The sequence below is a fragment of the Patiria miniata genome, unplaced genomic scaffold (genome assembly GCF_015706575.1).
Source record: "Patiria miniata isolate m_02_andy unplaced genomic scaffold, ASM1570657v1 HiC_scaffold_24, whole genome shotgun sequence".
In the NCBI taxonomy this organism is placed as follows: domain Eukaryota; kingdom Metazoa; phylum Echinodermata; class Asteroidea; order Valvatida; family Asterinidae; genus Patiria; species Patiria miniata.
In genome coordinates, this window is record NW_024037063.1 from 10373055 (window position 1) to 10443775 (window position 70721).

General features: G+C 41.4%; 3 protein-coding genes across 4 annotated transcripts; all 3 read right to left on the reverse strand.

The window, feature by feature from the left end:
• Positions 1-13373: 13373 nt before the first annotated feature.
• Positions 13374-17902, reverse strand: LOC119731626 (leucine-rich repeat transmembrane neuronal protein 1-like). The gene is made up of 2 exons (XM_038204825.1): positions 17545-17902; positions 13374-16001 (listed from the first exon to the last, which is right to left on the reverse strand). The coding sequence occupies exon 2, from the start codon at positions 15871-15873 to the stop codon at positions 13831-13833; it is 2043 nt and encodes a 680-aa protein (XP_038060753.1). The 5' UTR covers positions 15874-16001; positions 17545-17902; the 3' UTR covers positions 13374-13830.
• Positions 17903-23084: 5182 nt separating this feature from the next.
• LOC119731688 (trace amine-associated receptor 9-like) lies at positions 23085-42377 on the reverse strand. 2 transcript variants are annotated; one of them, XM_038204898.1, is made up of 4 exons: positions 40708-42377; positions 29880-30078; positions 28240-28302; positions 23085-23701 (listed from the first exon to the last, which is right to left on the reverse strand). In XM_038204898.1, exons 1-4 carry the CDS (start codon positions 41524-41526, stop codon positions 23253-23255), a joined length of 1530 nt encoding a protein of 509 aa, XP_038060826.1. In that variant the 5' UTR covers positions 41527-42377; the 3' UTR covers positions 23085-23252. The 2 variants fall into 2 exon arrangements, with proteins under 2 accessions (XP_038060826.1, XP_038060828.1); XM_038204900.1 differs by lacking the exon at positions 28240-28302 and having other exon boundaries at positions 23087-23701; positions 40708-42369.
• A 5211-nt stretch (positions 42378-47588) lies between these two features.
• On the reverse strand, positions 47589-55141 carry LOC119731689 (fucolectin-like). The gene is made up of 7 exons (XM_038204901.1): positions 54942-55141; positions 52293-52374; positions 51176-51226; positions 50138-50287; positions 49544-49633; positions 48905-49133; positions 47589-48154 (listed from the first exon to the last, which is right to left on the reverse strand). Exons 1-6 carry the CDS (start codon positions 55014-55016, stop codon positions 48910-48912), a joined length of 672 nt encoding a protein of 223 aa, XP_038060829.1. The 5' UTR covers positions 55017-55141; the 3' UTR covers positions 47589-48154; positions 48905-48909.
• Positions 55142-70721: the final 15580 nt, after the last annotated feature.

Consider the following 70721-nt stretch of genomic DNA (forward strand, 5'->3'; position numbering starts at 1 on the left):
CCGTCTAATCATTCGAACATGTTTTATTTGATTTAACATTGTTTTATCAACTGTAACTTTAAATTAAAGCACATTGACATGTAGGCCCTATAACTTATCCTCAACGAATTAGACGAGACTATCATTTAACTTAGTCGCTTTGTTTTAATGTCATCGATCCCTTGCTCGACAAACTGAACTTTCAGAAGAGATATAATACATCACAATCCAACTTCATCACCAAAAGTTATCAAAAAAATTTGAGGAAAAATTCAAACGCTCGACTACTAAAGACTTCATTTTTTTGCATGACTTCAGATTGCTTTTTTTCAACAGAAATTTAAGCATGGTTGAGTAATAATTGGTATCGTATGCACAAGGTAAAAACAAAGAGCTTTACATGGAACTGGAAATTTCTTTTTACAATTATTCTTCCGAACAATCTGCTCCCCTAAAAGTAAAAGTCCACTTACATACCGTACGTAAATAATAATAAACAGATACATATAACAGGCAAAAAAGGTTTGGGACCTTTAAATTCAATTCCACAAATATTCCGACCGTCATAACTTTTTTCCAGACACCGTCAGGACGTGCATATTAAAACCGTACATCGAGGCCCAAAGTTTCATTATGGATAATAACAAACTTATCACCCAAGCGCCTAAATATTGCAGGATATGCCTTTACATATAAACAGGAAATCGTATGCAGCAACTGTCTGTCTGTACAAAATATGATCATTTATTTGCGAAGGACGTCAAGACTTCAGGCACAGTGCCAACTCAATAACACCTGGCTTTATAGACGATATCCGGGCACATCCAACACGTACACGCACGACGCTCCCTTCAATGGAGTAACCATGTGCAGACTAAAGTACAGAACAACTCCCCGTTACGGAGTATCAGAACAAGATAGCACAGTCCTTTCGCCACTGAAGGGGGCCATCGTGATAGAATTGATAGCGTGCCAGGATCGGCCTACACATAGGACCTATACTGGTTCCAGCTTGAATGACGTCACGACTGGTAAAGTGACAACTCACCATCACATGGCACTATACACACACTATACACACTGGTTCCCACGTGAATGACGTCACGACTGGTATAGGTACGGAACAGAACCTACACATATTATTTGGTGTATGTCATGCACTGGTACCTTGTACTGGCTCACTGCGCGATGCTTGTTTGAAATGCTTACTTTGTCCAACTCTTAAAAATAGAACTCGTCCTTTGCACTGTTGTAGATGCAATCTGCCGAAGCGATAATCTCCAGGTAGTCAGGGGTATCTTTGGTGACAGCAATCGGCTGGTATCGTTTCTTTGCCGATACCCGTCGCGGCCACGTGCTCGTGGTCTGTAAGGCGGTGTAACCTTTGTTGTCTACGAAGACGTAGAAGGGACCTTCACCGGAGGCGTCTACAGGCGGTGGGGGCAGGGGGAGACTCGTATGGGACCCGGACTGGCTCCTCGAGCTCTCCTCAACTATAGTCGCCGGTGGAGGGGGAGGAGGGGGAAGATCCCCATCTCCACCCCTGCCGATCTTAGAGCGCTCATAGTTTGCCATGGGCCGCAGGTAGCTCGTGTTGAACCTCCCCACTCCGTACTGGGCTCCTGGCCCCTTGAGTGACAGTTGCTTCGGGGAGAACAGATTCAAATGTTCGTAGTCGTCAGAGGATGAGGTGCGATGCTTCAACGACTGGGTATTCGCAGGTCTGCATTTCACCGAAGTATAGTTATGTTGAAGAGGGATGGTTCCCTTTGGGCGTGGCCCATCACGTGACTCTTCTATGATACCATCTAAACCCTGGTAATCATCTGAGCAGTCAGAAAGATGCAAGTAGCCGTCTCCTTCCTCCCCGTCTCCCTGCGTCTTGGAGTAATCTGAGGATTTAAATGCCAGAGCATCGTCCAGGGAGAGCTCTGCATCAAGGGCAGCTAGAATCGTCGTAGCAGTCTCCCCATTTGTAGTGCAGATGCCTTCTCGCTCGTACAGTCCATAGGTAGGGTTATGGCCTAAACCGTTTTGCGTGGATTTCTGCAGATTCCTGGTTTGAGGGCTACCAGAAGTGTCGGGCGACACGGAACCGACCGTGTTGAGTTCTTGCAGAGAACTGGCGTGGATTGCTACGGTCAGTCTGCCGCGACTCATCCCGGGAGAGCTAGAGTTGGCCAGGTTGTCATGATGCTCCACGCGAGGTGGTGGCGACGGAGCCTGGTCGAACGCGTAACCCTGCTGGAGACCTGGTTCGTCCTGCAGTGGATTGGTGACCATATCGAACTGCTGTGGTTCTTTGTTGTCGGCCGCGACAGCTTGTAAAGACGACTTCCCTTTGGCGGAACCAGCGCGTTCCGATAGCGAGACGCTCCCTTTGCGAAGTTTGGCCACGATCCGCCTGTGGCGTCGATTACGACATCGTTTCCTGAGGCACTGGGTCAGATACACGACAATCACACCCCAGATAACACCACCAATGAATGTTCCGATGTACAAAGCTACATTGTTGATGACACGGTTGTCCTCTGTTATGCCAGAGATTGTCATGTTGCAACTTGCCGTCTGCTCTTTGGTATCACATTCGAATCCACTCGTGGTATTCATCAGCAAGGACACACTCGCCTCGCCGATTATTAGTCTGGTGCCGTCGTTGGGGTTCATCCTCTCCACGAAGCATGTATAGGTGCCCACGTCAAGGCAGCATGCCGGACTGATTATCAGAGAGCCATTCCTTGTCAACACCAGCCTGCCATCCCCTCGGAAGATGCCAGTTTCATTATCAACAGTTGATTTCGCTATCAGAGAGTATCTAGGAGTTAGCCACTGTACGGTCATTCGGTCATCCACAAGCTTCACAGTAACCGGGCATTTCAGTTCAGCTTTATCACCAACGATGTACATTTGTATCTCATCCACCGTGGTTCCGTTTACGGTTGTGGTGTTAGTCGCTCGAACAATGCAACCATACATAGTAAGAAAATAAAGAACAAGTTTATATTTTGCAAGAGAGGATGGCACACTATTGTCATGCATTTTTGATCTGGATTATTGTCAAAGATATTCTTCTAAAGGTTGTCCGCACCAAATCAGAGACGCCAGAGACCAAACGCTGGCATGAGAAGTACTGTCAAGCAGGCCAAAACTTAGTCTAGTTCGGAAGGAAAGACATGTTTAATTCTGTGACTACCTGACATGTAATGTGGGAACAGAGTGCCAGTGGTTGTTAAAAGTGGTATAACTGAAGAGTGGGCAGTCCTTATCGTGCTTGCGGTGGGCCGGATCCGGATGTCACTGATATGCAACATAATGGTATCATTTCCTGGAGTCTTCGATACTCAGGAAACCAAGCCTTTCCGTATAATTCTCTGGTTTCGAATTTAAACACAGAGCTGCACGTAGGAGGGAAAACATACAAACATTTTCAGCCATTGGATAAACACTATAATGGACGCAAAATGTCAACGACCATGTATAAAGCCGCATAAAACAGCCGTTTCGGATGTTGCCGAATGTTCAAAGACACATGCACTTTCAGGTTAGGTTAAAGAAGCATACGTTTGTTTATCACTTTCATGTATTCACTGTATTCTTTTTCATTTTGTTAATATTGTTTGCTGTAAAGCTGCTTTGACGACGCAGACAGCCTACCTCTAGGCCATAGACATATAATAAAACATGTACGGCTATTCTGAGAAGCGCCCTCTATTACATGAGAATTATATTGCTTTATTTGTAAAAGCGGTTTGGTGTGGTGTTGGGGGGGGGGGGGGTGCATACCTATATGTTCCCAATACATACGTTCCCAACCCTAACCCTAACCATGCATCTAACCCTAACCCCTAATAACCCTAATCCTAAGGATTTTGGGAAGCAGGTATTGGGGAACAGGTATTGGCGAACATCGGATAGACCCCATGTGGGGGTGGGGGTGGCCGGGCGTCTAGCATCAGCTAATGACAGGGAACTATTTAGACTTCATTTCCCCTCTTTTTTTAATCATACTATCAAACCTGTAATATTTTACATGACTCTGAAGGCCAACATGTAAATACAATGTTATTTTCTTTAATATCAAGTTAATGTTTATGTTGGCTTTGTTTTTCTAGGCACATCCGGCGAAACAGGAACTGTACAGATTTAATTAGATATCGGGAAGTGATGATCATAATACCCATAATAAAATTTAATACATGGGAACACTAGTATATAAAGAACACTGGGAATTTAAACAGTATATCTTTCTGCTATATACGATTTTAACCCACGCATTTCATTACTGAGTATACTCAAAACGCGATTCTCATCATTCTGTATTATAAACATAACTAAATAATGTTGCTTTTTGGATACCAGTAGGCCTAGGTAGGAGAAATTAACCAAAAAGTGGCAAAACTAGGGTCTAAAAGGATAAACTTAGCGGGGCCTCATTTTCTGGAGGGGCGCCCGTGGGCTTTAAACAATAAGAGAGTTCATTTGGCTCTTACCGAAATTCTGGAGGGAGGGGGGGGGGGGGGGGGAAGGGGGTGTCTGTCAAGCGGATGCAAGAGCCGTGTCCCGCAGGCCCCCTCCAAAGTTACGCAACTGGATCACTGGATGTACATTTTGTACAGACAGGTTGCTGGAAGGAGATGCTTGTGTGTCTCTTATTTTCATTTTTCATCTCATTTAAAAAAAATATCTTTTTAGCTTATTTGTAGACCTATCCCAGTCATATAGGCAACTTTTGCCGGCTCTTTATTCTCATCATTTCCCGTCCATCATTGTAAGGAATGTAGTTCACTCACACACACAAGGGCGACAATCGCTTCTCAAAAGTTTTTTTTTTTTTGGGGGGGGGGATACCTTGATCAGAACTAAATCAAAAATTTATTCTAGACGCTCTCTGTGGTGCGATTAGAGGCAATTTCTGACCACTTTAATTTTGGGGTTTTTTTAGCGAAAGATAATCATTTAAACATCATTTTTCGAGGTTGGAGTAATTGAATCAGCTACTCTGAGTTATAGGCGTGGGGTTCAGGGCCCGCTTAAAGGGCTCCGAAAGAAATTTGATTCTATAGATGCTGTGCATGTGGTGCAATCTATGGCAATTTCTGACAACTTTAACCAATATATTCTTAGCAAAAGATAACAATTTATAATCATTTTCGGGGTTGAAGTCATTGAATCAGCTATTATATTCTGAGCTAAAGGCGGTGGGTTCGGGACCCGTTTTAGGGCCCCGAAAATTGTGGAATTCTAAATGCTCTGTGGTGCGATCTGAGGCAATTTCTGACCACTGCACTTTAATCAATATTTTGTTAGCAAAAGACACACTGTATATATAGGGGCCCTGTAAATGAGACACACGAGTTCAAAATGGGGAGGGGGGACATTGAATATTGTGTCCCCCATCCTTCAAAAAAGTGTGGGGGCGGGGGGGGGGGGCATATCCCCCTGGTCCCCCGCCCCCAGGATTGACGCCCATCGCCATGAGGGTTTTGGCACGAGCGAAGAACAAGCTGACGCTAAGACTGCAGTGCGCCCTCTCCATTTGTGTCTGAACACGGAAGTCGCGTGAAGTGAATCATTAGCCAGCGTGTGAGCCTTGCCTTGTATGTACTTCAAAAATTGAAAGCCGATGTCATTTACTCCCATAATACCTTGCTCTTTTCGTCATTGACCGGAACCCCCTATGCCATTACAATTTCGCCCTCTGAGCGATGACATAACACAATCAAGCTGAGTAGTGCTAGACGTCTTTAACAGCCGGTGCAAATACACAGAAAAACCGGCTTCCTTTTTTCATTGTCGAAACAAATCAAACTTAAGAAACAAAACTTAAGGTTGACTTTTGAACTCTTATGTCATATTTGACCCCGCACTCGTGAATCATGGACATTTTGTTTTGGAAACGCACGGGCGCTCAACTTGCACAATCATGTTCAGAGACACTTTTACAGCCCCCCAAAATATGATTGGTCATGGATTATCAGCGCCAAAACGGAGGTTAGAATTTCCTCCTTGCCAACTTGTGATGCGTTTCGTCTTACTGCTGAGTGCTTGGTTCGTTGCCGGGAGAGGCGCTAGGGGTTGTGGTTAGGGTCGGGGTGGGGGAAGAGGGACGGGGTTAGTTGGCTGTGGGACGGGTTTGATTGGCTGTACGTGTGTTTGGAAATAGATCCAGAATTAAGTAAGATTTGAGGCTATGCATGGTGGAGATACTAAATAATGCAAGGTTTGCGGAAACACCATGTGCCGAGAATAATTTCTCAACTAAGAGAATGGTTCTGAAAGAACGTAGAGTTTGCCTAGAATTTCCTAGGTTAAGGTACCTTTTGATCGAGGTATAGAGAGGCGGTGTTGCATTGCCCTGACAGGCCTTGCATTGGGATTTACTGCACAAAACGCAACTTGCAGGATTGGGTGAGTACATCTTGCATTATCTCCACAAGTCTTGGGTCTAAAGACTTGCTTGTTTTTGCACGTTGTAGACCTGACAAGCAGCTTCCGAACAGCGTAGAGTTTGCCTAGAAATTCCTATGTTAAAGTACATTTTGATCCAGATATAGAGGGCGGTGTTGCATGGCACTGGCAGGCCTTGCATTGGGATTTACTGCACAAAACGCAACTTGCAGGATTGGGTGAGTACATCTTGCATTATCTCCACAATTCTTGGGTCTAAAGACTTGCTTTTTTTTGCACGTAGTAGACCTGACCAGCAGCTTCCGAACAACGTAGAGTTTGCCGTATAAATTCGACGTTCCGGTCAGTATGCTCTGACCGTCTTCAGGAGAGTGCCTAAACACTAAGAAAGTAAAACCTAAGTAGGAAAAGCGAAATCGATGAAGTGTGAAGTTGCATCCTGTGAGGATGCCAAGTAGCTGGGAGCCTAGAGCAAGCTTGGTGCCCACTGAAGTGGAACAGTAGGGTTGCAGTGTCAGTAGAGGGAGAGGGAGGACCTAGAAATAAATCTAGACTTTATTGGTTGGGGTAATGGGTGATGGTTGACCATAGAGCAAGGTTGCTCCTTAGATAAACACATATTTTCAGTATTAAATCTCGTTATTTTTTGAATGAAAAAGATATAGATTGGCTTGTAACCAATGTATGTAGTGGGAAACAGCATAACTTAAAATAATATTCAAAAGCTACTATGGTACCAACTCCACTCCAGGGCCCAGTTCCATGGTTCGTCCAACCACAAAACTCTGCAGTTCCACGGTTACCATTCTGTGCTAACAACGCTAGTGGAAAATGTGTGCTCACCAATCACATAATGCCTATACGGGATGTGTGCGTACTTATAAGCCATTATTTTCTCGCTTACACGTGAAAAAAGATTGCTAATCGTAAGCACGGAATATGCAGTTACAGTAAGCTGGAATTTCTCGCCAACGCTCAAGGGCGGATCCGGGGGAGGGGGCAAAGGGGGCCATGCCCCCCCCCCCCCAAAAAAAAAAACCCCAACCGAAACCATTTTTTAAATTTAATGTGACGTCGTAATAAAGGCAGGTAATGAGAACAACACCATCTTTTCCTCAAAACACATTGGTTAAAGTGGTCAGAAATTGCCTCAGATCAAACCACAGAGCATCTAGAATCCAAATCTTTTTCGGGGCCCTTAAGCGGGCCCCGAACCCAACGCCATATTTTTTTTTACCCATTTTTTGGGGGACCAGAATTTTGTTTGGCCCCCAAACAATTGTGTTCTGGATCCGTCCTTGCCAACGGTAAGCAGAGCCATCGCAAATTGGAAACAGATCCATCAACGGATAATGATTGAAAGTTGAATACTCGCTGAACACCATCAGTTGCCATTTAATTGAGAGCCTTAGGCTAAAAATCTAATTGTTAGTGGCTGTGCGCTGACACAAAATAATCCATATTTTTCATGCATATCGGCAAACAACACGCTGGACGCCCTAATTGGAGAGAAAAATAAACATGTATAAGTGAGCCAAAATTTTGTTCGTGGATTTTGTGTGTGTGTGGAAACAATAATTAATGCCTCAAGTAAAAATCTATGAAATTCGTGTCTTGTTTTTGTGTTATCTCCCTCTTAAACTATTTCACTTTAATTTCGCTTTCACCAGGTCAACTTGATGTTACTTTTACACATAAACAGCTGTAACCACTGTTCCAGTTACATATTATTTTCTTATTTTTTTTTATAATTAAAATCGATCCTGAGCCTAACTTTGGCATAACATTATGGGACGCTATTGTCTTGCATACAGCTGCCCCGGAGCATATCGCCACTGCACCATTATTACTGGCATCTGCACTTTATGTACGAACCACTATTAATTTAAAAAAATGTTGATCTGAAACAGTTCACGCAGTGAGGCTCTTGCATGCTGATGGGCAAAAGTTCATGCATCTCTGAAATTCATCTCTAAAATACGAAAGATATTTAAGGAATCATAATGGCGCGAAAGTCTGCATGCATAGAAAAGCATTGTCATTATGATAGTTTCATTGTCTTTCTAAAAAAATGTCAGCTTTCAAAACTATGGGCTAAATCAACTGAGGCTTATAAACAGACGATTCAAACAATGATCCGCTTGCGTGACGAGGTGGCTTTGACTATAGAGGGTGATTGTGATGGATAAAGTCCAAGGTTATCGTCGATTGATGTCAGAGGGTGCATGGGTGTAAGGGGAGAAGGCAAGGGGGAATAGTCCCCCTGTACCCATCTCCCCCCTCCCCCCCCAAAAAAAAAAGGCAAAAAAAGAGAATGTACGAAAGTAATGATGGTTTCAATCAAATTTTATAACACCTCATCCACAGATTCTTTGTCACGAGTCACATGATACTTTCTATTTTTGCTATCTGTGCACGGCCAAAAGTACTATACCCGTAGCAACCAAAGTAATATACCATTAGCAACCAAAGTACTATTTCCACGGCGCGGCATTTGTGTGCAAATGCATGCTGGTGTGCGCGTTGCGCGTTGCACGCAGCGTGTTTTGTTCCAAAGAGAGCGCGCCGCAGAGTTGGGTTCAAACATTTCGCGAAGGGGTAGTTGGAGGAGAGAAATACATTTTCTTCCAGTTTTGTATTGAAATTGAAGTTTACTTCAACTGTGTTCAGATTTAGATAATTTAAATATTATAACTAAGCAGAATCTGTCGGTGAAGTGTTATAAAACAAATATTGAATGCTTTATCTCGTGGTGAAGTAAAACTAGCCTCCCTCGGTGATCCATGGAGCATTCTATTTTCCCTCGGCTTCGCCTCGGGAAAGTAGAATGTCCATGGATCACCTCGGGAGGCTAGTTACACCACTCGAAGCATTCAATATTTGTATAATATCGTTTATAAGACTAAATGGTACCATTGGAAGACATGTTATCGCCATAATTTCGAACATAGGGCGACATCCGACATTAGGGAGACATTTTCAAGTCTCCCTAATGTCACAGCCCCCCCTTTAGAGGCAAAATCTGATCGTCGCAACCAGGTTATATTTGTTGCTCGTGGTCTAATAAGTAAACATACCGAAACTCGTGGAAAAAAGATAAGGGAATATTGGGTTAGGGCACATTTAAGTATGAACAATTTTGTGCACAAGTCTATGGGAATGAATGTCTCCCAATGTCCAATCCAAGGTAATATTAGGGGCCTCTTATCATTAGCATTTGTTATTTTTCTATGACCGAAACTACTGGAAAGTCGCCTTAAACGTCGCTTTGTATATTGTGTACAAACACATGCCTCATTTTTGTGAAGAAGTAGATTTTCCGTTTTGACGAAGTGACGGATATCTTCAGTAATTAATATCTTCTAATTAAACACAATTTTATGAATAGAGAGAATTGTTTTTGGCTACTTAACTCCTGGGCTATTGTCTCAGTTACATATTTTTCAATTCTGGGGGAGAAATGTACACAAAAATGCAAATTGAAAAATCCACCAACTTCAAACGCAATTTTCTCAAAATTCGGTTTTGCATCTGTGTGCACAGATGTGTCACTTCGTCAAAACGGTGACGTTATGTGCATACAGTTTTGGAACAGCGCCCCAAGCGTCATGCACAATCATGATGTCGAATCTCCACCTTCTCTACAAAAACAAAATCACACAGGTTTTTCGATCTTTCCATGCCTGGTGAGTGCACTTCGCCCTCGTTCCAGAAAACAAATCCCGGTGACGCCCACTGGGCACGTTACGCCAGTTTAAATCAAGTGAGGTCTACTGATGGATAAACGTAGACGTGGCTCAAGTCCGATCTATACATAGCGTGTCCCAAAATACCCGCAACAATTTGTTTGCGAGGCTCTAGCGTCGCCGCGGAAACACTACCGCCATTGTTTTTATATCATTTAAAGTTTGTAATCCTAACTTTATCCTTTGTAAATATTGGTTTGATTTTCAAAAGGATTTTAAAGTGATATATGTTCAAATAAAGGCATGTCAAAAACAAAATCAACCGATTTCAATTTCAAGGAAAAATCAATCATAGGCCTATGCATTTTTTCTAACGTGGAAATGGTTCACCATGTTCATGGTGTGACGATCTCGTTGCCTTTTACTTTTTGTGTTTCCTATTCTTTTCGATCCACATAGATTACACTTTAAATGAATTAACAATATTGTTCTTCGTTTCGAGTTCAATTTTGAAATTAACGTGCAAGTATGTATCTATTCAAACAGCGCGCTCAAAGTGAGACTCGAGTTTGCATCTGATGCACCGCATCATCGATTTTCCTTGAAATCAGTTGAGTTTGTTTTCGACATGCCTTTATTTGCGCACGAATATTTGTAAAATTCTTTTAAATATCAAACCAATACCCGCCAGGGCTAATGTTCAGATTTCAAGCATTCAAATGGTATTAAAATAATGGCGGTACGTGTTTCCGCGCCGACGCTAGAGCCAGGCAAAAAAAGTTGCGGGTAAATATTTTGGGACGCGCTGTATAAACTTAGTACAGACCTCTAGCCCGGGGACTGACGTGTGACGACCACTGATCTATAGAGATCTGTGGTGACGACAGCTTATGGGTTTTGAGTGAAGACAGACTTGAGTCAAGTCTAGGATCTAGCATCCTTGGAGGCTCTCTGCAAAAAAAGACTGTCGTCAGTGTTGAGAGGTCTTGCGTGACAGATGACAACTGTAATCTGTCGTTGACCTATGTAATCAGCTGTGCATTGGCAAACCCTGCCGGCAAATTGCAATCAGAAACGGCAGCTGGTTGCGAACGTGAACCCAGGCGTTTCACAAGACCCAACAGTCACACACGAAATTAGTGGCAAATCGTGTCCTCTCTTGACCTTGGACAATGTCCGGGACTTGTCTAATGCGACCCGATTTGGATCATTTAATGGTCAGACGGAGGTGGGTGTGGGGAGGGTGGGGAGAGGGGGGAGGAGGGGAGATGCTTGTAGCCTTTCAAGCATGAGGTTCGAGCTGAATCTTAAATTCGTTAACTTGTCAAGCAAAGTCACGAAGCCATTAAACTCAACCCGAGGTAATGATTGAATTCGGTCGGTCATAGACCAAAGTCACCCGCTTTCAGGCTCTCTAGGAGACAAAAGGTTAACGAAGGTCAAGAAAAACCTTCCCAACTGCACCACCATAGCCCCAGACAGACGCTGACAGCTAATTTCAAGTCAACCGATCACGACTAATTTCGTTTTGAACCAGTGACTTCATCGCATTTAGACGAACTGCGAGCATTCTTGCCTGTGTTCAATGTATTTATAAAGGAAAATTACACGAGTGACCACGCAACATGATGAAGTTCAAAGTCTTATAGTCAAGAGAAGATATCACAGCTGAGTGAGTCGTGTTTCGAGATGTTAGGAAATTAGCGCTTTGACCTTTTAAAACAGTCTTAGGAAATTCGATTTCTTTTCAGTTTTTTTTGTTTTAGCATAGATCTAAGCATTATCACGAAACCTTATAACGTTAAAACAGGGAGGGTCAACGACTTGACATTGCACATTAAGTTGAGGCCATGCTTGCACGCAACTGCAAAGATAGCACGTAACCTTTTTCCTGTGATGTGTCATGTTCGCAGTGATACTCTATATTCTTTACAAACAATGAATATTCATTTTATCAGCCTCTGGGAGTAGCAAACAGATGATCTGAGTGAACTAAAATTTAAAGAGTTTTAGAAAAAAAACACTGGAGAGGACAATCAATCTGTTCATATTAATAAATTAAACTCTAAATGTCTTGTTTTATATATAGTTCCGAATTGGAAAAAAAACGAAGTTACAAAGAGCGGATCCAAGGGTTGCAGGGTAGGGGGGGGGGGGGGCTGACCACCCAACACTTCTGACTGTCAAACTGATTTTTTTTACAAAACAGGAAATGCCAAATTTTCGAAGGCTTCCTGAATAACGTCATAACTCTGTTTTGCAAATGGTGGCTGATTGCCACATGCCTTTGGTCTGTTTATGCGTGACTGCAACTCTTCATCCACCCCTACCCACTATCTTGGACTTCAACACCACAGCAATAAACCTATCGAAGTTTGTAACATGGCTCACGACTGGAATTGAATTTGTATTTCCCTATCTTGCAGCCAATCCCGTGGCAAACGAAGTTAAGTTGATACGGCGGTGGAGGTCTCTATCAACAAGATGAATCAAATCCAGTCTTGGCAGCGCTACCCAGGCAATTCCGAGCATACCTCACGCGCGCTGTATTCAAGCTAATGCATGCGCGTGAGGTCTGCTCAGAATTTCCTGTGTAGCGCTGCCAATATTGCCAAGACTGTTGAGCGTCGCGTCAACAAGCATTTACAGTATTAAGACTGTATTTGATTCATCTTGTTGATAGCGACCTTGCTTGCCACGGACCGGGGGAATTAGAAATAAATTCAGTGTTGGATCAAGACTAGTGCGCTGTGGGATTGCTAAAAAGCTAGAAAATAATGCATTAGGACTATTCGTCACGACCACAAAAGGGAACATACATTTCCTATGAATCATTTTGGCGTTGTACATGACCTTTCGGAAGGCATGCAGGACAACGTGCAGAGGAAACGGCCACTCAGAGTACGCAAGGCTGAAACTTGCTTTAACTAAGAACGTCCATATATGTCTACACGTAGCTTCATGTAATAACGATCGTACTAATGTTTAAACATGGTTTCCCCCATTTCTGCTCCAATTCATCCGGAGCTACATGTAGATTGCTTTCGAATGGAAATAGCCTGAGCAGAATTTGAGATTTGAAAATAAGCGTTTTCTCCACTGACTCGTCAACAATTATTTCAACTTCAACAACTTCCATGGAGTAAGCTGAATGAAGCTTTATGTAAAGCCCACGATCAAAACCAAAATTTGAAAGAATAATCTCAACCTAACATATTCAACCCCAAAATGTTTACTTTTGGCAAGGTTTGATGTCAAACAAAGATAGTATAACGCAGCCAAAATACGACCTTCGTTTTCTACATTAAATGTTTTTGTTGGCTTCTTTAATTGTTCTATTATGCGAATAGAGAAAAATCTCCAGGTTGTTTTTCAAAACAAAAATATCACTTCACATGCCCTTTCAGCACCACAATGAAATATCTAACAAAATAAGCACAAACAGTAGTTATTGTATCAACTACAGGGTGTCCAAAAAAAGTTGTGCAAGCAGATATTCATTAATTTCTCAAAAACTACTTTACATGAGTATGTTATCTTGATGGAGCACATTAATTATACTCTTGTGTATATTCAGTAAAAAGATAAGGATACAAAAGGATAAGGATACATGTATATATATTCGGTGCTTACCACTTTTTGGGTGCTTAGTAGCTATTTAGGTTAATCAGTTCATCTAAGAGTATACATCAGTGTGTTATTATTTATGTGGCATGTACACAAAGTCATGCATATACACAACATGTGTGTGATGGCCCTATACGATTTCTAGGTAGCGATGGTCCGAGCTGTCTGGCCTGCTTATGTTCGGCGGTGATAAGCTGACACAATTGCAGTTAGGGTTTTGAAATTTTCCCACCCTTGATGTCAGATCTTGTCCTTGGCTCTTCCACGATCTGACGCTCATAGTGTACGCAGTTATCTGGCTTGGCGTGATGTATCCGTTGACTTCACCCGTCGAGATCGTATGGGATGTTCGAGGCAGCGCGGCTCGGACGCAGTCGTTGTAGTACCTGGGTCCGCGTTCGTGCATGGATCTCGAGATGGGTCTGCAGCGGGGAACCAGCGACCTGCCAACGTTCAATCGACGTTCCTCGCACAGACCACCAACGGCATACGGGCTTTCATGTGACGTCAGATCAAGCCGTGCTCGCGGGTGAGCATAGGCGTAGTCGTAGTCATAGTCGGTCTGCTCTGGGTGAATTTGTGCCGGTGGTCGCATTTCTATCAGCGCGTGCTCCTTGGACAGAGAATCGTATCGCCTGCGGCTGTACCGGCGACGAATGCGGTAGGCTACCCAGGCTGCTAATGCGACGATACCGAGTATGATAAGCACAGCGAAAGCTAACAAGAAATGCAAGTTGCTCTGGTTGTTAATTTGAGGCGGACCTGGGGACTTGAGTGGGACGATGTCTACCTGAACGCCTCCCACGATGTAACTGCCATCGCTCAATGTGACTGTGCATACGTACGTACCAAGCTGAATGCTGTCTACTAAAAGGGTGCCATTTGCTAGAAGTCTGTGTGAGAGGTTTTGTTGGTTTGGATCATTGCCAATTGCCACGTTGTGAGTGGTGATGTATTCATTATTTGGGGTGAACCAGGCAATGTTGGTCCCTGCATGGACTGGGCAATCTAGGGACTGTAAACCTTCACCTTTACCTCGCAAGGTAATGGTAGACATTTCCTTGATGCCAGAGGCGCAGAAGTCGTACAGTTCATGTAGAGGAAGACTCCAGAGATCCCGGCCGTGGAAGGGCTCTGGAGATTGGCAGACCAACCCTCTTTGGAAAAAGACAGGAAGTTGGTATGACCAACGGGCTCTTAGACCCAGAAGTCCACAGCCACAGTGCCACGGATTGTTAAGCACCTCCAGGTACTGAAGGTTGTCGATTGAATCGAAGAGTCGCTCGTGTAGGTGAGTGAGACTGTTGTTGCTTAGCCGGATCCTCCGTAGGTGTGGAGTTTTCTCAAACAAAGCTAGTGGCAAGGCTTCCTGAAGAGCATTGAAGCTCAATTGCAAATCAATCATGCTTGTTAAACCGGCAAATGACCACGGTTCCAAAAACGACAGCTCACACCCTTCCATGATGAGTGTCTGCATGCTGCGCAAGCTGCTGAACAGCGACGGCATGTCTAGGTCAATACCACGATTCCAACTAAGGTCCAGGTAAGTCAGATTACTCAGATGCTCAAACATGCCATTGGGAACCCTTCTGAGTTCCGAACCTTCAATGTCAAGCCACTTCAAGTTCCTGGCTCCTTGAAACAAACCCGCAGGCAGGCCGCTGACTCTTAGATTGCTGTCGCTCAGGTTTAGAACCTCTAAGCTCTGCATCTCGGCAAAGGCATCCCTGCTGATTGACCCGATGCCATTGCCGCCCAAGTTGAGTTCAATCAAACTGACCAAACCAGTGAAGGCATCATCTGGTATCTGGTTGATCCTATTGAACCGTAAATCCAGAACCTGGAGTATCTGCAGCGGGCGGAAGGCCGAAGTCTGCAGTTGCGAGATCCTGTTCCGGGCCAGGTGAAGCTGCTTCAGGTCGGATAAGTCCTGGAAGTCATCCTCATTCACTGAACTGATGAAATTGGAACCAAGGTACAAGAAGTGGATATTTGAAGGCAAGTCGGAGGAGGGCAGGCCTTCCAAGTTGACGTCTGTGCAGTTGACCTCACCCTTGACTTCACAATCGCATCTCACAGGGCAGGCTAGGGTGGGGCGACACAGGATGAAATAGAAGTACAGTTGACTCAGGATGCAAACGACAGGTAGTCTGAGAAAAGATCTGTTAGACATCCTGGGAGTAGTTTCAGATGCTTTTAGAAGAGCCTTCTCACCGACGCCTTCTCTGTTCACCTAATCCAACATTCAGGCAAAACCCACCAACATCATCAACTAAGTCTCGCTAAATCCAAAGAATTCATCTGTCAAAAGATAAGACAAAATATAGGATTGTAAGTTTTGCAACATGCTTGCCACCACCTGCCAAATATTTCATGGAATATCTGGAACAGAATGAACCGCGAAGGATGGACTGCATGACAAGTCAGCAGTTTCAATTACTGTGGCCCTTGGAAAATTTAGAATGAGTCAGAGGGTTCTTAGAACAGATTATAAGATGACACGAACGTGTCAGAAAAATATCAAGTTTAGTCAGCTCTTGTGCGAGAAAAAAAATGCCGGTAAAAAAATGAGTGTACAGATTCTGAAATTTTAATATGAGCAATTGTTTTATCCTTGGTAAATCTGGACGTTCATTGGCATGGAGTGATATTCCACACAGTCTAGTCGACTATGACTGCAGTTCTTTGTCCCACTATTTCCCATGTGCATCATTCCATTTAGCCTACAAACGCACAATAGTTTCTTCTAATTTCAGATTTGACGATTTTTTCCCTCCAAAATTTAATCGAGTACTTGAAACACTATCCCTACATTACAATTTGGGCTTCATAAGAATAACATCTTGTCATGGGGTATAAAAGCAGACTTAGGTCTCGTCCATGTGTTTATTGCATGGTGGGCCAAGTGCATATTAATAAAGACGATTTGGTTGTCTGTTCAAGTTTATGAAAATAACTTGCTCCAAAATCATGAACTTGCCCTAAAATTGTATTTGAAATGCTGCGGACCACAAATTCACCTGATTATAAGATATCATTAACGTAGTCTCTTAGAAGCTTTACAACGTTGTTGGTTTAAAGGCTACGCCCCTTATTCTAATTTGATCTTATCCCATGTTGTGTCTGTCAGGTTTGGCTGACGTCGTGGGCTGATTCCGGTTAACGCTAATTTGTGTATGGGAATTTAATCGGTTATAATTTCTCGTAACCATCCTTCCTCCGGAGAAATTAAGCCCGGCAAACAAACATGTTTGATTTGTTCGCATTCGATTTCACCGGACGCAATATTCATGTTAACCAATCAGATTCACGAAGGAAGTCTCATGGTTGTCGTCATGTGACTGGTCATCATGTGACTGGTCATCATGTGACTGATCATCATGTGACTGATCATCATGTGACCGATTTTTGGACGGAATCGGGCGGGTGTGCGGGTACGTTACCGTCGCAACGGTGAAAAACCCGTACCGGTGCATGATGGGATGATCCGGGAAACCGGTAAAATCCAGAAAGGTATGCGCCGGACTTATGCGGTTATTTGCTGTGCACTGTGTACGTGAAAGGAACGAAACTTGTTGATCGTTTGTAGAACATGTACGGCACAAAGAAGTGGTAAACAAACCACGTCAGTGCAAGAATTACACTCAAGCGATGCACGCCTCTTATAGGAATTGCAAATCTGACAAGAATAATAGACGGGAACGACTACAAAAATATTTCTTTTTGGTAACATTATACCGGGACTCTTCAGCTATAGTACATGTATCATGAAACACAATACTCTCAAAAATAGAAAAAAATATACACACGAGCTTTTTAACTAATGCAATATGATATTATTTACCTGACCGAGGTTTTGTCCGTGGCTAATCGACGACACAAGTCGGGTTCGTCAAGAAGTCCTCAGATTCACAGTACCGATATCAAAACAACACGATTTGTGCAAAGGTTGTTATCATGGTCCCGAGGAGGTGCTGCAGTATGCAATTGGATATAGCGTTCTAGCCGGACTCCTAAAACTACGCACGTAGACTAATCCCGATTTCTACTGTGTCAAACCTGGAACTATTCCTTTGTCGGGTTGTAACGACGGGGCTTCTGTACCAGTCGAATTCACTTGGTATTCAAGCCATGTTCTGTTAAGCTTTGCGATATCAACTTGAGCTGTGCCACAATCCCTGCACTGTGAAACTAGTTCTGAAACACCAAACCGCCTCCTTCTCTGAGGGGAATAAAGCGAGCAGTAAAGTCTCTAATGCGATTAGTGTACTCATTTCCGTTAACATTTCTGCGTTTCACCCGACCTAACTCGCCACTTGGCGTCGCTGGTAAACTTTTGACAAGCAGAAATCAATGTGAACGGTTGGCTCGGGGCACAGTGAGTCAGCTATCTGTTCATATGGTTGTGGCACCTGCTAGGGGAAAATCTCATCAAAACACACGTAAACAAAAAACGATTACTAAAAACGGAAGTTGATAACACTCGGTTTTGTTTCTCAAAGACTTAGTTTTCAAGAAGATTTCGTTTCTTCTTTTTTTCAACGAGACAGAGTTTGCTGCTGTAAGAAATTTGAACGAGGTGACCAAGCTCAGTGCTTACAATCAGTGCAATTTTTTTAGCAAATACTTTAGATACATGATGCAGAATGATAGCCTTGTGTACATTATCGTTCTACATTTGTAATGACACCGGTGTACTTGAAACAATAATACATGTAGCAAACAACAATGCGCATGGTTAGACAAGGGTGGGTCCAGAACCCATTTTTTGGGGGGGGAGGGTGGCCAAAAATTTCTGGGCCCCCAAAAAGTGGGTCCAAAAAATTACGGCGTGGGATTCGGGGCCCGTTCAAGGGCCAAGATATTTTGTTTTTCTTATTCTAGATGCTCTGTGATGCGATCTGAGGCAACTTTGACCTTTTTTTGGAGGAAAAGATAGTGGTGTAGGCAGTGCCTGCCTTTAAGGGAGGTCACTTAAAATAAAAAGGGGTTCTTTTGGGGGGGGGATGGCCCCGTTGGCTCCCCCCCCCGGATCCGCCCTTGTGGTTAGAATCACGTGACATTAAGGGTTTGCTGCCACCAAGCGTTACAATAGTGGTCCATCAAATCAGTAGATTGAGTGATGGGCATAATTCACTTTTTTCTGTCTGGTTTAAAACTTAGAGAAGTGAGAAGATTTGTTTTATTAATGTAAACAGTAACCATAAATGCCCAGTGCCTATGCGTATATCAGTTCCATCGGTGATTAGAGTCCGTGATTACTTTCTGTCCGTAATGAGAACGACAACCGGTAATTAATGTCACGCAGGCCGACGGTAAGCGGGCGGAAGCGACTGGCCCGCTTAATGACGCCTTGCCGGAACACACGCCAAAAGCGATCAGCTCGCTGCGTCATAAATTGAAAGTGCAGAGGGGACAACACGGCAATCTGCCAACCGTTCATACACTCTGAATCATCGCTAAGGCTTGGGACTATTGTTAAGGTTACTGAACACAGTAACGAGCGAAGTTTGAGATGAAATCGAGGACAATGTCGACAGGGATTGATTGCTCTCAAAACTTGGATTTTTTAATTTGGATTTTTAATGGTGTGATTAATGGGAATTAGGAAGTGAGTCCTTTTGTTTAAATTTTTAGAGTCGAAATTCATATGCAACACGTCAAACGTTAAGGGGATCAGTTCGGTATACGTGTTTAGCGCCCTTGGTTGTTGCAACTTTGCCATTATGTCGGCTGGAAAATATGGTTTAATGTCGAGACAGTCACACATTTCTCAGTGCATGGGTCTTATTTATCCATGGCAGGTTGTTGTTGGTAAGGGTTCGGTCGTGACGGTGGTGGGTGGGGAAGTGGCATAGTCATTGGCGGCGCAGTTCCCGGGGAGGGCCAGGGGTTTCACGTTTGCTCCCCTCATTTGTAACAGTCCGAAAATATTGCCCTAAGTAATAGTTCGAAGATAATTGCCCTGTGCAATACTTCGAAGACATTGCCCTATGTGTCATACTTCGAGAACATATTGCCCTTTTACCACCGATTTCGACATTATATTGCGAGGAGTGGGCGTAAAACGCTTAATGTGAACAGTGTGCGTATATTTGCAGTCATGTTTAGAAAGCGCCCCAGTGGTGTCCAGCGCCCGTTCACTCGCGCCGATCCCCCACTTTTTGAATTTCCTAAACTGTTGGTCAACCCCCTGTCCCCCGCCAATACGTTGACACGAAATCGCTGATCATGGACAAAACTGCTCTCCACTGTATGAACCGCATTTTAAGCAATTAAGGTCCACATGTATGCGATTATTGTGCAACAATTAAGACCGCGCGAACTGCAGTGATCTTTTCATCTCTTTGTATGTTGATGAGGACTCATTCAGTAGTCAGACTGTCTTTACGTATACGTCCTTCACGCGGGCCACACCTTCTACAATCCTGGCCAAATCTCGCTGGGCCCCCAACCCCCCAGCCCCGGTGCACCACCCCCCAGCCCCCTTGTATTTTTTTTATTTCCATTTTTTTTTATTACTATCAATCATTATTATCTGGCCTCAGTATTTGTTCTTTCAATCAACCTTCGGCCGCCATTTCATATTTTGGAAACAAAACTCAAGAAAACAGCTCCCAAATCGGCATGTCATGCATATTAAAAAAAAATTAAAAATTCAGACAATCCTGGCCAAATCTCGCTAGGCCCCCAACCCCCCAGCCCCCGTTCAATGTTGTCTCTCATTGCGCGGTGTGTGCTCCATCCGCTGAAGAGAAGAACATTGACCGGGGGAGCGGGGGAGTTGGTGACCGTTGGAGGCTAAGGGTATTTCCAAGTGTCCCAATCATTTTGGCCGGGATTGTAGGTTAATTCAACGTTCAACTAAACGTCTATACATGTATATTGATCATTCTATAAATTTAGGTTCCACAATTTTCATGTAGGCCTACCTGCAGATGTGACATGTCACATCCGACATCTATGAGTTTATGATTCGGACGTACTCCTTAACGCAGTCATCCTCCAAGAGTGATTATGACTAGCAAACTATACCTACCCAACAAATACATGTACAAATGCTTGAAGTCATTCTCAATGATACTTGAATGGCAAATTGGCAATTACAAAGTACAGCACAAGGTAACGGGGACAGGAAAAAATTGTCACTCTTTGGACCCTGAATTTATAGTATGACCCATAATACAGACTACTTTCAATCGTGACAATACTTTTATCTCCATTTTGAGTTGAAGGAAAAATAATACCATCGGAATCCGAAAAGGACCCACCGATATAACCTGAGAGTCGAATTAAACAGAACTTGAACATTGAAGAACGATAAAATAACGGGCACATCAAACGCACACATTGTATCAGCTTCTCAGCAAATGAGTTGTTTATCGACAATTTCTCACAATTTCATTAATCTTTACACTTTTTCGAAGTAAGTTGCGCATTTTTAGGTAGTTTTAGCAGCTATATTGCAGATAGAATACCTTTTATAAGAGTGTCCTTGGCAGTTATTGCTAATGATTAACTAACTCCCTAGGCCCTTTTTGCTTTTGAGGAACCATCCTCAATCCTACAAAATCCTCCAAAACTTTGCTAAGTTCAAATGAAGAATACCCAGTGCCTCAATCCTTCAAAATCGTTAGACAGTCCTGCCTAAAAAAACTGCATTCATCCTAAATCCTTCAAAATCCTCCTCCTTTTCAAACACCATTCATCCTAAATCCTCCAAAATCCACATGTTTCTCAAACACCATTCATCCTCAATCCTCCAAAATCCTCATGTTTCTCAAACACCAATCATCCTCATTTCTCCAAAATCCTCATGTTTCTCAAACACCATTCATCCTCAATCCTCCAAAATACTCCTCCTTTTCCAACACCATTCACCCTCAATCCTCCAAAATCCTCATGTGCTTCAACACCATTCATCCTCAATCCTCCAAAATCTTCATGTTTCTCAAACACCATTCATCCTCAATCCTCCAAAATCCTCATGTTTCTCAAACACCATTCATCCTCAATCCTCCAACATCCTCACGTTTCTCAAACACCATTCATCCTCAATCTTCCAAAATCCTCATGTGCTTCAACACCATTCATCCTCAATTCTCCAAAATCTTCATGTTTCTCAAACACCATTCATCCTCAATCCTCCAAAATCCTCATGTTTCTCAAACACCATTCATCTTCAATCCTCCAAAATCCTCCAAAACCGCCAAGAGGATTTTGGAGGATTGAGGTGGGTTAGGGTGTGAACAGGTTTATCAGTTGAGTAACTAACCTCTCGCAAATGAAAACAAAAGTCAGCAAAAACAAAGTCATAAACCCACATACATGTACATGTATATACGCACTCATATTCATTCGAAATTCTGAATAAAATAATGTTGTCGGACATGTAGGCCTAGCCTATACTTGTACATGCAAAACTAAAATGGCAAACAAGCGTTCATAGAATGAACTACTTTTTAAAACTGCATACACACCGCACACAATTCTATATGAAAGCCCCTCTGTTTCTGTAAGTGAATTAAATCAGTCCTTCGTGGCAACTTTTTCGCAGCAAATTTCAGTAAAATCCTGAACTTAAATATTCAAGCAGTTTAGCTGCATGGCTTTCACAGAAAGATACATATTCCTAAACATTTTCTTAGTTTCATACAGGACGGCATAAAGAAAATCCATTCAAAGACACCCCCAAAATTGTAACATAAATTATGTTTGGCTAGTTTAAATTCTGTAGACCCTATAGCCATCATTACTTAGCACGGGAATGGACCGATCCAGTAAGCACCGCCCCATGGTGTTCTGACCAATCACAGCCGTGATTTATGTCCGACGTGCGTGCACTAAAGTCCGACGTGCGTGCACTCAAGTCCGACATGCGTGCACGCGCTTATGACGCGCGCGGAAGGAAAATGTAGCGTGGCATTGGAGAGGAGCACGTATTAATTTGCCCACGTGCGCACTGGGCGGAGCTTACTGGACCGGTCCATGGATGTCCAACTAACTGTTGGACTTGAGTTAGATTCCCCCCTGTAGATTGTAGTATACCCAGCACGATATGTGACAGAGGGGTACCCCTACACAATACACACCCAGACTATTGTTACCTAACACATCCCCCTAGATATCTCAAAAGAATTCCTGAGATTCTGGTAACACAATGACCAACACAAAAGGGGGGGGGGGTCCCTCTGTCACAATCGTGCTACATAATTTGCAATATGGGCACTATTGTTAATCCATGTATAGATGCTCATGTGCATTGTACCTTATACAGGGCGAGTAAAAAAACCACGAAACCCAAATGTCGGGACCCTTGTTTATAGTGAAGTTCTGCAGGTAGCACTTTCAAAATCTAGGACATGAAAGCCCAATTCATGAGCTTTCTCTTAGTACAGGAATCATTCAAATTACTCATGTACTTTTCAAGTTACGGACTTTTAAACACAACCACTGTTTTAAAGTGCTGTCCACGGATCACAATTTGAGTTGGTGAATGGTTGTAAATTTCCAGGTCTGGTAGTTTTAGGGTCAAGAAGTCCAAACAAATTGTCAAAGCCATGTTGACTCGCTGATCGTGTTTGTGAATGCTGAGTAAACGTGTCCTTCCGAGGACGTCAACTTCTCTGCATCTACCTCGGTGCCATTATTAAGGTGCCCGTTTGGTTCCGTAACCCAACCGTTCATCCGCCTTTCAGTGTCCTCCCTTTTGCTGATGGAGAAGATCCCCTCATCGTCCTCACTAGCTCCGACGAGGTCCTCTTCGGAGTCCAAGGTGAAACCGATGTTGTCCAAGGCGAAATCGCGGAGTTCCCCGAGTGACAGGTCGAGCTCGGCATCCAATGGCGTGGCGCCGATGATCTGTGGCGGATTGCCGTTCATGGGCGGGTCGGCTTCAGCTGACGCACCGCCCGCCGCTTGGCCGCGTGGTCGGTGGGAGTGGGTCTTCCTTGCGTATCGGTGCTGGAGGTAGGACCGCCGAAGGAAGAAGATTTTCCGCTCTGGTAAAGAAAAAGGAAACAATGTGGAGTTTTGATCATCTCAGAACATGGTCATCACACCTTGCCTGTGGTATCTTGCCAACAAAAACAGGGGAAGCAAAATGGATATACGCACTGCCAATTTCCGCCATGGGCATGTAGAGCCTCGATCTGGCAACTTTACACAATAAATATATCCGGTTCAGTGATTCCCGTGTCGGAGTTGAGATCACTGAACCGGCTATTTTAATTGTGTAAAGTTGCCAGATCGAGTCTCTGCATGCCCGATGACGGAGTGTGAAAAGAGCGAATGGAGGAAAGTCTGTAACATTGAAAAAAGGCATGCATGCTTTCTACATGTAGTTACAAAGGCTTCTGTACAGGGTGACCCCAAACAAGTTGTGCAAGCAGACATCTTTAAATTTTTTTTCAAAAACATCCAACGTAACAATAATAATAATTTGGAAGGCTAATCATCCTTACTCGCAGCTGGTATGCTGAATTGCGAAGGACGCGGCTACAACGTGGTCGGGCCGCTGGCACGTAAAGGCGCCTATGGCTGCTGGCCACATCGACCCATATAATTATGACCACTGAGCACAGCCTGAGATCGAAAGTGTTTGATTTTTTTCGGAGGGAGGAAAACCCTCGTGACACAGAAGAGAACCAACGCACAACTCTACTCACATGTGATCCACGGCCAGGATTCGAACCGTGGTCACCTTGGTGAGAGGCGAGCGCTTTACGCACAGGCCACCCATGCCACCCTTACAACCTCATGGGGGGGGGGGCTCAAGCCCATCAGCATTTCATGTTGATATACTCTTGTGCTTATACTCACAGCGAAAATTTGACGAAAATCCATTCGTGCAAACCAGAGATACAACAGATTATTATGGTGGCCCTGAAGAGACATCTCATATCGCAAACGTGTGCGCATACGTATGCGATGTCGCAACATTTATCGCGAACGTGTGCGCATACGTATGCGATGTCGCGAAATTTATCGCGAACGTGTGCGCATACGTATGCGATGTCGCAAAATTTATCGCGAACGTGTGCGCATACGTATGCAATGTCGCGAAATTTATCGCGAATGTGTGCGCACACGTATGCAATGTCGTGAAACAATTTGCGAATATGTGCGCACACGTATGCGAATTTGTTTGCAATGTCGTGAATTTTATTGCATACCTTGTCGCATACCTTTCAGTAAAATTCCTAATGAACTGGGGAGTTGTAGCAGCTAGTCTGGAATCTAGACGTACTGTTAGATATAAATAGGGTCTGACTAATAAACCTTCGCACGCACGCTGTTCCTCGCGCAATCGTTACTACTAGTACTGTCGAGCGCAAACTTGGTACTTGCGCAAGTTTGAAACTTGCGCGCGCAAATTTGAAAGTTGCGTAAGTAGCAAGTTCGCGCTCGACAGTACTAGTAGTAACGATTGCACGAGGAACAGCGTGCGCGCGAAGGTTTATTAGTCAGACCCTATTTATATCTAACAGTACATCTAGATTCCAGACTAGCTGCTACAACTCCCCAGTTCATTAGGAATTTTACTGAAAGGTATGCGACAAGGTATGCAATAAAATTCACGACATTGCAAAACAAATTCGCATACGTGTGCGCACATATTCGCGAATTGTTTCACGACATTGCATACGTATGCGCAAACGTTTGCGATCAATTTCGCCACATCACATACGTATGCGCACACATTCGCGATAAATTTCGCGACATTGCATACGTATGCGCACACGTTCGCGATAAATTTCGCGACATCGCATACGTATGCGCACACGTTCGCGATAAATTTCGCGACATCGCATACGTATGCGCACACGTTCGCGATAAATTTCGCGACATCGCATACGTATGCGCACACGTTTGCGATATGCGATGTCCCTTCAGGGCCACCATAGATTATAAATGGCAATGTGTTTTTCACCCTTTCCAACGTGACTAATGAAAAGACCCATTGCAGAGTGCCGGTTGAGCGATTTCCAATGCAGTGTGTAATTCCCATTGGAATAGTTGAAAAAAAACAACCATATCCTTGTAAATCTGTTACAGCTCTGGTTTGCATAAATGGGTTTCCATGACATTTCCACTGATTATACACAAGAGTATAATTAATATGCTCCATCAAAATAATGACATACTCATGTTAGGTGCTCTTTGAGAAATTGAACGATATCTGCTTGCACAATTTTTTGGGGGGTCACCCTGTATTGCGAAATACGCTTGTCTATATCTGTAACGATTAAAAAAAGAACTACTTGTTTTTGTGATTCATTATATCGGGAAAAGAGGAGCATTTGGTGTCTCCAAAAGACACACGAATGGGTTTGCTTTGGACTATGAGATTGCAGAAAAAAAGGAAACATTCTCAGCGGCGGTGCATGGAAAGTTTCCGTAACTGAGGTCGAGTTCGGGGCGGGATGCAACAGACATTCAAATAAAAGGATCGGAGTTAGGTGGGCTCCACAACCATCTTTTTCAGTTTCGATGGCAACATTTCTTTAATGAGGACTCAATAAGTGGGAATGGGATGTTGTTGCACTTTTTGATTATTATGTTAGAGTGCAGAGGGGGAAGGCACTTTATCATGTCCGCTGCTTACGACGTATACATATGGAAAAGTCGTTGCTTTTAGAAATTCGTCAATGCCCGGCCCGCGATATTTTTTATTACACAACTATCAGGGGTACCTTGTGCGCTTTCCTATGGGGCATGGTTATTATAACCAGGCTGAGTGGAGGCTACTATTTTTCAACTTGGTACGGATTTCGGACTTTATTTCCCTTTTAAAAAAATCCTCCAGAGCCTCGGATCAGCTAGCCCTAGAAAAGAAAAAGAAAATTGCTGCTATACAAGTAGTATCCAACTGAAAAATAACGTTTCTAAGATAAAACTTTGACTTGTTGAAAAAAAAAGAGCAAAAGCTGAAGGGACAGAGCAAGGAATCGAACTCGAGACCTCTGATCATTAGCCAGCATGCCTAACCACTAGGCAACGGTGGTGCTCGACCTCGACCAAACCTTGCAATTCATTAATTATATACTTTCACACATGCGGAGAGACATACGCGCGCGCGTACGTAAAAGGCTAACCTTGATTCAAGTCGCCTGAAAAATGGGTACCCTGTACTTTTGTGTAAATAAAATATTCGCGCCCGGCCCGTACTTGTTGACTGTCAATCATGTTATCATTGAATGATATGATTTTGAATGAATGATTTATGTTCTAGTTATCATAAAAAAATTAAATCGAGGTATTTGTCTCATCAGAAACCGACAAAAAAATGTACTGAGTATTTGTTTCGGACTACAATGTTTGTCAATCATTAAATAATTTAGTTCTATGCGTGTTGTATTGTGAAGACTTCCTAGTACGACATGCATGTGATGGGATTGTGCCTTTGATGATACCAGCATGGCATTTGGCACACAGTCAGAGTATGTCATGAGAAAGATATTTGGCTATAGGGCCATCGCAGATTTGTCCTTTGAAAAAATAAAGGTACATGTATAGAACATGGGTGGAATAACAAGAAGCAATGGCATCCATTTTAAAAATTTGAACATTGCTGGTACCTATATTTTTTCAAAGAACAAATCTGCGATGGCCCTATAGCCAAATATCTTTCTTAAGACATACTCTGACTGTGTGCCAAAAGACATGCTTGTATCATCAAAGGCACAATTCCCCAAATATTTCCCCTATCTGCCCCATTCGGCGGAATGTGGTTGGCAAGAGAAGGTTCTGCACACAGCAATACAGCAAAATCAAGGCGCAAGTTTTTGAAATAAAATATGAAGCTGAGAGACGAGGTTAAAGTATTAAGCGAAAGTTGCAAGCTTCAACAGAGCAACACCGCATGTGATCACTGAATTGGATGTGATTGGCTACTAGGATTGACAATCTCAAAGGGCTGGGTTTGGGCTGGGCTTGACTGGGCTCGGCTGGGTTGAGGTGAGTCGGAATGGGCTGGGCAGGCCTGTAGGGCAGGGAAGGAATGGGCTAGGCTGGGATGGGATAGGCTTAGTTGGGCTTGGCTGAGATCGGCTTGGCTGGGTTGGCTTATGTAAGCTCGGGGAGGGATATGCAAGGCAAGGCAGGGCTAGATTGGGCTGGGATATAGGTCGCGTCGGGCTGGGCTGAGCTGGGCATGGTATGGCTAGTATACAGCGCCTATATGCAAATTAGCCATGCACCATTTGCGCTATAGAAACATCTATCAATGATGAACTAGCTACATATGGGCAGAAAATAAAGAAAACATGATAAAGCATGATCAACAGAAATGCATTTGGCTTGAATCAATGACGTCAAACTATTTTCAATAGGTCTACTCACAAAAAGGATGACAGCTTTTATGTAAAATATTCCGAGAAATACATAGAAGCAGGGTTTTTCATACAAAGCTCACAGCAAACTACAACTGTATAATATAAGCAATGCTGCTATAGCGACAAAGAGCTCAACTACAGCTAAGTTATAAGCGCACACATTGCGATGGGTTCTTGGCAAGTGTTGATGGCGTGTTTTATACCATGACTCGGTTTGACCCGCTTTGCAGATCCTCTGCTTAACGTGCTCTCTCTACCAGTCCAAACTAAACACAAACAAATGGAACGATTTTATATCCAGCAATTTATAGGTGAGAAAACGAGGAAGTTTGCATTATGAGTCTTCCTATGATAACGAGTGACTTCCGGCACACGTTTCATTCCGTATGCGAAGCTGGCAGGTTTTTTTGTTGAGTGAGGGCGTCCTTCTCCAACATGCATTCATCTCTGGCCTCAGAAGCATTCAATAAAGGCATATGGGATCATTTGCATTTTTTCTTCACTAAAAGTAACCCACCGAACTATTATCAAAAAAGCTTACTTGGATTATAGATCTTTGTACTAAACACCCCGTGAAATCTTTCTGTCTGGCTTGTTGTCATTTAGTAGAAATCAAGGAATGTACGAGTTGATTTCCAAGGATTTCGGTCCATTGCCTGATTTTTGGAAAAAAAGGACTTCTATCGACGAAATCGTGTTTCGCGATCGAAGGGTTATGCACAGTTTTACACTGTGTTCTCGAAAAGTGTAATATCCACTGAGCTGAAATTTCAACAGGTTAGGTTTAGAATTTTTTTCTTTGGGTTTTGAGTGTCGTTGTTGGAAACGCATGAACAGAAAATGATCCCATATACCTTAAAATGAGCAGACCAAATACTCAACATTTTGATAATGCATATTTATATAGGATTTAGTACACCCGTATGAAGTAGAACATGGACAAGTATGGGACAACAGTGTACAAGTCATGGGAAAATATCGTGTGAAGCTGAAAAAGAAGCAAGTAAATCTCAGGGGAAGATGAGGTTTTTGGAATGGTTGCTCTTCAAACAATATCAGATGAAATGGCTTCAATTTTTTTCCTGTTAAAAAGAAATGAATTCAGCAAATCTAACAATAGAATAAAGGGTCTGTGAGATGATTTTGACCTAGGAACATATTTTGTGCAACTTTCTACTCCTCTTAAATGCATGAAAACCTTTTGACATTGCTTTTTGGTTAATTTAATTGGAAAGTGTACATCTTTAAACATTTACAATTTCCATGCTTTTCCTGACAACTGAGGGCGCTGTTGCTGTGATGTCATTGCAGGAAGACACTGCTCAGTAGGGATTTGTGTTCAGTAATGGATTTTTGAACCCCCAAAATGTGCTCATTGAAAACATTTGCGAGATAAGTTTACTCATTGGCTTACTGCCATGTACTGACAAAACATGGAATTACCAAAGAAAAGGTAATTTACAACAGCTAAATATCAAAAATTCTGGCAACTTTTGGTGCTGAAATAGCTGTAACGTTGAAGTTTTCACCTGAAATGACATCACACTTTTGCTCATGAATATGGAAATTCGCATTAGCATAAAATCCAAAAAGGCACCAAAATACCCAAGAAAATGGCAAAACGAAAATTGAACATAAGGTGGAATGGCACGCAAAGGGACATTTTCAAGGATTTCATAAAAAAAATTACATTTCACGGGCCATTTAATAAAGTGACAAAAACCGAGAACCGTATGCTTCAGAAAAAAAAACCAATTACATGTACATGTAGTTGCAGGGGACATTATGATAGAATTCAACAGTTTGTTGAACACTATCGAAATAAAGTTATATATTTACTCACCTTTCGGTTTCTTAATCTTTCCGCATAGGGCAAAGTAGAGAAGTTTCCGGACGAAATATATGTATGCTTTACGGTACGTCCTGTTAAACAGACCGTATATCACCGGGTTGAGAAGCGTGTTGGCGAACAGGATTCGGATGGCGAGGTCCTCTGCGAACTCGCTGTACAATAGGTTCGTCTGGTGCAGGACAATAAACACCTGAAAAAAAGAGAAAAAAACAAGTGCTTTGGTCTATTTCCTCCTTCTGGATACCGTCCAATCGCTACACAAAATGGCGTGTACTTTGTTCTAGGAAGATGTTGTACAGTGCAAGTGCAAGTGCACAATACATTCTGGCCGTGTTGCAAGACGTCTTGCATGAAAGTCTCGCATGAAATCGATCAAATGATCCCTGCCAGAGCTTAAAAAAGCGTCGCCGAAAAATGCGACACGGATGGCACATGTGGATCACCATACTTTTGGTCAATTTTCGGGGACAGACAGCGGACAGACAGACAGACAGACCGCCCGACCGACCACCAAGTGACATGTAGAAACTCCCGCAAGAGCTTCAAAACCAACACCAAGAGATCCATAATGGATGATCGATACCGATATAATCGAACTGCGATACTGACACTGATATAATAGATACTAATATAATCGATGCTATTCAAGTCATGCTATTCATTTTTTGCTATGATGACAATCTTGTATCCCGAAAAAGGCGATTTTCGTTTATCACCTACCTCGCATCAACCAACAGTTCGGGTTTTTATACCGATTTCGGGGTTAAATAACAGTGCCCAACATTTCTGTTAACAAGCTTAAATGATTGTAATGAAATGAATCCATAAACAAAGGACTCATATCTCCTTTTATTTAAAGGAACTACAAATCCGAGCAAAATGAGTATTGCATGTTTTACCTGATTGCCATGGTCATCTAAACATCATTTCAGAACCGCCCCAAAAACAATTATGTTAGACTGCCTTTTGTTTTATTTTACTAAATAAACTTAATCGTTAAAGGAAGGTCAGATAGATTGAAAACATAATCTGACCGACGTATTCAAATCAATGACGAAAAACGCCAACCGCCCTCCACATGACACGACTGTCCCAAAACCAGGACAAAAATTAGAATTGTATACATTCGTGAACTACACCCGGAATTGTATAACATGAACTCTAATAGTGCAAATTCAATACTGAAGTTAACAATGGCAACAAACGACTTTGTGGATCGCATTACGTCTCTTTGTAACTGTACAATATATTGTGTTAAGTAACTGAGAAAACATATGCATTTTCAGACTTTATGGCTGCAATCTTGTTTTGCGATAATCGCTGAGTGAACCCGTCTTTTGTGTGCACAAAATACACAAAGCTATTAATTTTTCGCATTGAACTCGTCCAATATTAATCGGCTCGACGTGCCTGGATGATTTCTAAAGTTATATAGTTTCCCCAGGCAGTTTAACAAAATGCGTGTATGCAAAACAACATGGTTGAGCAGGAGCCCCATTAAAGTGCAAATTATTTCTCTGAAATTCTTGCTTGATATACATTTGTAAAACATTCACCCCAGCTTTGCGCAACTTGGTGATGATTCTTTTGCTTTATGAAAATAGAACGATTAAATTGTGTTTGTATAAATATTGATGAGTTGTTTTACCAAAAACAATTATAAAACGAGCTTGTCAGAAAAAAATAAATGAAAAAAACAAACAAGGCCTATTCTGTCCCCGGCTCTGTTTGGTATAAATTAATCATGACATTGTATATCAACGGATCACACAGTACATCGGTATAAAAGAACCTCAGTGGAAAAGAAAATGAATAAACAAAACAAAACACAAACAACAAACACACCAAAGGAAATAGATTATTATTATTATTATTATTAATCATTTCTGATGAAACCAAGGATTCCTCAAAAGCGCCCAAGGCACTGTAGCTCGCAAGCCTGAAGAAACCTGTGGAGAGAAGACAATGAGAAGAATTTACAGTTTTAGAGGTGGGAGGAAAAGCCCAGAAGAATATTCTGGGGGAAAACCCACAGAATCAGGCAGGGACTGAAAACCCAATCCACATATTGGCCCAGGCGGGATTCGAACTCGGGTCACAGCGGTGGAAGGCGAGGAAAGTACTGCTACGCCAACCTGACTCCCTGATATCTTTTGGCTAGGAAATTTGGTTAGAAGGAAAATGATACCAAGAACTCCCGATTCAGTTCAGAAGTTTTGATTCCAGCGCCATTTTTATGAACCAAAGGCAGGGGTTATTTGATCTTGGATGAATAATCATTTGTTTGCTGTGCAATAATCCTTATTATAACACCTCACCCACAGATTCTGTGTCTTGATTGGCCGAGAGCGAGTCACATGATACTTTCTATTTTCGCTATCTTTCTGTGCACGGCCAAAAGTACTATACCCGTAGCAGCCAAAGTACTATACCATTAGCAACCAAAGTACTATAGACCGCTTGCAGACGCGTTCGATAATCGACGCGCGAAGGCGCGCGACGCCATGTTGTGGGACAAGCGCATATCTATCCATGCACATTTTGTCCCACAACATGGCGTCGCGCACCTTCGCGCGTCAATTATCGAACGCGTCTGCAAGCGGTCTATTTCCACTGTGTGCAAATGCATGCTGGTGTGCGCGTTGCGCGTTGCATGCAGCGCGTTTTGTTCCAAAGAGAGCGCGCCGCGGAGTTGGGTTCAAACATTTTGCGAAGGGGTAGTTTGGAAGAGAGAAATACATTTTCCTCCAATTTTGTATTGAAATTGAAGTTTATTTCAACTGTGTTCAGATTTAAATGATTTAAATATTATACCAAGCAGAATCTGTGGGTGATGTGTTATAAAACAAATATTCAATGCTTTATCTCGTGGTGAAGTAAAACTAGCCTCCCTCGGTGATCCATGGAGCATTCTATTTTCCCTCGGCGATCACCTCGGGAGGTTAGTTTTACTACACCACTCGAAGCATTCAATATTTGTATATTAAAGCCTTTGACTTTGGTTCACAAAAAAAGCGCTGGAATCAAAACTAAAAGACCGAATCGGTAGTGCTTGGTATCATTTTCCTTCCAGCAACACTTTCCTATCCATACATGTATGAAGTGACGGTCTCTATATAGTGGAAGTACGAGGTTGTGTTTTGGATATAAGATCACATTTAGAAAACGAGGAGGGATTAAGTTTGTCTCTATCCACCACTCATCTACTACATCTCAGGTGATGCGACTATACAATGCGAATAGGCAAAAGCGCCACAGGCTCTATAATAATTATTATGCCATTACGGTGTGTTGCACTTCCTAAAAACAAACAACCATGTAGTCATTTTGGAGCTTGGCAAACAACAGGACGGAAACACTCCCTCCATTACCAAAACTGACCTTACCAACAAATCATTAGGCTTCGGTTTTTTTTGGTAATTGGGCCTTTAAAAAAAAACTATTAGGCCAAAAAAATAACAATTCTGCTTCCGGTTTCCCTACCTACCCTATTCCAACAGCCCTAATACCCTAATTTGTTTATACGAAAAATGAGGAAAAACACCCAAAACCATCACTTTATACCTTTTATCCTTGACTACACGCAGATGCCTCCATATGATCGTACACAAAAAAATGGGCCAAAAAAATCCCTACCTACCTACCCTATTTTCGAATGCCATGTAATCGGAAGCAGAACTATTTTTTTGGCCTTATATAGTGGATTATTTGTCACCAATTTATGATGGAAAACAGTACAGGGCCATCTTCAAGTATTAAGTGAAACTGTGCAATGATTGTACATTGTTGAATATTTCTTTCTCTTTTTTTCTAACCAAATTCACCAGTCCTAACAAATACAAGACACTTGCTGGACACCACATGACACTAGGGGGCGCTGTTCCTGATACAGAAATACTAACGCCCACATTGGCACATTTAAAGCTTTTGTACTTTTCTCTCTTCTTCAGTATACTTTTGATTACATTTTGCTTGTTGGGAAGTTCGAAAAATACCTTAAAATACGTCTTTTTGGTTTCTTACCACGAAAAAGTGGTGGTGGTGATGGTGGGGGGGGGGGGGTTGGATCCAATAACCCCATTATCCCCCACCCCCCGGATGACGCCCCTGGAGGTACGCCACAGAACTTCCCTGAACCCATTCCCCCCCCCCCCCGAAGTTTGTGGGGAAAAAAGAAATTGACCCTCTCCTTATACATGTAGTTTAAAACATCATCAAATATAAACCACATAATACTAAAGAGGTTGGGCCTTGACCCCTTTGGATTAGTGTTAATAGCCTTTGCTGAGTCCTTTATATGAATGAAAATCGTGTAAACAAAAACTTCCGCGGTAACTTTAGTTTAAACACAACCATGTAAACTGAACTTCGTCATTAATATGATGACATTAGTATTTGATCGATATTGGTGGTAGTCGGTGTACTGATTAATGAGTGGCGAAATTCGGTATGTACAGGTTGGCTTCAAAATAACTTTACACATTTTTTTTAGACGCAGGTTTCTCAAAATTGGGGAGGCATATTGAAATTGCTTTAAAATATCCCCAAACTACAAGGTCTTAGTGGCATATGGTGAAAGGGGAATTGGAAATAAAGCCTAATTTTAGAAATGACGGCCATTTACAGAAAAATGGCCAAAAACCAGGGGCCAATTTCATAGAGCTGCTTATGCACAAAATTTGCTTAAGCACAAAAATGTCTTGCTTAATAAAATCAGGTTACCGGCCAAAACTCCATGTGATTGTTATGCTAAGTAAACAACAGCTAAATACCAGTCACAAGCAATGTACATCACATGGAGTTTTGGCCACTAACCTAATTTTACTAAGCAATGTTTGTTCGTGCTTAAGCAAATTTTCTGCTTAAGCAGCTCAATGAAATTGGGCCAAGTGCACATCACGCGTGCATGAGACACATGCAGCGTGGTCATTATTATGACAGTTCTTTGTGCACGCACTGCTATTGTTTTGACCATGTTTCATAGACTTGCATGTGAAGTTATGGATAAACTAGGTTTTGACCGGTTCTCTGTAATTGGCCGTCATTTCTTAATTTAGGCTTTATTTTCAATGCCATTTTCACCATATGCCACCAAGACCTTGTAGTTTAGGAATATCTTAAAACAATTTCAATTTGTCTCACCCATTTTGAGAAATCTGCGTCTGAAAAAGTGTTCTTTTTTAGGGGGGGGGGGGCACCGTGTACAGAGTGAACTGTGACCGTCAAGTTTGTGAACAATTCTGTACTGTGGTTGCCACGTGCATTAGCTGGACATCCAGAAAGAATTTTCTTCCCAAAAGCACTTTTACACTTACCCTTGTCAATGTGATGAATTGTTTGCAAGCAGAAAAGCATTACGGTAAAAGGGACTTCAAACCAAATGTACGCCTAAAGTACGATCCTACGACAATACACTTCCGTAGCTGATTAAACATTGTAATTGACGACGTCTATTTCCAGCATAATGGTTTATTTGTTTTGGCGCCACAATGCTTACTCTAAAAAAGGGGCGGTGATCTGTTTAAAATAATTGCTGGCTTTTGGGGTTGATGTGATACCATACAAAGATGGTTTACTGTCAATAAACCTGCTAAGAGATTACTTCGAAAAACTGGCAGTGAGTGCCATATACTAAATCTTTACGCATCGGAAGATCTCAAAATGAAACTGAATAGCCTACTTGAACCCTCTTCACAAAGCAATATAATTGCATCCATTGTGCTCAAACAGCTGCACAAGATAATCTATTCCTACACCAGAAAATTACTGTTCACGGATATGGAAACTAATACAATTACATACTGAACGACTAAAAACAAGCCAACAAAAGACCCTATATAATGAACGTCAAAAAGGCCTGTGGAAAGAATTGTATGGGAGAAAAAACCCACAATTCGACCCCATACAGAGACGTAATTCATCAGATGCTCATTTGACACATACATGGCATCGGGTTTCATTACATCTGTATGAAAAAGGGTCAAATATCACTTTGCGTGTGAAGGCAGGGATAAAGCACGAGAAACTGAAATACATGTACATGTATTTATCAGGCTTACAATATGGGCAAACTTGTTTTTGATTTGTCATTTAAAGCTTCGCTTTCGTTTCCAGCTGGTCCGTAAAATCCAGTAAAATTGTCTGCACCTGACGAAGTGATTGAACAAGTGGCTGGCTGGCTGACTCACTTATTGACTTTCACTCTTGATTTATCCCAACATAATATACAACATTTGCTATTTTGCTGAGATTTTCAGAAATGGATGGATTTTGGGAGTTACTGTTTTCTAGCAAATATTTTTACACTGACTTGTTTGAAGTTTAGTGTTCGCAGATGCTGGAAAACAAAGAAAAGCAATCGTGTTCCTGTAGTCTGGTTCCCTCACCCCAGTTAAAATGAAACAGAGCAGTTTATAGACGTCGGGGAATTGTAAGGTCAGGAAACCAGTCTAGCTGGCTTGTGCCCGCTCATGCGTGTGTAATCGATTGCACAAAATGCGGACTAACTAAATATAGTAAATTGGGGGCAATATTTGAAAAAAAACCCAGTTTTTTGTCCAACGCTGGTCGGCAGACACGAGTTGGAAATTGATACAAAAATACCACTTTTCTTGAAAACGACAGCATACCAGGTGCCATGATTTTACAGGATGCTTAAAACTGTCATTCACTAACAGTCCAGTAAGGTTCTTCATAATAATTTGGTAATTTTTTTTAATGTTTGCAAATGTTGTATAGGCCATTTAAGTTTCACCTCGGCACACTAGTTTGAAATATGATTACCCGTAACACAATATATATGTACTATACAAATGCGGCCCACTGTAGAGCCACATGCATGACTTTCAGTGAATGGCCAATCTGAATAAATTGAATATCATTTTGTGCGATCTGATGGTAGCATGCAGCTGTATGAGGCTTGCCTATACTTTCGTTCATTTTATTTCAAGTGGTGAACGCGGCTTACCACAATGCAGAATCGTAACCCTGTACCGTCTTACGGTTAGAAACCTTTGGATGTAATCAAACATTTCGAGGCAATGGTACATCTAATGAAATTACATTAATTAACACCGGACTAATTGAGACTGCGATACAGAAGCTATATACATTAGTGGCAGGTATGTATATCAAACATGCAGTGGACTGCTTCGATCGAATGCACCGTTAATTGTCGGTCGATATGGCACTATGGACACTAATGACATGGCTTCTTAAGTAAATAACATTACCAACATTACTCCGCGAACCAGTACGACAGAACCAATACGATAGGGCCCCTCTTATGTGTGCATTTTTAATAAGGACATTCATAGATTGGTTTTTGTTAATAATACATTTCCGAGCGTTTTTATTTAGTGAGAATCTATAAATAGTGAAGAATGAGAAGTGATTTTGCGGAATAAAAAAAAAAAAAAGACCCAGAAAGTATTTCCGTCTTTCAATCAAACCGACGTGCTAAGAATACTTCTGCTGAGAGTTTTGGTTCTTATCGTTAGGAATTCTTTTTCTCTCCAACGGCTTAGTTTGGATACCCTTTCGGCATTTTTCTTTCACCTTCAGTAAATTAAACAATGCGAACCGAGTCGATGAATGGTTTAACTACATTGTGATTTCCCCCGAAAGTTCTGAAATCCTGGGTATTGTATTGGCATCCTGTTGTGGAAGCAGCCGACCCGTTGTGCAAACGGTCCTAGTTATGTCGATACCGTTCTGTTTGTTCCGTGTTTCATTGCCATGACCAAACGGTACAGTCGAGTTTGGTCAATCAAGATTGTGTAAATAATATTATTGCACCATATCCCCACCTACCTTAATTGGATGTGGGACAATTCTCTACGCAAACTGGTCTACTTTCTGACCTCAAGTTTAACCCTAGCTCTCTACAGTGTGTGGAAAGAAACATTAAAATCGGAGGTAGACCATCTGCCACTGGTGCATTTTGTTTCGTTTAAAGCAACAAAAGTGCTCAAAATCTAAAGACGGTTGTTTAACAGCTAACCATGATGAAGCGTTAGTTCTGCGAATGCTGTATTATTTCGAGAAAACACGATACTCTGGAACTCGATTTCAATGCAAAGTTGCCGAGTCATGACAAAATACCGAAATTAGCATTCGATTCTCATGACTCTCATTCAGCTGATTGTTGCTACACGCGATGTCACGCACTGATCCGACGATTCTCAATAGATAATCGCAACCGCACGCGCGTGCGTCGTGTCAACGTGCTTGCACCCATTCACAGATTCGCTTAATTACTGTACCAACTGCCAACGGAAATTTCCAAAAATGAGTCACTTAACACATCTTTGGGAATGACCTTCTTAAGAATCACCATTTGAAATGCTTTTTTGTTGTTGATTTCTTCAAAATGACAGCTTGCCAGGGAGTTTAGTCCCCTTACTATCTTTCAACAAGTACATGTATGCCTTTCCACAATAATTACGCCAGTTACTTTTTGGATAGCTGCAAATGATGGACTCTGGCTTTAACTATTTCTTAATTTGAACTATACCCTGTTTCCACAGTATATAAGTACTGGCCCACGAGCATGTATAAGTACATTAAAACATACAGGGCCCAACGTTTCGGATACCGGCAGAACATGTCCTGTCCGATATGCCAATACATTTAATGTGAAACATACTGAGCGTGAGTTATTGATTTAAATTTTAAATTGAACAATTTGTCTCTGATGTTTACATGAATTTGACTTCGTCATTAAAATGTGTTTATCCAACGAGAAAAAAACCCTATACCAGCAGTAGTATTAACAGACATCCCATATATAAGAAATTCTAAAAACACAAATGATATGTGCGCAAGCATCAGACGAGAGAAATGAGACTCACACACTGGTCAATACTCGTTTTCACACTCAATTTCATTTTGGCAATGCATTTATAGAATACAAAAGGACAGGCTATACCAGATATTAAGTTTCAATTGAAATGTACCAAAGCAAAGGGCATGCACTGGCAAGGCATTCACACAATGCAGGATTTTTAGTGCATGTGATCCGAAGATGGCTCTCATACGAATGTTGGATTTTGGTTTTGGTTCTACAAGTAATTGCTTTTCTATCGTAGTAATTGCCAACAAACGTCCTCATGCAGAACAACCCAACTTGGTAGGAATGACTAATTTTGCTTGGGGGAAAATGACACGAAAACGATTTACTATCGTGGTTTATGTTAAACCGTTCTAGTAAATAGCTTTATGTTCTCCAATGACCCAAAGTTGCATTCCTGTGTTAATTCCAGTGTTAATTCTAACTTGATTTCTGTGTTAATTTGTCCACTATATACCACTTCGTTATCAATATGATAATCAGTCACCTTTTGAGGACATTTTGGTGAAGATGTGACACAGCGAAATACTGTAAAGTTATACAATACATATATAGTCATCAAGGACAACTTGGCTTTTTTAAAGATACCTTTATGAAGCCATTTAAAAAAATAACCTCACAGTCAGCAAAGGCTACATGTTCCAACAGATTTTCGTGCGTAGTGCCCAGACAGCTGTCGTAGCTTGTTAGACTCATTCGATGGGGTCAGAGTGCCAGGGGAAAATGCTTACATGTTCAGTACCAACATAAAGGTCTAGACAATATTTTAGCTGCACAGAAATTCGGAATTTAGTCCGTTGCATTAACGCACCATCGAGTCATATCAGTTCTTTGTGAACGCCTCGATTGATTTGAAAGAGTTTAATGTTTAACAAGATACCACAACAATATTTCACAGGTGCGGTAAATGCTGTCATTGACATTGTATATGACTACAATAAAAACATTACATTGATCAGTACGGTTTCAAGGTTACAGGTTTAAACATCCCGTCAGGTTTTACTATTTTGTATTCAAATCTGACCGTTTTTTAAAGGCGCGTAGGAACACTGTTGTTTACCAAGAAACGTTCCTATACCGAATTTATGGGGAAACCTTGCTCAAGGTGAATGTAGGGCTGGTCCTCAAATTATCCTATGAAATTATTCCGCCGGAAATGGTTTCGATCGAAAGAAAACAAACTATTGAAGGTGGGTTCAAACAAAATGAAGAGTAGCCACTAGGCTAAAACTTCAACACTTCAACAGGTTAGTTGTGATGAACCCTACTTAAAGGGCTTTTGCTGCAATTTTCAGAAATAAGTGGATTTGGAGGATTAGTATGTTATAGCAAATATTGTTAAAATGACTTGTTTCACGATTTGGGCTTGTAGATGCTGGAAAAACCAAGAAAACCAATCATATTCTTGTAGTCTGGTTCCCTGACCCCACTTAAGATGAAACAGAGCAATTTTATAAACTTTGCGGAATTGTAAGGTCAGAGAATCAGTCTAGCAGGCTTGTACCCCTTCACAGGTGTGTAATCAATTGCAAAGAAAACGCGGAATAACTACTTATGAAAATTTAGGAGCACTTTTTGAAAAAGGCCAGTTTTCTCCAACGCTGGTCGGCCGACCAGCGTTGGAAACATCCCATTTTTTCTTGAAAATGACAGCACACCCGGAGCCACGATTTTACAGAATGTTTTAGACTGTCATTCCCTAACAATCCAGTAAGGCATTTCGTGATAATTCGATCATTTCGTTTTGTGATGTTTGCAAATGTTGTATCTTCCCTTTAAGATCTCGAGCAAGTTTTGTTGCTATTTACGAAGAAAAATGAACAAATAAAAGAGCAAATGATCCTTTTTACATTTAAGAGTGTAACATTAACATGTTGGGGTTATTGGTTATGCACATTGCATTTTACACAGAGACCGCGATAAACAAAAGTACTGTTTTGTATATCAAAGGGCGTAAATTCGTCTTACCAAATAGGGCATCCAGAAGAGCATGAAGAGAGCCGATAACGTCTCGATGACCTTGGCCACTCGCCTTTCGCGGCGGTCTTGAGCAGCTGAGAGCACCCGAAGCCTCATCTGTTGACTCCTTCTGTTGTGTCTCATCAAAGAGCAAACGATGCCAGTGTTACACACGTTGAAGATGATGACACCGACGATGAAAGTCAGTCCGTAAAACGCCAGTATGTAGCTGTAATACTGGTTGCCTTTGCCCCACGTGTTCATGCAGAGGTACCAGTTTGGCAAGAGGGTGATCTCCGAGGAGAACCAGATGATGGTGACAGAGGTGCTGGCAAAGCTGAAGATGGTAAGACAAGCCAAGGCGATCTTCATCTTACGAGGAGTCACCTTGGCCCGATAGTAGAAGGGTTTCGTTAAGGCGAGGAACCGGTCTACGGTTAGTAGAATGATGGTGAAGAAGGAGGTTTTCAAGCAGGACCAGGCCATGAAGTACTGGTAGGAGCAGACTGGTGAACCGCCGACCCAGCGACCCTCTGCTAGAGAGATGACCGCTGGGGTATGCGTGGATATCACACAGAGCAAGTCGACAGCAGCCAGGCAACCAGTCAGCATGTCCGGTATGCTCTTGCGAAACCGTAGTATTCGGTGGGACACTGTCACCGATAGAATGTTCCCAATGATTGCCACGGGGCCAAGGACCACATAGTACACGGTGTTGAGAACCACAAAGTACGGGGAGAACTCGATAAAATACGTATCCACTGCCGAGGAGTTATCGGCGTCAGTGGTTGCTACAAATGCCTCCACTGTTGTCGAAATATTCTCCATCTTCAAACCGTGCTCCGGAAACTCTGGGAAGACATCAATGTCTTCGGTCGTCAGTTGGTTGAAAACTGATCCTCCCGGATTTTACACCGGATAGTCTATAACTCCACAACCGTACTCGGGTAATCCTTGCAGGTTGCCTTTATGGTTTTATTGCCCAGGTTAAGGTCACGACGGTTCAGTGTTGTTTACGGCTGTTTCCATGTGATGCGCTGCGTGAAATCACTGCGCTCGCACACATTTCAATCTACATCTCCAATGTAGTTTTTGTTCCTTCATGGTGTGAAGAGAGTCATTATCGCTTAAATTTGCCACAAATTACGACCAGTAATTACCATCGGAGTTAGAAATTGGCAACACATTAAGCCTGGAACTTGGAAGTAAGAATACTGGTATGTTTATCCCATCGATGCTTGATCGGCGGTGCAGTTGATGGTTACTATACAATCATACCTGTGTCGTGTCAGTGGCATGCATGGATGTGTTTGTACAATGATCCAAGCGACCGCAGTGTGTTGTACCATTGGGTTAAGGTTGTTCCAATTCAAACAAGTGGCATACTGACATACGCAAGATAAATAGTGACGGTACACGATGGTAGACGATCGCTGCTATAATAACGCCGAAACTCCTGGCATTCCGGACAGTACAGATCATAACACACAGGAGACGGAACATATAATGGAACCGCTGTGTGCAATACACTTTAGGCCATTGTGTGTGGTTTATTGAAAGACGTGACGTCGCCGTTTCCACCCTCTTGAATCATAATAAGCTTTTGTTCCTTCACGCTCTGATGATCCGGGCTATTCAACTTTATCCTGTTGGGACTGTGCCATAACTGGCCGGTGTAGGCTGAAATTTGGACTCAAAAGAAATACGGACTCAATGGTTGTACTGCGCATGCCTTAGCGAACACAGGACAGCGACGTTCAGTCACGTGTGAGGGTTTAGAGTGCCGCATAGTAGAAACCAGCAGATTATATAGAGGAGTCGAAACTGCATGTGACACCGGGACCGCGAACACCAACGTGGGATATTATGGACTTTTTCAATCAATTTTATTGCACATTTGCTGTGTGCGGCATGCAAATGATTTATACTACTGTATGAGGTCAAGTTGGTACTCGTCTGGTTTTCGTGGTCAGTCATGCTAATTCAGTACATGTTTTGTATCAGACTGGGTGTAATTTTCGTGGTTATTTTTCCAATTTCACCCTGGAGTGGAATTAAACCATATAGGCCTACTGTATTACCGACATGAGCTACTTTATAATGAAGAAATTACTGAAATTGCTCAATCCGTTTAAAGAATTGTCACCATTTAAACGCAATGACCCTAAAACTGTTTCGTCAAAAAAAAATCCAATTTGTTGTGTATTCTTACTGTTTGGAACAACAAAGAAAATGACACAGAATACTTGTTTCAACAACTGTCAACAACTGTAGTACACAATATCTTTATTAACAACCCCGGTTAGGCAAACATTATGATTTATCGCTGGTGATGTTTGAAGACAATTGTGACGACGATTCTTGAGGTTTTTAAGCCATTGTGTTTAAATGGTGACATTGTTTGAACGGATTGAGTAATTTCAGTAATTTTTGCATCTAAAAGTAGCTTATGAAATTGACTTTTTAGTCATTATTATTTTTGGTGCTACGAATCTTTTTAAATATGAAATATCACTTTTGGGGTTTCGGTTCCGCTTTTTCTGTTGACTCACCCTGTAGGCCCTAGTACTAGTATTTTTTTCTGTTTCTGTGATAACGTATATTATTAAAGGGCTCACGCAATGTAATTTTAATGCAATTCTTGAAAATGCACCTTTGTGTCACATTTAACCTTATTTTAAATTTTCGTTTTGCCATTTTCAAGGACATTTTGGTGCCTTTTTTGAAAATTTCCATATTCATGAGCAAAACTGTGATGTCATTCCTGACAGAAACCTCAATGTTACAGCAAAGTTCAGCACAACAGGTTGTTAGATTTTTGCCCATTTTGCAGCTGTAAATTTTCTGTTCTTTGATGATTCGTTGTTGCGTCAGTACATGGCAGGAAGCCAATGAGAAAACCTTTCTCACAAAATGTTTCAATAAACAAATGTTTGGTTCACATTCACAATTTGAACAGAAAACCCCCAACCTGAACACTGTCTTCCTGAAATGACGTCACAGCAACAGCGCCCTCGGTTGTCCGGAAAAGCATGTAAAATGATAATTGTTTAAAGAAGAGCACTTCTCAATCAAATTAACCAAAATGGATGTCAAATAGTTTTCATACATTTAAGAGGAGTAGGAAAATGTGCAAAATGTGTTTCTTAGAAATATTCAGCGCATGCTCTTTAATTTAACCGTACGTTATCAGCGGCGGATTAAAAAATGCTTGCGAGGGGGGGGGGGTGTCAAACCCGTCAAATATTTTGTCCGACGGTTGCGGACAGGCGGACATAAAGGAAAGAATTATTACTATAATTGTTATTTTTTTGGGTGTCAGAGCGGTTCGACCCCCCCCCCCCCAGATCCGCGCCTGGTTTAACTTTTCATTTGCTTTTTATGTGCCTTTAATTGTGTATAGTGACCGTTGTAGTGTTGGGCAAACGAAAAAAAAAAACCTTTTTACTATTTGAAATAAATACCCAGGCCTAATACAAATGTATTCAATAAAATGCTGTACGGATATGACCCCGATCTCACGTTTTCCAATGTACACAAACATATATCTAATTCACCTCGTTGAAAATTAATGATAACGTCCATGGAATGGTCCCATGTACTTGATTCTGTAAATAAGAATAGGTCAGTAATTAGAAAAATAATTCATATAGCTCTTTATTCAAATTGCATTCTCAATGAGGGGGCGTTTGGTTCTAGCAATGCTGTCCGGGTGACTGCACTTTTTCGGAACTTAGTCTTTTCAACAGCCCATCATTTTAACAAAGTTCCCATAAAAAACTCATTTTGTTGATTTTGCCATACTGTTTACATTATGATGCAGTTTTGTTGACTTTTCAAAATTAGATCTTTTTCAACACACGCGAGCACAAGCACTATAAACTCTGAGGTTCGAAGAGAAATGCCTTCGTATCTATTGATATTAATATTTCCCATAGCCCTATATTACTAAAGGTACCATTAGGAAGACACCTTATTGTTATTTTTTTCGATAATAGGGAGACACCGGTCATTAGGGAGACACATAACTGTCTCCCTAATGGCACAGCTCCCCTTTAGAGGCAAAATTTTATTGTCGCAATTAGGTTATATTTGTTGCTCGTGGTCTAATTAGAAAACATACCGACCCCATTCGTGGGAAAAAAGACAAGGGACGTACACGTACCTGTGAGAGTTCCGAGTGTTTTTTTTTAAACGAATTTTGATGTATAGGGATATAACGCTGGTGTCTATGGGAAGTTTTATACTGGTGTGCACCCGTAAGGATAATCACAGTCATGCACGTGACGTCCGCAGGCGCGGATCCGGGGGGGGGGGGGGAGAGATCTTTCAATTTTTTTTCTCCATAGAAATTTATTAAAAAAAAATAACGCTTACCACCCCCCTGCTCCGACTCCCAAAAACAATTTTACGGAACCAAGTGTCCGGACAAAAAAAACCCGTCTTTATTTCAGCATTACTTCGCTGATGCAAAAATCCCCCTGCAAAACTTCCTGGATCCGCCCCTGCGTCCTTTCTCTGTACAGGTAAGTCTTCCATTGTAAACAGCGCCCTCACCTAGGTCTAGTTTATTTAAACCCAGTGAAAAGTCGAGTACAAAGCGTCTAACCGTACGTACATTCGTATCGCAGAGGTTTGGAATTAATTTTCTACTACAGTGAGGGCGCTCTACACAGGGGTATGTAGACGAATTTTAACATAGGGCCGTTGGTCGAATATTGATACCAAGGGTAACTTTGGACAGCTTTTGCAACGTAATTTTGAGGATGCGCATAATGATCCATGCAAATCCCTCAATTGTCTTACTCCTCAAGAAAGAAAGTTCACTGATTCGACTGTAACTATAGAGGCAAGACGCTCAGAGTAAAATGTTTTCATTGGAATTGATCACTTTCTGCTCCAGACGTGCCTTGTTCGAAATCTTTTAATTTAATCATTTTTTCCCACAAAATCACGCATGGTTAGCGTTTCTTCGTTTATTCTTTACTTTTACACTTTTATGCTGGATTCTTAAATTCGACTTGAAATAAACGTTGAAAATAATGTGATGATTTACAACTAGCAATGGAACAATAAAAACAAGGTTTTCACTAGTTTTTCAACTAGTTTAACATCAATACAAAATGTATTTGCTAAAATGTGTTTGCAAACTATCCTGAAATGCTCTTTCTTTGAATTCCTAAAAGAATTTTAAAAAGACTTATAATCGACTTAAAGGGAATTAATATACTACATTTGCTTTTGCAACAATTTTCAAAAAGAAATGAATTTGGAGGATTAGTGTAAAGTAGACAATATTGTTAAACTAGCTTGTTTCATGTTTTGAGTTCGGAGATGCTGAAAAATTCAAGAAAACCGACCTTATTCTTGTAGTCTGGTTCTCTGACCCCACTTAAGATGAGACGTTTAGTTTAGTCGGAAAAGGGGGGTATCGTGCACCCTCGGAAATCAATTTCTAATCAACGTTTCTAGGTAAGAAAAAATGCGTAGAAAACGATTTGCTATGTTAAAAAATTCAAAAAATGTCCCACGTATTGTTTTTATGCAAATTAGTGCCGCCATTACCGAAAAATCTATTTTTAATTATATCTCAGCCAATATTGCAGATAACTGAACAAACTAGGTGTCTAAACCCATGTTTTCAAGGTCATAGATCACAATAAAACTATTCTGGAAGTGACCACATGTGTCTGTGGCATAGGAATATGCAAATTAGTGCCGCTAATACCGGAAAGTCATGTTTTTGGCATATCTCGGCCAATATAGCACATAACTACACCAGTAAGGTGTCTAAATCCATGTTTTGAGGGTCAAGTATCATTAGAAGACTATTCATGAAGTAACTATGTGTGTCTTTGGCATGAAAATATGTAAATAATAAAGTGTCGGTTTATCCGCTCTTTGATTGTTAGCCAATATCTCGGCCAATATTGCACTTAACTACACAAGTAAGGTGTCTAAACCCATGTTTTGAGGGTCAGGTATCATTAGAAGACCATTCACGAAGTAACTATGTGTGTCTTTGGCATGAAAATATGTAAATTCTAAATTGCCGGTTTATCAAAAAAATGATTTTCCGCCAAATTATATTCAATTTCAGCCAATATTACAGTTTATTTTGAATATGATGGCTTAAAATAAACTTTGATCATTATTGCTTATCAAAAACCCTTCTGTCAACATTAGCTGCAATATTGGCCGAGATATTGGCTAAAAATCAAATTTCTGATAAATCGACACTTTAGAATTTACATATTTACCTGCCAGAGACACACATAGTTACTTCGTGAATGGTTTTCTAATGATACCTGACCATCAAAACATGGGTTTAGACACCTTACTTGTGTAGTTAAGTGCAATATTGGCCGAGATATTGGCTAAAAATCAAATAGCGGATAAACCGACACTTTATTATTTACATATTTTCATGCCAAAGACACACATAGGTACTTCGTGAATGGTCTTCTAATGATACTTGACCCTCAAAACATGGGTTTAGACACCTTACTGGTGTAGTTATGTGCTATATTGGCGAGATATGCCAAAAACATGACTTTCCGGTATTTGCGGCACTAATTTGCATATTCCTATGCCACAGACACATGTGGTCACTTCCAGAATAGTTTTATTGTGATCTCCGACCTTGAAAACATGGGTTTAGACACCTAGTTTGTTCAGTTATCTGCAATATTGGCTGAGATATAGTTACAAATAGATTTTTCGGTAATGGCGGCACTAATTTGCATAAAAACAATACGTGGGACATTTTTTGAATTTTTTAACATAGCAAATCGTTTTCTACGCATTTTTTCTAACCTAGAAACGTTGATTAGAAATTGATTTCCGAGGGTGCACGATACCCCCCTTTTCCGACTGAACTAGTTGCAATTTATAGACATTGGGAATTGTTAGGTGAGAGAATCAGTGTAGAAGGCTTGTTCTCCTTCACAGATGTGTAATCAATTGCAAAGTTAATGCAGAATGACTAAAGATAAAAAAACCCTCAGTTTTCTCCAACGATGGTCGGCCGACCAGCGTTGGAAAAATACAAGTTTTCTTGAAAGTGTCAATACACACAAGGAGCCACAATTTCACAGTTTGCTTTAAACGATCATTCACTTACAGTCCAGAAATATATTTGGCTATAATTTGATCATTTCGTTTCATGATGTTTGCAAATGTTGTGTCTTCCCTTTAATTAAATTATCGAATTTTGAAAATGGTTACACACTAACGTTCATTAACCATGCGTCAAATCAAATGGAAGTTTTCCAAGTGAAAATTGACGAAAAAGTCAAAAACCTTAAATGTGAAATTTAACTATTTGTTAGAGTGGATGTTAGTGCACTTATTCTACTGTTAGTCTTAAAATCAGTCGTCCAAAGTTTCCAGTTCCTTTCTTGGTTTGCTGACCATTCCATACACTCCTGGGCATATAGACAGCTGCAGATCGTACCTGGAATAAAGAGGAACAACAAAATGCATTTAATTGCCGTGTTCATTTAGTTGTGAAAAATTCGATTTTTATGTGCTCATGTTTTGTGAAGCCAAGATGACTTATCTTACGAAATTAAAACAGAAGTTATGAACATTGTTTTGTTTAATTCCCTAAGTCTGGATAAACCGAATGGAGGGGAGCCTAGTCAAGCTGGTTCCAGAGTGCAAAAACTTTATTGAATCGATTCCAAACAATTCAATGCAAGACTTTCAAGTTCTATGCATGTGTCTTAGACAGTGCAATGGGTCAGGTTTACCCCTTTATTGGGGCCAGCAGGTAACTCAACTTTTTGGGCCTTGGCGAGACTTGAGCAAGTCTCATTCACGAGTCAGTCAGTAAGTCAGTCAGTGTGCCAGTCAGGTTCAAAAAACGGGTTCAAAAAACATGCACAGTCGACTCTCGTTATTACGAGGTTCTCCGGACCTAGTTAATCTCCTCGTATTATCCGGAAGCTCGTCTTATGCGGAAAGTCATTTTACCCACGATCTTGTGCACAAACATGCAACGCAGGTGTTTTCTTGAAATGACCCCTCGGGGACCACCAAAAAACATCAAGATGGGCTTCGATTTTTTAATTTTTTGTTTTAAAGTAAACGACGAAGAACAAAATGCAGTATGTAATGCCGTGATCCTTCGTTTCTTTAGTATTCACAATCCTATAGTAATTAACGAGCCCAGGGGCAGATATGTTGGATAAGTCAAACTTACCAGAGCTATTCGCAGGTGGAGACCTCCCAGAGCAGGACCTCACAAATCTGCAAAGTGGCTTCGTCTCTAGGAATGCCAATAACGATCTCATCTCCTCTAATAGGTGGAACGCAAATGACGAGGTTCATCCCGCCGGGGATATTGGCCGACTCGGCGCTGACGGGGGAGCCGCACCGCTCGAGTCGGTGTATTCCCCCTACAAGCACCTCTGCTCCGGCCAAACGGACATCTACAATGTATGGAAATACAAAGATTAACGTCAGCTATGGGGAAAATATTTTTTTGAATGACCAGCCATATACTGGTGTTAAGACCCTTTAAGGGAATTTGGGCAACCTCGAAGTCAGATGCCCTGAATAAAACAGACAAAACTGAATTTACAAAGAGCATTGGTTTTAGCCAGGTCCGTATTTCAAAAAGTTGCATTCATCTGTAAAATCTTACAATTACTCTCCGAGTTTAAACGTCATTAAACGATGGTCAATAATGGGAACATGTAGAGCATGACTATTTGATAGAATGACATTTTCATAATAGGCTGCATTATTTCGACCAAACTCGGCCAAGTAAACAAAAATCAGATAGAAATTCTTGAGTGATTAAAAACCCAGCAAATTCAGACAAGCTTTTATAACTTACAGCTACCATCCCGACGGTTCACAATGCCGACTTGCGCAATGCAGTGAGACTCATGAAGATGCAACTTCCACCACGGGTGCCGTTCGGTTTCTGGAAATGACGGAGAATAACAAAGCCCCGGTCAATGAATTGGCTTTAAAACGGGGAGTATTATAAAGCATGCAAGCCTATAGGTTTAGACATTTCACTGAATGTGACTTTAAATATTTCTATTGTACTGGAATAAAGTTCTTTAGATGTGCCGACGAGAATAGAATTCATATTGTCGTATTTGTTTTCGTACTAACCCTTCGCGAATTTCAAGTGTAACATGTCCAGTTTTTCCTGCATCTAAATTCTGTGGTGAAATACGTCGAATGATTCTTGACAGGCGCATGGCCACTGCAGCAATATTAGAAAGTATAAGTTGTGCCGGAGGCCTGGTGGAGAGATTGGATGAGGACAGTCGAACCAGGAATCAGGAAAAGGACTTAAAACAAGATCCTCAAGTCGGCCTGGGTGGGATTCGAACCCGGATGAAGGAGTTGAAAGGCGAGGAAAACGTTTCACCAACGTGACTGTGTGAGTGTCAGCTAAGATAAGCGACCTGCATACCTGTATGCGCGCAGGTTCCTCCGTTGATCAGGGCCGAGTTGAAATTCCCGTCCACTGCGTTACCAGAAACGTAATCTACGCCTCTGAAATTTAGAGTGGAACTCTGCTCTGTTTGAGGTTTGGCGATGTCTACCAGTGTAACAGGAGGATCTGTAAGTCATATCGAAGAAAACAAACAGAAAGAAAGGAGATATCAGAATGTATACAGATCGTTTATATGAAAACCGATTAGTTCGATTTACAGCATACACATTATGTACGAAAAAAAGGTTGATTCGTTCATGATACTCCAACCCATACTCGAACCGTGTTTCTCCTTTTCAAGGTATAATGTATAGGATTACTATATACCTACTCCTGTTTAAGTTACCTATTTACACACCTATAAAACCTAAACATGTTCTGAGGCCTTCTCACCTTGCCTGTTCGACATTATTCTGCCGTATTTTAATGCCTTTGGGGCATGTCTCATTTTTGTGAAAAACCTACACAAAGTAGTTTATTTTTTTTATTTTTTAGACCAATTCATTAAGCCAGGCGGGGGGGGGGGGGGGGGGGGGAGATCGCACCCCCTGCTCCAACACCTGGGACAGAGCCAGCTGGGGTGCGGTGTTTTTGTACACAATTCTGTAATATAATGTTCATGATCGTCGGATTTGAACAGCGCCCACATTGAAAGTATGGTACACCCACCCTGTGGGTTTTACAGGGGGTGTTCGGAGGAAAAAACCCTGTCCACATTTCAGCACTGATTTTCTGATGAAACCCCCTCCCGCAAAACTTCCTGGATCCGTCCCTGTAAACCACGCCCACTGCACACGTGACCACCACGTGCGCCTCTCCAAACTATCACGGGACGGGGCGGGGCCTAAAAGGGGTATAATTATTGTCTATTGATACTAAAATGTCGGTGGGCTCTCGCCCATGCACAACTTGAAAGCTGGAAGAACCACCCGTCTCGGGCCGTTTTGGGTAAGTTGGCGAGGGTGGCCCGTGGTGGTTTCGAAAGCGTTTGACTCAATATCGGTGGGTACTTACCATGTTCAACTGGTGAGAGCACCTTTCCATCCTGAGGTTGGCGCTTTGACTCTATGACAACAAAACAAGATTGGTTTTAAAAGGTTAGCACAAGAAATATTAAGTTGCTCTGCCCAATAAAAACCCACGTATTTAAATATTTTAATCGCAAACCAAAGGTTAGATCATAACGAACACTTTATTTTGCTGTCCGACGACAAGGCGGATCCGTTTATTGGATACAGATGCAAAGAAAAATGCAAAGTATTTTTTTTTGGAACAGAAGAAAACATTAAAAATTTGCCAGGAGAAAACAACTGAATTCATTGAAGAATAATCGGAGGGCAACTTCATTGTATTTTTTATATGTATTTTTTATATGCACTTTTGAAAATATTCCAGTTCATTTCTATTCCCGTTTTTATTCACTACTTTTCGATTGGGTTATTTGATTTATTTCACAACTTATAAGCCCGCCGCGCCCGAGAGCTGCATGCTGAGCAGAAAGTCATTTGAGGCCGTTTGCTCAGCACGTATCTCACCGTGTGCATTGAACTTTTGCTGAGTTTTCTGCCTAGCTAGGCCTCGAGACAAATATCTCCCCTGTTTGATTTGTTTCACCTCGCGAGGCGAAAAAAAACTCACCGTGTACGGTCAACCTGCTGCATGCTGAGCTGGATAGATTAACTAGCCAATGAAATCATTTTAAAATAGTTTTGTGCAAATCGTCTAAAGCCTGCTGGCGTTTGGCCCCATTTTTGTTTTTTTTATAAATCGCGCCGCCGACAAACAAGAATAACGTGCTTTCATTGGTTAGTTAATCTTTTTAGCTCCGCATTTAGCTCAGGTTGACCGCACACGGGAGTGTTTTTCGCCTCACGAGGCCAAAGAAATCAAACAGGGTAGATATTTGCCTCACGGCAGCGTTAGGAAGAAAACTCGGTAAAAATTCACCGCACACGGTGAACTGCGTGCTGAGCAAAGGGCCTCGAATGACTGTTTGCTCAGCACGTAGCTCTCGCGAACGGCGTGCTTTTCCGACGTAGAACAGTTTAGTCTGTAAATAGAAAAGAAAGAAAGATTAAACCACTTTTGAAATCCTGCCCCTTGATTTGGGCTTCCATCACACGACACATACCTCCCTCGGGTTCAGTCTCGTCCTGCATGAACTTTCTTTCCAAAGCGCGCTCTAACAGCTCCAAGTCACGGGTAAGTTCCTCCTTGAAAATGGGAAAAAAAATTAAAAACATAACGACTCCGTAATATTTATTTATATCATTCTATAAAAGCACTTAAAAAGAAATAAGAGTTTCTCAAATGTTTGAGGCTCTAAAATGAGCATGCCTAACTTCTATATGGTTTGAATACAATTTAGCCCCATAAACTTTGCCAATTTACTGGACTACCTCCGTAAATAAAGGTCACACTTGGAACATGTACCCGAAAATATAGAACTTTGTCAAATTTGGATTTGCACATTATTTTTCTTTTACTTTGTTTGTAGTTTATTTACGCTTTGGAAGCATACTCACCCTCTTTATAGCAATAGAAAATTAGTCCCACCTTTTTCAGACAACTACTTTTCGTGTAATTTCATTTTGGAATTTAGATACGCAAACGTGTGCAAACGAACCTGGATGTTACACGAAATATAGATGTCTGAAAGGGGGGGCGGGGGACTAATTTTCTATCGCTTTAAAGAGGGTGAGTGTACTTCTAAAGCGTAAATATACTACAAAAAAGTCTAAATAGGAAAATAACAACTTACAAAGTTCTACATTTTCGGGTACATGTTCCAAGTGTGGCCTTTATTTACGGTGGTAGTCCGGTAAATTATCCACATTTATGGGGCTAAATAAAGGTATACTCAAATTTGATTTGTTTTCAGCATTTTAACTTTTCTGGTATCTTCTCATGAAAGCACGAGTCAAGGAACACTTACAGAAATCGCCAATTTTTAAGTCTGAACTATAATTGTTTAGAAATATTAAGGCAGAATATGTAAGCAGAAGTCGTTTTAAGACTGTATAGCCAGTTGGGAGGACAACTAAACGTTAATTAAACAAATAGATTGACTCGAGCGACGTTCGAGTTGGTATCCCGCGTTCTAATCAACTGGGTTCAATTTAATCGGACCATGGCGGCTCACTGTCCTAGATTTATGCAAGTCAACTTTTGTCAAACACCAGTCCGAAAATGCACGTTTAGGAATTTGGATTTAAGGTCTCAAATTTCGCAGGTGACATGCTTGCAACTGAAGCATTTTGATGTATGTGTTGTGTGGGCATTAATTTAAGGCAAGTTTTTGGCAGTTCAAAAACCATCCACGTCAATCTCCATGCTCTGGAAATGGTTGTGTGATTCCCAAGGTATTCTTGGTAGGTGTAGGAAGAGCCCAGACTGGGACCGTGAGTGCATAAAAACGTGCAAAATTACTACTGACCTTTTTTTACTCACCATCAGGCTAATTAATGCCCACACAACACATACATCAAAATGATATAGTTGCAAGCATGTCACATGCGAAATTTGAGACCTTAAATCCAATTTTAAGGCAAGTTTTTGGCAGTTCAAAAACCATCCACGTCAATCTCCATGCTCTGGAAATGGGTGTGTGATTCCCAATGTATTCTGGGTAGGTGTAGGAAAAGCCTTGCAGCTTACTTGTTTTTTAATCGATGGCCAAATGAACATAGCGCCCTCTGTTAAAAAATGAAACATTTTGCATTTACTCAGATCAACAAGAGGGCGCTGTTTTATCTACACGATGAAAATGTTATAGCTGAGGAGTCTTTTTGCACAATGCATTGCAGTACACATCAACATGATGTCTCACGTTTGGATTTCGATAACTCTCTGTAAAATTAGATTTAAAAGCTGAATTTTTGGTGATGCAATGCTCACAACAGCAACTTTACGAGGCAAAAGTTTCGGGGATTATTGAAGAAACTGTAGTGAGTAAGAAGCTTGCAAATTTGATTCACACTGGTTTTATTATGCAGCACAAACTTTTGCACGATATGGATACCTTAAGTTTTGGGACTCTCATACACAGTATTGAGAGTCCCAAATTTTCGGACTAGGAAGAGCCTTGCAGCTTACTTGTTTTTTAATCGATGGCCAAATGAACATAGCGCCCTCTGTTAAAAAATGAAGCATTCTGCATTCACTCAGATCAACAAGAGGGCGCTGTTTTATCTACACGATGAAAATGTTTTAGCTGAGGAGTTTTTTTGCACAATGCATTGCAGTACACATCAACGTGATGTTTTGCGTTTGGATTTCGATAACTCCCTGCAAAATTAGAATTAAAAGCTGAATTTGTGGTGATGCAATACTCACAACAGCAACTTTGCGAGGCAGAAGTTTGGGGGATTATTGAAGAAACTGTAGTGAGTAAGAAGCTTGCAAATTTGATTCACACTGGTATTAAAATGCAGCACAAACGTTTGCACGATATGGATACCTTAAGTTTTGGGACTCTCATACACAATATTGAGAGTCCCAAAATTTCGGACTACGTATGACCATGGATGAAAAATTTAACACACATTAATGCTTCTACAAAAATCGTTAGTTACCGACATATATATACGTCTTGAAAAGAGTCTGCGTCTTATATCGTTATGAACACCAGTAACACTTGTTCTCATATTTTCCGGTTCCTCTTAATTTCAGTGGGGGTATCGAAGACTTCCAAGTCAACTGCATTTACAAATCCTTAGTAGAGGGTTTTGTCCGACTTGTTCTGGTTTATTTTTCTGGGCAACAAAACTAAAAAGCCTACCTCGGTATTGGCATTCTGAGGAAATGCAAAGACAGCATGGCACAGCGCCAGAGTAAGAAGCAAAAGACGTAACATTCTTGCTGCTGAAGGTAGTTGTACAACAAGGCGTGGTCAGTCGGTCGAGTCTGGTGTTTCCCGTGTGTGTCGATGGCGAACGTTGATTGGAATGGAAGAAGGGGCCAATGTCCGTGTATTTATATGGGCATTGGTGCGCCAACTTCTTTAATAGATTGGCGTGGGTTATCATAATAGACTGAACGATCACGGGATCTAATCTCTTACAATCTCCCAATTCAAAGAAAAAGAATGCCATTCCTGCCAGTAAGCCCCTACATAAAGCACCTTCGCTGAATGCTCACCAGTGATTTAAAGGAATTACACTGGCCCAAACTCGTAGTAAAACGGGTGGGAGAAAAAAATCTACACAAGTAGTGCTTTATTATGAATGGGAGGGTGTCACGTGATTCCTCATTTCGGTAATAGTTCGGCAGAATCTCAATCAAACTTCGTTTCTCTCGTTTAAAAAGCCTTTTCAGAGTTCCAACTGCGCATTCATAACCTGTAACAACGCGCATCGTTGGTCTCAAATGGCCTTTGACATCATGGCGCCACTGACTTTACAAAAAGGCTGTTTGTGCATTGTGGGTACTGTCAAAGGGCATTTGAGACAAACATTGTGCGTTGTCACAGGTTACGAATGCGCGCAGTTGGAACTCCGAAAAGGCTTATTGGGAGATTCTACCTCACCATTACCTCAATTCGGATCACGTGAGACTTTAAAGCGGGACAGTGTAATAAAAAGTACAAATCCCTCAAAAACTGTGCAGTTACAGCAAACACAAAAATAACAGACAGGAGAAAGTAAATCATTCTACTCAATGGAATACCTGCAGAAGACAGAAATTATTCATTTTTTGAATCTGCACATTTGTATTTAAATTCATCGTATACAAAAAAAGGTAGCAATTAAGCTGACACTTCGATCAAGAAATCAAGGTAACATGTGATCTACATGTACATGTATAAACTTATTTAGTACATTATTGTCAATTTTCTTTTGACTACTATCATCTTTTAACCTCCTGATAAGAGTGAGAAAGAACCTTACAAGTTCTATATCAATGCATTTATTACTGCAGTTACTACATAAGCAAACAATGAAATGATTACTAATACATCACTACTCAAGTAAAGATAATTTGAGGTTGTCTTTACCTCAGAAAATTATTATTTCTGTTAGGAAAAACTGTAATAGCACAAATACATGTACTTCTTGTTTAACCCTGACTTGGCAACTTAATTTGAAAAATCCTCAAAATATTGCCAAAATTAATGAAACTATTTCTTACTCAACACCGCCTCAGCAAAAATAGTTTGAGGATGTTTAGGAGTAAGAATATTATCACACCTATTATATAATTTAGCAAATGTTGCTGAATTAGTCCATCCAGCTGTCTGCAAAATTACATCTTTTGGAGTCCCTTTACTTGCTGCTGCTGAAGTTGATGCAGCTCTACAACTGTGTGACTTAAAAATTGTAACATCAACACCAGATTCAGTTAAACATTGTTTTAACCATCTAGATATTGTGGATGTGCCTATCTCCTTATAGGGAGCCGTGTAGCTCAGAAAAAGTCTGGCTTTATTGTAACGAAACGGTTTTGTCCGTTTAAGATATTCTAAAAGTGCACGCAAGACACAGACAGTTTTGTCATTGGGATAAGCTGACAAGACAATAACTGGTTGTGGTTTCCCTATTCTGGAAGTTTTAACCTACTCAGTGATATTAATTGTCACCTGTTTGTCTGCGACCTTCATGTTTGTTACATTGAATAAAGACAATGTTTGGGCTCGTTGGCCAGTAGTAAGTGCACACAAACATATGAGTTTATGAGTCAGTTGTTTTAGACTAATAAAGTTAATTGGTTCTAAACTCCCCACATAGCGAAGGAGTGTTTCAACATCCCAAGTTTGGGAGTAACGGGGAAGTTGTGGTCTTATGTTAAACAAGCCTCTCATGAACCGGGTTGTCAGTGGATGACTTCCAAAATTCTTGTTTGTGGTTGGCCAGAGTAAAGATGAGAGGGCACTTCTTGCCGTGTTAACTGTACTGTACTCCGCACCATCATGGACTAACTTGGTAAGGAGGTCCAAAGCTGTACTCACAGTTGCATGAATGGGATCAATCGACCGTTCAGAGCAGAAACGCAACCATTTGGTAAATACAGATGAGTAATGTCTCTGTGTACTCTGTTTCCATGAGTGAAGGATGACGTCAACAGTTTCTGCTGAAAGACCTTTTAAGGTGAAAGCTCGCCTGATAAGAGAGCAGCACACATTGTCATCTGACCTTCCAAGGGGTGATGTTGATGTGGAGCATGTGGGAGTGACAGCAACTTGTTGGTCTTTGGCAACTAGCAGGAAATGCTGGGTAACTAGTGCTGAGTTTGCCATATTGGAAACACCAAGATTCCTGTTGATCTGTCCAGTTCTATCTTGTGCAAAACTCTGTCATTTACCGCACAAGGAGGAAAAGCATAAACTATTTCATTTGACCATGACACTGAAGAAGCATCACATTCTTTTGCCTCAGGATCAGGAAACCATGACACGAATGGATTTAATTGATAATTAATTCTTGATGCAAACAGATCAACACTGGGTCTAATGTTAAAATGAGCTAAGATCTCGTGAAAGGTTTGGGAATTGAACTCCCATTCAAGATGGTCACTGAATGTTCGTGAAAAGGAATCTGCACAAGTATTATGAATGCCAGGAATGTGGCGCGCTATCAACCAAACCTTGTTTTGTATGCACCAAAACCATAAGCGTCTTGCCAAACTATTTACATGTAGTTCCTCTGAATGGCAACCTCCCATGTGATTTATGTATGCCACAGCTGTGGCATTATCCAACATGAAAGATATTGTTTTGTTCTGAACATGATCGATAAATGACATTAATGCATGCATAACTGCCAGCAGCTCAAGATAGTTTATATGGAATGTTATTTCACTTGAATTCCATGACCATTAGTGTGCATGTTTGCCTTAGGGTATGACGCTCCCCATCCTTCAGAGGATGCACCAGTATAGATCTCAATATCTGCAACACGAGGTAATATTTGCCGATAGTTGGATGGTAACTTTTTTATCCACCACTGCAAGTCTGATTTTGCTTCTTCAGTTAGATGCATTTTAGAATGATAATTTCCATCGTGTATTTTCAAAGCACAGTCTTTTCACTCTGTATCTTGCCCCGAGCAAGAGCATTGATAGTTTTTGCCAACTGTTCATTAAGGGCCGGACTTTCTTTGTCTTTGCCCTCAACTAGTGCCACCATTTCGGTCAGCAATTCATCTTCGGCCTTAGTTTGGCCACTGGCTAGCAGGTTGTCTAAATCACACTCGGTGAATGCGTCTTCGGCCTTGTCAGGTGTGCTTGTTACTGTTTTTCTGTCGCCCTTTTCAGGTGCGAGACCAGTTAAGACGGCGTCAAGATCGTCGTCACTGTCATATATTTCGCCCTCGCTAGCTACATCATTAGCAAACTTAGAGGCTCGCAGAAGCTGGCTGATTTTGCCGCGAAACCGCTTCAGTTAGAGAAGCCACGGTTTGTTGCAAGAAAACGACCATATCGCGCAAATCGCTGTCATTTTTCTTAGCTTTGCATGCAATCGCGTCCTGCCCTGTGTTCTTACGCTTAGTGGAGCGCTTCTTAGCCGGCGTCTGAACCGGAGGTGGCTTGCTTGAGCTCGCCGGAGTTGCGCTAGTAGAAGGCAAACCTGAAAGTTCGCTGTCTAATTGCTCAAAGCGTGCTTCATCTTCTGAAGGATTAATGTGCAATACTGCTTCGATAGTGTAACCAGGTCGGGTTTCAGTACTTACTTTTACCCGACAGGTTCCTTACTCCAGCATTCGTTTCATAACTTTTGTATAACTTCGTGTTTATGTCATTTTACATGCGAGTAGCCATTGCGATAATGCTTTTTGACTAGCACCCTCTCGCGGCCAACTAAACTTTTTTTAACAGCGCGCGCCGCCTAGAATTTGGCTCAACTATGCGATGGGCGTAGCGAGCATGCGAGTTTTGCATTCCACCGCGCTTTGTTTAAGAGGAATAGCTGATATTCCGGGCGTTTCGGCATATTTTTCTTGTAGGGCTAGGTCCAAAATAACTTTGATTTCGATCCAACACCTTGTTACACTAGTATGATCCATATTACAAGAAATGTAAGCTGGCCACAAACGTGGTCCGAGCAAGGTGTGGCAATAATTGGCTATAGCGCCAAAACGTTATAGCGGTGGCACGCTGCGATGCTCGCGCAAGAGCCACTGAAAATACACTGGTGAGCATGTTGTTGTTGATGTGATGTAATGGCAAGTTCGGCAAACTAGTGCCCTTTGTGCCCAAACTGGTAAGCATTCAGCGAGGGTGCCTTTATATAACGGCTTACTGGCAGGAATGGCATTCTTTTTCTTTGAATGTGTGGCATACCTTAGCTACTGGACAATACAATCTCATGTGAATGGTGAGGTAGAATCTAGGCTTAACGTACGCTCCAAAATATCTTTGGTTTAGCCACAGAAAAAACCTGCTTGTGCCCAAGGCTTTCTTGCATGCCAGAAAGGTAGACCGTCTTGTCGAAACCGGATTATTATAATTTGCCTTTCTGTCTTCTGAGAAGACGATTGGCCACTTTGACAATTACAGCGTCAAAAACGTCTGATCTGCTTTGTTGGAAAACAAGCTCGATCGAATCTCGGAAGCTGCGCAGCAAAGAGGTCACCATGCATCTGTATAATTTTTGAACATGCCTGCCAACATGTTGACAGCGCTACTTTTGTCATTTGAGCTTATTTGAAATTTGACGTCATTGTGACTTTGACCTCATGATGACCTTTGACCCAAGTTTGGTAGTGCAACATGTTGGGGCTGGGCTGCTGATACTTTTGACGACGTTTGGTTGAAATCGGTCAAGAAATGTAGGGGCAATAGACAAGTCAATGTTTGTTTGTAACTAACCAACGAACAGATTAACGGAGAGACATGATTTTGTAAATTGTAGAGCTGCTACCGGCAGCTAAAAAAAGTAAAAGAGAGCAGATTATTTTGCTTTCAACGTTCGATCAGTTTTTCAGGCGGCAGTATTGAAAGCGGAATTTGGAAATTGTTGTATTTGCCTGGACTGTACCGTGAGGGCAGCAGACCAATTTGAAGGGTGTGTGTGTGTGTGTGTGTGGGGGGGGGGGGGGGGGGGGGGTTGACTACAAATTCGTATCCTTGTGGAGACACACACACAATAGGGAACAAAACATTGTAAAGGTCCCCACAGGGCAATTTTTATAGATGAATAGGTCTCCACAAGGTTTTCACGAAATAGATATATGGGTTTTACTCAAAAACTAGGAATTTCCAAGGTGGGTTGATCCGTCGCAAATGAAAGAGTTTTAGAAAAGGGATATTAAGTCCAAATTTCAGCCAAGGAAACTAATTCTGTAACTAATTCGGCCGACCAGCGTTGGAAATTGATACAAAAATATCACTTTTCTTGAAAATGACAGTATACCAGGTGCCATGATTTTACAGGATGCTTTACACTGTCATTCACTAACAGTCCAGCAAGGTATTTCCAAATGATTTGGTAGTTTTATTTTTTGATGTTTGCAAATGTTGTATTTTCTCTTTCAAATCAACTACATGTAACTGCCTCGATTAGGCTTTAAACTGATCGCTGAAGAAAGGCCTGTTGTAGCTTGCTATGCCTGGTGGCTAAGATTCATTCAATCACAAACACCAAAACACACGCATCATATACCACCAATATCTGATCTGCATGGTCTGACTTCAACTCATCTGACACCCTCACACACCCAAATCACACATATTTCCTTCCAGTTGGCACAACAACTCCCTAGTATCTCTTATCTAAACACCTGAATTATATTATTAACCAAATGTGTTGTTACGCCAACGATATTACAACCAACCATGGGTTTGCAAATGCTGCTGGGAGTAGTAAAAAACACACAACTCATAGGCGTATCCAGCGGGGCCCCCAATATTTTAAGACTGCCCTTTTCCATTCAAATGGCCCTTTTTCACCAGCGCTTACCCCCCCCCTCCCAATATTATGTAACGGGTGCCCTTTTTTTTAACAAGTGCCCTTTTTACAAAACAAGTGCCCTTTTTAAAAAGAACTCGTGCCCTTGTTTGTGCCATTGGCCATTACGGGTGCCTTTTTGTAAATTTCACGCATGTGTCGCCCTGAAAAGCACCATATATTGCCCATTAGTGTGCATAATCGTCGGTTTTGAACAGCGCCCCCATCGACAGATGGTACCCTCCCCCCCCCCCCGCTCCCTCCCCTCCCAACTGTTTGATTTTACGGAGGCCAAGTGTCCGGAGAAAAAAAACACGTGTCTACATTTCAGAACGGATGTGCAAGTGCCCTTTTCAAGACATTTTTAACACCCCCCCCCTAATAAAAATGACCTTGCTACCCACTGACAACTGAAATGATGCAGTTAATGCTATTGGTGGAAGAAAATTATGAGACAATACCATTTCAAGAAAAAGGGGGAAATACACAAAAACTTCTTACACCGAAAGAACTAAGACGTAATGACGTCACGCTTTGTTGACATGTGCGCTTTCCTATGAGAGACAGGTGGGACGCCTCATATGTTGGAGGGATCTACAGTGCCTCCCCCCCCCCCGAAGAAAAGGCTCACTTTTGCTTTCCAACGGGGGAATTAAGGGGATGGGGAATGTCGTAACTTGGGTATTGCATTTTAACAACGCCCGTGTGACAGGTAATTCTGTCCCCTGGTAAATGTGTCCCCCCGGACACATTTACCGGCTCGTGACCCGGTAAATGTGTCAGGGGGGACACTTTTGCCTAGGTAGATTTGTTCCTCTCCAGGTAAAATTGCTTCCATGCCCAACGGTGAAAGTGTCCCCCTGGTAAATGTGTCCCTATGCAGTATTATACAGAGAGCAGCAGCGTGTCGCGCGCGCCAGTACATGCTGCAAGATATGTGGCAGTGATTATTACATGTGTACATACACGTCTCCCTCTACAATGGAAATTCATCCAATAGGAAATGTCGTTACGCGCTATGATAGCAACACAGACCAATCCAAGTAGGCGTTGTATCAATGAGACGAGGGCCATCGCCATGCATCGCCGCTGTGTTGACCTATCTCGGTAGAATCTTGATAGATTTCACCGTACTCCAAATCGAAACTTTGTGTTCACATGTCATCTATTAGACCAAATTAAATATGTTTATATTCATGAAGGGCAGACTAAAAGTCCAAAATGTATACCTTGTACAGTGAATTCATAAAAACAATCAAGAGAACTGGCCTTCCGGGTTTCAAAAGAGGGGGACAAAAAACCCTGGGGGACTGAATCACCTGGAGGGGGACAGAATTAACGGGCCGGGGAGGACACTTTTACCAAGGTAATTCTGTCCCCCCGGACAGTTTTACCGGGGGACAGAATTACTTTCCACATCAGCCCCCTCCCCCCCCCCCCACTAAAAAATGTCTGGCTACGCCACTGAATACACTTTATATTAAAATGAATTTTCGTACACTCATTTGTCACGATGTTTGACATCAAAAGATTTCATTTCATAGTAAAAACGTCAAATAATCAAGCTTCCTAATGGAAGTCAACATGGATTTTTAACGTTTAAAACACTAGATTGTTACGATCATATTGTATTTGTAGCTCCACGGTTTCTCATGGAATTCAAACTACTTATGCTACACATCGTGAAAACTAATTGCACGAAATTTCAGTTTAATGCAGTTTGTATTTCTTGAGTAGTTCATCGGAAACGAGATTTTTCTTTTTGTTCAATTGTGCAGCATCCGTATTGATGCGTTGTTAAGACCACTATTTATGTGGCGCGCCCTCTATAATAGTGGTCTCGATCTCCACCACCAAACCCGATTTCGGGCCAACAATTCAAGAAATGCACGTTACATTAAAATGAATTTTCGAACATTCATTTGTCATGATGTTTGGCATCAAAAGATTTCATTTCATAAAAAAAGTCAATTAATCAAGCTATTATGACCGTAACAATACAGGATTTGCAACAAATACAATCCTAATGGAAGTCAACATGGATTTTTAACGTTTAAAACACTAGATTGTTACGATCGTATTGTATTTGTAGCTCCACGGTTTCTCATGGAATTCAAACTACTTATGCTACACATCGTGAAAACTAATTGCACGAAATTTCAATTTAATCCATTTTGTATTTGTTGAGTAGTTCACTGGAAACGAGGTTGTTCTTTTGTTCACTTGTGCAGTATCCGTATTGATGCGTTGTTAAGACCACTGTTTATGTGGCGCGCCCTCTATAATAGTGGTCTCGATCTCCACCACCAAACCCAATTTAGGGCCAACAGCTCAAGAAATACACGTTACATTAAAATGAATTTTCGAACACTCACTTGTCATGATGTTTGGCATCAAAATATTTCATTTCTTAAAAAAACGTCAATTAATCAAGCTATTATGACCGTAACAATACAGGATTTTATTTGCAACAAATACAATCCTAATGGAAGTCAACATGGATTTTTAAGGTTTAAAACACTAGCTTGTTACGATCATATTATATTTATAGCTCTACGGTTTCTCCACGCCATTTAAACTACTTATGCTACACATCGTGAAAACTAATTGCACGAGAATTCAATCTAATCCATTTTGTATTTGTAGAGTACATTTGGCAAAAATAGAACTTGATTAAATGATGCTAGGATATTTCTGAAGACATTGCATATTCTGTATGTGTGCTGGTTTCAAACTGTGCAAAATGCTTTAGGCTGGCCTTGAACACTTTAACCCCATAGATGTCCAGTGGCTCAATTATTTTTCATTTTTTTCTACAGTTGAAGTCTTGGATTCATTCTTGACCTTTTAATATTCATTTTGCGTCAGATAATTATAACTCGATATGTTTATAGGGTGCAGTGAACTAATTTAAAGCGTAATTTGGAGCAGTAGTGGAAAAATTGTTAAGGTTTTCCAACAGTGGTCGGCCGACCAGTGTTGGAAATTTATGCAAAATATCACTTTTCTTGAAAATGACTTCACATTAGGTGCCATAATTTTACAGGATGCTTTAGGATGTCATTTTCCAACATCCTAGTAAGGTATTTCGTAAAAATTTGGTAGTTTTGTTTTTCGATATTTGCAAATGTTGTATATTCCCTTTAAGTGAAAATTTCTACGCGAGCTGATTAGCATAAAAAGTGACCCCACAGTTTCTTTTGAAAACGGAGACCGTTTGGCTTAAAAAATGGTGGAACTGTGTAAATGTATCCAAGGATCAACCCCTGGTTTTTGGGCTTCCATCTGAGGGCAGGCTTGATAAAATTACGGTTGAAAAATGGGTCCTATTTGCCTGAGAAAGTGGAAGGATGCCACTTGTAAAACGGGTATATGCAGGCTCGGGAACTATCACTTTTCGGGAGGTGATTTTGTTTTGGTGTGAATATTCACAAATGTAATCGGCTAGTAGTCTACCCAAAGTTGAAAAGAAATGAAAAGATGAAGTACAAGACAATAATTTAATTTTTGTTTGAGAAACCCCAGTGATGTCGGCTTGCATGTTATTTGGCCCTGAACTTTGTTGATTTTAAACTGTTTTCAATGGGGCTTGAATTGGTTTAGTGCACCAGGGGCTTTGTCAAGCATGGCCATAATTATGTAAATGACTCTGCCACTTCCCCCATAGACTGGCCGTAGCCACGTTATTCTATTGCGTTCCTACTCAAACGTGTCCGATGATTGCATGCTCCCATTCCAGCTGGGTACACTTAATATGAGGCGTGAGTTGTTTGAAGATTTTTGACAGACAAGTTTAATCAAATATAGCCCTCAACACTCCCCTTAGTATGTCTGAGGGTGACGTGGGAATTTCGCCACATTTTCCAGTCCTGATTGTCAAGACACATGAGTGTCAATATGAATGAATATAGCTTAAAATCGGAAGGATTTTATTACAATACAACAAAACGAATTCTAATATACAATCAGTGGAGGACGCTCAAAACAAGCAAGTCAGGATTCGAAAACTATCACATTTGCCGATAAATTTCACTATTCGGTGCCCATTTGCGATCAGTACCCATTCGCGATCAGTACCCATTCGCGATCAGTGTTGCAACAAAAAAAATATCAGGCATCCTAATGCTGTCACGTCATCAAACCGGAATTTACCTCTATAACCAATTTTATACATTTTTAAATGATCTTGTATTTTAATATTTCGATACGTTCTTTTCATTTTATTTTGAATTAGGTAACCTGTCTAAACCGAATCAGTATTCTATAGCACATATAAAACTGATGACGTCATCAAACCGGAAGTCTCGTGTAAATAATATGTAAAATGAAATATATCGATCCCAAGGAATGTGTTGTTCAAATGAAGAAGTTGTTAAACCGGAAAAGGGTTTTAACATCAATAACTTGCGTTCCTGTTTTTGCATAAACAATTTTTACAACCGTGATGGACAATGGCCGATGAAATACTTTCGAGCCCTATCACCCTGCTGCGTTTGTCACAAGAACAAAAACATCAAACCTCTGGTTCATTTTGATGTTGAGAAAATAATTATATGTTGTAAAAGTGTGTAATGTGACGGATGCAGTGCCGTTGAAATACAAGCCTTGCAAAAAAAGGCAAAGAAGGAAAAGAAAACAAAGCCTAGTAAAGTTGGTCCCTGACTTATTGTGTCCATTGAAGTGGTCATCCGAGTCAACTTTGAGGGAGGGGTGATACTGAAGGAAGTCTAACTCACAAGTTGAGGGAAGACAGTCAGTCAGTCGGGGAGTCAGTCGGGGAGTAAGTCGGGGAGTCAGTCAGTCAGTCAGTAGAGATGATTGTATGCTGGCCCTAGGCCCAGCAATAATATTTGTTGTCGGGCTACCGTCATCATCATCATCATTCTGCTATAATCCATGATGGGGGACGTTGAGCCGCCCAGACCAAGCGATCAGATGCAGACTGCCACAGCTGTTGCGCTCGTGTCTTGTGGCCAACCTCTAGCTGGTGCATCCAGGGTTTGCAAGGTCGGCCCTGGGTCTCTTCCAGGCAGTGTCAGGGATACCGGAGTAGTGAGTACATTTCTACTGATCTTCCTGCCAGCAATTATTACAGGTATGCGACCGAAGTGTTCAAGGGCACTGGCTTCCATTAAGGGCACTGGATTTCATAAGCTTTCATGCCAGGAAAAACACTGGCAAGTGTTAATTTGAAATAATGCTTGTCAATAATGACCTTGCTTATAACGGGTTCATGATCGATGAAAGATTAAGTAAAGATAGTGATATTGGAATCGCACCCTAATGCGCGTCTTGCATCAAAGAGTTCTGAAGGATACTTGGATGATGAAGAAATTCCCTAGAAATGCGCATGCAGGTGTTGAAAATGACGGGGGGGGGGGGGTACGGGTATGGACTTTTCTATACCTTTTTGTCCGTTTTCTCGCTTGTTTTATATAGATTAAAATCTCGGAGTTTACTTTGGAAATATACTCTCTCCATACACTTTTCAAAATTGTAAGTATTATGTAGGCCTATTTGAATGAAAATCACTTTTTGTTCCTCGTTCGGAGTTTGCACTTGCAAAGAGATCCGCCTTGCCAGCAGACTGGTTCCCCGTTCCGAAATCTATGGAGGTTAATTGGGCGGAGAACAGTCATCACTGCACTAACTAAATTACAGTCGAGCCGACAGAGTTTGAAATTTGTTAAGTGTACATGTATATTCCATAACTAAGCATGGTCCTATTTCGTCCTTCGATTTTTTTTTTTTCAAGATGGAATATCTGAACAATGTCTATGATTGGAAACAGCGATCAAAATCAGTTTTCTCTGGGTGAAAGTCGGATATAGAGTAAAGTACATCTTTGATTTTACAAAATGCTTTGAAGAAATATACATTTTCTCCTTGATACCAACTCTTATACGCGATGATGGAAATATGGTTTCTTTCGCCTTTCGTGGCCGGTCTAATGTATGCCAGCAACTCCAACAGAAATGTGATTAACAGAAGCGTGTTGCTGCTAAATCAGCTGGAAATGGCTTCGGGTCGTGACCGATGAAGAAACAGAAAAACTAAAACTTTGACGGGGGATTGAACAAATGTATGGCAGTGAAGTGACTGGGGTCCAATTTGCGTGAGACACTTTACTGGAGTGGGAAACTCAAGGATTTTTTTGCCAATTAATAAAGAACACCCTTCTTTTAACCTCCTCTGAATTCTGAGCTGGTGAGGAACGCACGTAAGGCACATGCCTCTAGTGGGACGTGTGTGCACTTTTCCCTTAGATACACCACTGCCGAAGCCCGTGATCTACATACATGTCCAAATGATTACATTGTTTTGGTATAAGTATTTTCTATCCAAAAAAATTATAGGCCTACTGAAAGGGTCCATGAAATGTTACCAGGAACATATTGTGTGCATTTTTCTACTCCTCTTAAATGGATTAAACTATTTTCCATCCATTTTTGGATTTATTTTTTTATTGAGAAGTGCAATTTTATTTTAGTATTTCAAATTTCCCATGCTTTTCCTGACAAATAAGGGCGCTGTACTGTGATTTAAATTCAGGACGACACTATTCAATTTAGGGGTTTTCTATTCAAATTGGGAACCCAACACTTTGCTCACTGAAAACATTTGTGAGAAACTTTTGCTCATTGGCGTAGTGTCATTTACTGAGATAGCAACGAATCACCAAAGACAAGAACATTTACTGCAGAAAATATCCAAAAGAAAATTGACAATTTTGGTGCTGGAATAGCTGTAACATATAGACTTGGGCAAGTCTGGGTTGCGCTCGGTCTGTGCCTATATACTAAATCTACTCACAGCGCATATCGCATATTACAGTACATAACGCACGCCCTCATGCGTCGAATCCTGACCATCATGTTAAAAAACGTACATGTACATGTTATTTTCAAGTGATGCAGCAACCCATTACTTACTTTCAGTGCACTACATGTATGCTCATGCTCTGCAATACATGCACACACATGTACGTGTAATGCGCATTGTTATACGGCACTGAAGTGGAACGCGCGCTGAAATGTACCTTGTCGGGCATCTAGAAAGACGTAAACTAAGTGATTTTTGCTACTTTTTTTTAAGATACCGACTTAAAGCAATTCCAACTTGAGTCAAGTCCACTGTAACATTGAAGTTTCTACGATTTGTGAGAAAAATGTGCTCATTAGCTTACTGTCATGAACTTAAACAACTACGAATCACAAGTTGACGAGGAGTCGGCGAGTGAGAGAGTCGGTCAGGGGGAGAGAGTCGGGGCAGTCAGTCGGGGAGTCAGTCAGTCAGTCAGTCAGGGAGTCAGGCGGTCAGTCTGTCGGGAGTCAGGCGGTCAGTCTGTCTGTCAGTTGGGGAGTCAGTCAGTCAGTCAGTCAGTCAGTCGGGGCAGTCAGTCAGTCGGGGAGTCGGGGAGTCAGTCAGTCGATCGGGGAGTCAGGCGGTCAGTCTGTCTGTCAGTTGGTCAGTCAGTCAGTCAGTTGGGGGGGGGGGGGAGTCAGTCAGTCAGTCAGTCAGCAAAGAGGACTGTATGCTTGCCTTCTAGGCCCACCAATAATCCACATTAACAATTTTTGTGTCGGGTTACCGTCATCATCATTTTCCCAATCCATCATGGGGACTGTGGGCCGCCCGGACGTACCAAGCGATCAGATGCAGACTGCCACAGCTGTTGCGCTCGTGTCTTGTGGCCAACCTCTAGCTGGTGCATCCAGGGTTTGCAAGGTCGGCCCTGGGTCTCTTCCAGGCAGTGTCAGGGATACCGGAGTAGGGAGTACATTTCTACTGATCTTCCTGCCAGCAATTATTACAGGTATGCGACCGAAGTGTTCAAGGGCACTGGCTTCCATTAAGGGCACTGGATTTCATAAGCTTTCATGTCAGGAAAAACACTGGCAAGGATTACGTATGTTAATTTGAAATAATACTTGTAATCAATAATGGCCTTGCTTATAACGGGTTCATGATCGATGAAAGATTAAGTATAGATAGTGATATTGGAATCGCACCCTAATGCGCGTCTTGCATCAAAGAGTTCCGACGGATACTTTAGCACAAGATGATGAAAAAATTCCCTAGAATTGCTCAGGTGTTAAAAATGGCGGGGGGGGGGGGGGGTGCGGGTATGGACTTTTCTTTATCTTTTTGTCCGTTTTCTCGCTTGTATTATATTAATTACAATTTCGGAGTTTACTTTGGAAATAAACTCTCTCCATGCACTTTTCAAAATTGTAAGTATTTTATATTTTAACAGAAATATGATTAACAGAAATGTGCTGCTGCAAAATCAGCTGGAACTGGCTTCAGGTCGTGACCGATGAAGAAACAGAAAAACTAAAACTTTGACGGGGGGATTGAAAAAGAAAGTATGACAATGACGTGACTGGGGTCCAATTTGCGTGAGACACTTTGGAGCCTCATTTTCTTGGGTGGGAAACTCAAGGTTTTTTTGGCCAATTAATAAAAAAACACCCTTCTCTTAACCTCCTCTGAATTCTGAGCTGGTGAGGAACGCACGTTAAAGGCACATGCCTCTAGTGGGACGTGTGTGCACTTTTCCCTTAAATACACCACTGCCGCCGAAGCCCGTGATCTACATACATGTCCAAATGATTACATTGTTTTGGTATAAGTATTACTACCACAATATAACAGGCCTACTGAAAAGGCCCCATGAAACGAATGTTACCGGTGAACATATTTTGTGCATTTTTCTACTCCTCTTAAATCGATGAAATTATTTGCCATCCATTTTTTGGAGTTATTTTGTATTGAAACAGTCATGTGGTTGCTAGGGCATATTTTCTGGTATTGTTAGGCAAAGCTAATCCGATTAGACGCTATAATAGAGCAGTGAAATCCATGCACCCCCAAAAAACATGGCCTTTTGAACGTTATGTTTTTCAGAAATATGCTCAGTGTGATTGAAATGTTAATTATTATAGTTTCATTCAAAATGAAAATGAAGTGTTACGTAACCTTTTGAAATCGCCCTTAGCAACCATATGACTGGAAAAGTGCAATTGTATTTTAACATTTAAAATTTCTCATGCTTTTCCTGGCCCTTAAGGGCGCTGTAACTGTGATGTAAATTCGGAAAGACACTGTTCAAATTAGGTGTTTTCTGTTCAGATTGTGAACCCAAAAATGTGCTGACTGAAAACAGTTGTGAGAACACTTTGCTCATTGGCTGACTGTCATGTACTGAGACAGCAACGAACCACCAAAGACCAGAAAATTTACTGCGGAAAATGTCCAAAAGAAAATTGACAATTTTGCTGCTGGAATACCTGTAACATTGAAGTTTCTACGATTTGTGAGAAAAATGTGCTCATTAGCTTGCTGTCATGAACTCAAACAACAACGAATCACCAAAGAAAATGTGGCTGCTGAAATAGCTGTACCGTTGAGGTTTCTGCCTGAAAATTGACATGTCACACTTTTGCTAATGAATATGGAAATTTGCATTAGCATGAGAATAAAAAAGGCACCGAAATGTCCTTAAATTGGAAATATGAACGTTGAAAATAGGGTTAGGCAAATAAAAAAATGTTTAGCGTCCCGCCCGCTTGCTTTTTTGGAGGCCGCCTCCTTTTTTTCTTTATTTTTTTTTGGGGAAAAAAGAAACTAAAAAATTATACATTTTAAAGAGTTATATCATTTTGGCCTTTTCTC

Excerpts from the sequence above, each read along its gene's own strand:
- LOC119731626 (XM_038204825.1), bottom strand. The coding sequence starts at position 15,873 with ATGTCTAACAGATCTTTTCTCAGACTACCTGTCGTTTGCATCCTGAGT.
- LOC119731689 (XM_038204901.1), bottom strand. The coding sequence starts at position 55,016 with ATGTTACGTCTTTTGCTTCTTACTCTGGCGCTGTGCCATGCTGTCTTT. Across the intron at positions 51,227-52,292 it reads CGAGACTGAACCCGAGGGAG|AGTCAAAGCGCCAACCTCAG; the intron begins GTATGTGTCGTG and ends TTGTTGTCATAG. Across the intron at positions 49,634-50,137 it reads AGGAACCTGCGCGCATACAG|AAACCGAACGGCACCCGTGG; the intron begins GTATGCAGGTCG and ends CGTCATTTCCAG.
- LOC119731688 (XM_038204898.1), bottom strand. The coding sequence starts at position 41,526 with ATGGAGAATATTTCGACAACAGTGGAGGCATTTGTAGCAACCACTGAC. Across the intron at positions 30,079-40,707 it reads TCTTCTGGATGCCCTATTTG|GTGTTTATTGTCCTGCACCA; the intron begins GTAAGACGAATT and ends TCTTTTTTTCAG. Across the intron at positions 28,303-29,879 it reads AAAGATTAAGAAACCGAAAG|TTTGGACTGGTAGAGAGAGC; the intron begins GTGAGTAAATAT and ends GTTTGTGTTTAG.